Source organism: Amblyomma americanum, chromosome 8 (genome assembly GCF_052857255.1).
Source record: "Amblyomma americanum isolate KBUSLIRL-KWMA chromosome 8, ASM5285725v1, whole genome shotgun sequence".
Lineage (NCBI taxonomy): Eukaryota > Metazoa > Arthropoda > Arachnida > Ixodida > Ixodidae > Amblyomma > Amblyomma americanum.
The window spans coordinates 157,388,036-157,459,616 of record NC_135504.1 but is presented as its reverse complement, the minus strand read 5'-3'; the positions used below and the strand labels follow the sequence as shown (position 1 = coordinate 157,459,616).

Genomic DNA, 71,581 nt, shown 5'->3' with positions numbered 1-71,581 from the left:
TAATCGGAGCCGACGAAAGGAGGGGACGCGGAGAACGAAGGAGTGTGGGGACGGACTTTTGTTCGGCGGAACGGTGCCCCCGGAGTTCCGCCAAATCGTTTCCCGACGTTGGAGGGCCGGCACAGTCCCTCGCGTAGTGTCCCCGCCGGCCGCAGCGGAAGCAGGTCATGCGGACGTCGTTACGCAGGCGTCGGATAGAGGCCGCAGTTGGGGCTGCGGACCGAGGAGCCTGCACCCGGACGCTGCGCTCGGCAGACGGTGGCGACCCCCGCGTGGCCAGCAAAGTCAATTCCGCCTCGATGGCGAGCGCCATGGCGGCGCGGACGGAATCAGGACGGCCAGAGCGGACCAAGCGCTGCACCTCGGGGAGTCGGATGGCGTCGACAAACGCCTCGGTGCCGACCAGGGCCACGGCGTTCTGAGGCGCTCCCGGCAGCGACTGCAGAGCCAGGCGCTCAATGGCGGCGGCGAGGTCCTGGTACGTCTCCCCGGGCTCTTGACGGCGGGCTCGCAGGCGGTGGTACTGCACACGGGGTTGACCTGAGGCACCATAGTGGTCGGCGAGGAGGCCCGCCAGAACAGTGTAAGAGCCCAGCTGGTCGGGCGGCACGTTCCGCAGCAGCTCGGTGGCGCGGCCCCTCAGTTTTGCAACGAGCATCCATGCCTTCATTTGCTCGTCCCAGCCTCTCGCCGCCGCAATACCGTCCAGCTGGATGCGGTAAGCATCCCACGAGATGGTGCCGTCAAATGTGGGCAATTCCACAACGTCCAACGAACACTGCGGCGAGGACGCACCCGCGCCGAGCACGCCATTGGCGGCCACAACCGCAGGCCCAGCGACGGCAGAGCCGTAAACAGCGGCGGCGGGGACGCCCAAAGGCACCTGACCTGTGCTCGGCTCGGCTGGCACCAGGCGACGGAGTTCGCGCCGGAGAGCTTCCATCTCCCCAGCCTGGGCAGTCAGACGGGCCTCCCATGCGTCCATCCGTTGGGTGACTGTATCCAGGAGGCGCTCAACACCGGCGTCCGGCTGCTGCGAAGAGCCGAGCCCCTCCGAGCCCCTAGGTCTAGCGGCGCCGGCCGCCGCGTCGTCGGCGCTATCGGCTGATGGTGGACTCCTGTCGCGTGGCACGTCGGGTGCTTGACTCTGGGAGCGGGTGAGCGGCATGATCCCACCGCTGCCACCAAAATGTTACGGTGTGGGATGCCACGGGGTGGCCACGGGCCCGCCCAGAGAAATATAGCAGCAGTACGGAGGAGAGCCGGCGAAGCACGACCGGCGGCGGCCAACCTTTCTCGTTCTATCTCCCTCGTGCTAGAGCCGCGCGCTCGCTCTCTCCGCCTCTTCGTTTATTCCCGTATCAATATATATATATATATATATATATATATATAGTAGACAAGTTAAAGGAAATGAGGGGCCCGTTTGACAAATTTATGAAGGGAGCCAACAGTCACCGAAACCAAGGTACATAGGGGAACGTTAAATTTTTTTTTTTTTAATGTGTTATGCTTACCAGTGGGATAATAATACTTAGATTAATAAATCGCTTAAAGAAAATTACTTGTAAAGCAGCAGAAAAAACAACCATGCCGCCGGTGGGATCCGAACCCACGACCTCCGAATATCGCGTCCGGTGCTCTTACCAACTGAGCTACGGCGACGGCTGTCCAATCTGCTGCTCTCGTGGGTATTTATGTTTACTGGGTGTAAGCGAGCCTTGAGAGTGTTCACCAGCGCCACCCTCGTCCATAGCGGCGGACGTAGCACGTCCTGTAATACCGCGAGCGTAACGTAGAACGTCATCTAACGGCGAGGGCGGAAACAGTGCGAGAGCCCTCTTATGCTACCTATGGCATCAAGACTGCCAGAACCGAGACCCTCGTTAAGCTATTTAGTAGACAAGTTAAAGGAAATGAGGGGCCCGTTTGACAAATTTATGAAGGGAGCCAACAGTCACCGAAACCAAGGTACATAGGGGAACGTTAAATTTTTTTTTTTAATGTGTTATGCTTACCAGTGGGATAATAATACTTAGATTAATAAATCGCTTAAAGAAAATTACTTGTAAAGCAGCAGAAAAAACAACCATGCCGCCGGTGGGATCCGAACCCACGACCTCCGAATATCGCGTCCGGTGCTCTTACCAACTGAGCTACGGCGACGGCTGTCCAATCTGCTGCTCTCGTGGGTATTTATGTTTACTGGGTGTAAGCGAGCCTTGAGAGTGTTCACCAGCGCCACCCTCGTCCATAGCGGCGGACGTAGCACGTCCTGTAATACCGCGAGCGTAACGTAGAACGTCATCTAACGGCGAGGGCGGAAACAGTGCGAGAGCCCTCTTATGCTACCTATGGCATCAAGACTGCCAGAACCGAGACCCTCGTTAAGCTATTTAGTAGACAAGTTAAAGGAAATGAGGGGCCCGTTTGACAAATTTATGAAGGGAGCCAACAGTCACCGAAACCAAGGTACATAGGGGAACGTTAAATTTTTTTTTAATGTGTTATGCTTACCAGTGGGATAATAATACTTAGATTAATAAATCGCTTAAAGAAAATTACTTGTAAAGCAGCAGAAAAAACAACCATGCCGCCGGTGGGATCCGAACCCACGACCTCCGAATATCGCGTCCGGTGCTCTTACCAACTGAGCTACGGCGACGGCTGTCCAATCTGCTGCTCTCGTGGGTATTTATGTTTACTGGGTGTAAGCGAGCCTTGAGAGTGTTCACCAGCGCCACCCTCGTCCATAGCGGCGGACGTTCTACGTTACGCTCGCGGTATTACAGGACGTGCTACGTCCGCCGCTATGGACGAGGGTGGCGCTGGTGAACACTCTCAAGGCTCGCTTACACCCAGTAAACATAAATACCCACGAGAGCAGCAGATTGGACAGCCGTCGCCGTAGCTCAGTTGGTAAGAGCACCGGACGCGATATTCGGAGGTCGTGGGTTCGGATCCCACCGGCGGCATGGTTGTTTTTTCTGCTGCTTTACAAGTAATTTTCTTTAAGCGATTTATTAATCTAAGTATTATTATCCCACTGGTAAGCATAACACATTAAAAAAAAATTTAACGTTCCCCTATGTACCTTGGTTTCGGTGACTGTTGGCTCCCTTGATAAATTTGTCAAACGGGCCCCTCATTTCCTTTAACTTGTCTACTAAATAGCTTAACGAGGGTCTCGGTTCTGGCAGTCTTGATGCCATAGGTAGCATAAGAGGGCTCTCGCACTGTTTCCGCCCTCGCCGTTAGATGACGTTCTACGTTACGCTCGCGGTATTACAGGACGTGCTACGTCCGCCGCTATGGACGAGGGTGGCGCTGGTGAACACTCTCAAGGCTCGCTTACACCCAGTAAACATAAATACCCACGAGAGCAGCAGATTGGACAGCCGTCGCCGTAGCTCAGTTGGTAAGAGCACCGGACGCGATATTCGGAGGTCGTGGGTTCGGATCCCACCGGCGGCATGGTTGTTTTTTCTGCTGCTTTACAAGTAATTTTCTTTAAGCGATTTATTAATCTAAGTATTATTATCCCAATGGTAAGCATAACACATTAAAAAAAAAAAATTTAACGTTCCCCTATGTACCTTGGTTTCGGTGACTGTTGGCTCCCTTCATAAATTTGTCAAACGGGCCCCTCATTTCCTTTAACTTGTCTACTAAATAGCTTAACGAGGGTCTCGGTTCTGGCAGTCTTGATGCCATAGGTAGCATAAGAGGGCTCTCGCACTGTTTCCGCCCTCGCCGTTAGATGACGTTCTACGTTACGCTCGCGGTATTACAGGACGTGCTACGTCCGCCGCTATGGACGAGGGTGGCGCTGGTGAACACTCTCAAGGCTCGCTTACACCCAGTAAACATAAATACCCACGAGAGCAGCAGATTGGACAGCCGTCGCCGTAGCTCAGTTGGTAAGAGCACCGGACGCGATATTCGGAGGTCGTGGGTTCGGATCCCACCGGCGGCATGGTTGTTTTTTCTGCTGCTTTACAAGTAATTTTCTTTAAGCGATTTATTAATCTAAGTATTATTATCCCACTGGTAAGCATAACACATTTAAAAAAAAAAAAATTTAACGTTCCCCTATGTACCTTGGTTTCGGTGACTGTTGGCTCCCTTCATAAATATATATATATATATATATATATATATATATATATATATATATATATATATATATATATATATATATATATATATATATATATATATATATATATATCGTGTCCAATTGCGTTCAAGCTAACCTTGAGAGTGTTGTCCAGCTCCACCCTCGTCCATACCGGTGGACGTAGTACGTCCTGTATATATATATATATATATATATATATATATATATATATATATATATATATATATATATATATATATATATATATATATATATATATATATATATATATATATATATACGTCCTGTATGTCCAGCTCCATATACAGGACGGTCTACGACCACCGGTATGGACGAGGGTGGAGCTAGATAAAACACTCTCAAGGTTCGCTTACACGCAATTGGGCACGGCGGCGCCGAAGCAGGCATGTGTGTCACCAACCCTTTCGTATTTCTGCTCCAGGTTTTTCCCGGTTTGATTATGGCTGATCACTGCGACTATGGGATATGTTCCAGAAATAGCTTGCGAGAGTTCTTAGTCGCAGTAGTAGATAGGAGAAATAATTTAAGGATATGAATACCTTCTTCCGCAAACGAGAGAACAGGAAGTGGACCTGGAAGAATCCCAACGGTGAGACTAAAAATGAAATGGACTTCATATTATGCGCTCTACCTGGCATCGTCCAGGATGTGGCCGTCCTCAGAAAGCTGCGCTATAGAGACCGCAGAATGGTAAGGTTTCGAATTTGCTTAAATTTGAAGAGGGAATAGAAGAATCTAGTGGAGAGGAGGTAAATTAAGGAGATAGCGGTAAGAGGGAAAGTACAGGAATTCAGGATATCGCTGCAGAAAACATATTCTTTAACTGAGGGAGACGATCTTGATGTTCATACAGTGAGCGATAATCTGACAGCTATCATTACGGAGTGCCCAGTAGAACTAGGCGGTAGGACGGTAAGACAGCATACTGACAAGCAATCTCAGGTGACGAAAGATGTGGTTAAGAAATGCCAAAGCATGATGGCGTCTAACCCAACCGACAGAATGGAACTGGTGGAGCTATCGAAATCAATAAATGAGCTCAAGATAGCCGACATAAGGTAGCTTAATATGGATAGAATCGAGCATGTTCTAAAGGAAGGAGGAAGCATAAAAGTGAACAGGAAACCAGATGTATGCGTAAAGAGACAACGAAGCCAATGTCATTAGCAATATGGATAAGATAGTTAAAGTAGCGGAAGAATTCTACACAAATCTCAACAGTAGCCAATGTAATCAGAACGTTAATGACAAAGACAGTTGCGCACAGCACCGGGACATCGCGGTACAAAATAAGAAAAATGCGCTGCTGTCTGGAAGTCGTTGAAGTAACCAGCGTCTGCTGTTTGTTTTACTAGACAGTTGAAAGCGAAGAATGAGCCGCTAGTGTCGAGGAACGGAATTCAATACCCTTTGAATCAGGATGCATTGCCACCATGCCCGGCTACGCGTGCACACACGCCGCCTAGCGCAGCGATTAGTGTTCCTGCATATGCAGTGTATGTGTAGTGTTCCTGTATATGTTCCTGCAGGGAGCATATACAGGAACACTAGCAGGGATCGACGCCTAGCGCCAACTATCAGAGAAGTTACGATGCACGCCTGCCAGTTATCGAGTTACACCTCCTCAAGATATGTCCTGAAAGAAATTTGATTAGTTTCGGGGGGGGGGGGGGGGCGAGGGGGTTCAAGGAGGGCTCAGAATTCACCTTCCGGTGCATGTATACAATTTTTGCCTATTATTGAAGGGTGTTTTCATTTCTATACTACAACCCATAGGGTTTTATGTGGCTACTGAATTCGGTACACAACTGTCTCCGCATGGGTGCCCTTTGTTGCCTGAGTATAGAGCGGAACGAATTTACACACGTATGCGGTCCCACCACTGGACAGTTTTCCGACCAATTATAGGTTATTTTTTGGGCGTGAGGGGAGAGGGGATGGAAGGGCAAAACCATTTTTTATGGCCGCCTTCTGGATTTGAGAAAACGAAACTATGCCGCCATTTCGTCGCCTGGCGTCATCCTCGCATAGTTATACCTCTATCCCCATATTGGACCATGGCGTCAGCTTTGGCACGCGGCAGGTAGTTGTTTCTATAATGCCATTACAAATGGCGCTACAATCCTCAATGCGAGGTGTGCTGTTTTCTAGTTGCTGCCACAGGTTGCCCTGTGATCTCAGGGTTGCAACAGACCCCGCCGAATCTCGAATCGTGATGAGTGAGAGCTAAAGCTTTTAAATATCAGTAAAGAAAGCTTTAGGAGCAATGAAAAGTCGGAAAGCAGCTTGTGAGGATCAGGTAACAGCAGTTCTTTTGAAAGACGGAGGGGAGATTGTGCAAAAAAACCTAGCCATCTTCTATACGCAATGCCTTATGATCTCGACCGTAAACAAGCTTGGAAGAATGCAACCATTATCTTAATTAATAAGAATGGAGACGCCAAGGATGAAAAGATGCAGACCGATAACTTTACAATCCGTTCCCTACAAGCTATTTACTATGGTAATCGCTAATAGAGTCAGGGAAACCTTAGACTTTTATCAAAAAATGATCAGGCAGGCTTTCGTAAAGGATATTCCACAATAGACTATATTCACACTATCAATCAGTTGATGGAGAAATGCGTAGAATATAAACAACCTCTACATATAGCCTTCATTGATTACGAGAAAGCATTTGACTCAGTGGAAATCTCAGCAGTAATACAGGCATTGCGTTATCAGGGTGTTTAAGAGCGTTACGTCAAAATAATGGAAGATATATATAGCAATTGCACAGCTACCATAGGCATCCATAAAATCAGCAACAAAATTCCAGTAAGCAAAGGCGTGAGGCAAGGAGACAGGATCTCGCCAATGCTATTCACAGCCTGTTTACAGGAGTTATTCCTAGGCCTTAATTGGGAACAGTAGAGAATAACAGTAAATGGAGAATACCTAAAAATTCTGCGTTTCGCTGATGGCATTGCGTTGCTTAGTCACTCCGGAGGCGAACTGCTAATCATGATCATTGAGTTTGACAGGCAATGAGAATGGTGGGTCTAAAAATAACCATGCAGAAAACCTATATAATGATCAACAGTAGAGCAAGGCAACAGCAGTTCACAAATGCCAGCGAGGGGATGGAAATGGTATAGAAATACGCATACTTAGGGCAGGTAGTGACAGCTGATCCGGATCATCAGAGGGAAATAACTAGAAGCATAAGAATGTGGTGGAGCGCATATGGCAAGTTCTCTCAGATCATGAATGGTAGTTAACCAGCATTCCTCAAGAAAAAAGTGTACGACAGCTGTATCTTGCCGGGGCTCACCTACGGGGCAGTAACTTGGAGGCTAACGAGAAGGTTTGGTTTATGGTTTGGTTTATGGGGGTTTAACGTCCCAAAGCGAATCTGGCTATGAGAGACGCCGTAGAGAAGGGCTCCGGAAATTTCGACCACCTGGGGTTCTTTAACGTGCACTGACATCGCACAGTACACGGGCCTCTAGAAGTTCGCCTCCATCGAAATTCGACCGCCGCAGCCGGGATCGAACCCGCGTCTTTCGGGCCAGCCGCCGAGCGCCATAACCACTCAGCCACCGCGGCGGCTACTCTAATGAGAATGGTACAGCTTTATTTGAGGACAACGCAGCGAGCCACGGCTCGCTGCCCTGCACAAGCACATATATACCTCTTGATTTCACTAGGATGTCATTAACCAGGCGGTTTTTCCATTACCCACTCTGCCCGCTGCCGGTCTCTTAAAGTTACACCCATAATTTTTCTTTCCACGGAAAGAAAAATTATGGGTGTAACTTTAAGAGACCGGCAGCGGGCAGAGTGGGTAATGGAAAAACCGCCTGGTTAATGACATCCTAGTGAAATCAAGAGGTATATATGTGCTTGTGCAGGGCATATAATTCGAAGGCGAGATAACTACTGGCCCTTAAGGGTAATGGCGTGGACTCCAAGAGAATGTAAGTGTAGCAGGGTGTGGCAGAATGTTAGATAGACGAATGAGATTAACAAGTCTGCAGGCAAAGGGTGGATGCAGCTGGCAGAGGACAGCTTTCTTTGGAGAGACATGGGAGAGGCCTCTGCCTTGCCTTGGGTGTAGTCAGGCTGATGATGATGATCATGATGGCGGGCGACGGCGGACATGGAGCGTCCACAGCCCCCCACCTCGGCTGCATTGAATTGAATCAAAAGCACCAATTCTCGGCGAACATGGACAAAATCGTTCGGTACCGTTAGTGATCATGAAGAAGTACAGGAATCAGAAAAACTGAACATGAAGCAGAATGTATCCGAAACATTCGTAACATTTCTTCTCAATGCTAACGGAAACGTAAAATACGATATTATGCAACAAATCTGCGATAGAAATATTCGTTGTAGTTCATTTCTTTTTTACACTTCACGCCTGTCATTTCTTCGAATTGGATTACGCCATAGCTTCTGTGTATAGAGGAGGTTTCTTGAGGGTAGAGGCCTTCTTAAGTCTGTAAGTGGTTGGCAGAGAGTAGGTGGGAGATGTTTTCAAGTGCGCAAGCCTTTATAGTGTCTATTAGTGTCCATGTCCCGCATTTAGCTGTTGTGTGTATGTCTGATGCCTTCTTTGTGGCTGGCTGCCCACCTGCACGCCGGGTTGTCGCAAGCCTACAAGGTGTACGTAGGTGTGAATGGGAGCGAAGCGCACGAGGCACTTCTTGAACCCATCGGATGACGTCCAGACAATAAACGCAGCAGTAGAGCTCATCAGTGTCGAGGTTCAACTATCTATGATCCCTGCGCATACTAGCGTTATAAGGGTTGGAGGCCTCGGTGAGGCGGTCAATTAGCTAGCGAAAATACAGATCGAGCCATTGATATGACGCAAGGGCGTTAGGATAGGCCGAAACGGCATACGGCACAACGGCGATGTGCACAGCAGCTGACGACGACGTGGTTTCGCGGTAGCATGAGTAAAGTGGTGTAGATGAACGACACGAAGACAATGAAAGCAGACAATGAGAAAGGTCATCGAAGTCTTGATGCCTGCATCCCGTCTTGCAGACGGCGTCGAAAATGCATTCCTGCAGACGAAGAATCCCACGCCGGAGGCCCCCAGTCAAAGTTTTGATGGCAGACGACGAGCATAAAGCAAAACGCGCGGTTGTCTATGACAACCCCTTCAAGGGGCGGCCGTAAAGGTAGGGTCGGAATTTAGTGATGGTGTAGTGGCGTTCGTTGCGATATATATATATATATATATATATATATATATATATATATATATATATATATATATATATATATATATATATATATACGTCCTGTATATCAAGCTCCACCCTCGTCCATACCGGTGGACGGAGTAAGTCCTGTATGTATATACAGGACGTACTACGGGGTGGAGCTGGACAACACTGTCAAGGTTCGCTTACACGCAATTGGGCACGGCGGCACCGAAGCAGGCATGCGCATCACCAACCCTTTCGTCTTTCTGGTCCATGTTCTTCTCTGTTTGATGCTGGCTGATCACTGCAATTCTAGTACGGGCCGTCCGGCTATCAACGGCACTCTGACCAGGAATGATGTGACATGCGTCAACTGCTGCGCACTACCATGGAACAGTCTACAGTGCAATGCGCCGTCCGCCCACCTGGATTTCAATGCTGCAGAATTCTTTGGAATACCGGTCGCATCCAGAACGGCATCGAGATCATACGCTATAAAGGCGTGGGACGCGCTCAACACCGGCATTGGGCACGGCGGCACCGAAGCAGTGTCAAATATATTAAGGAGCCTAAATTTAATTTTAAAGGAAAAAGGTGTGACGAAGACGACGCGAATTAAGCGAGGAATAAAGAAGAGGAAGAAGAATCATTCGTTGAGGTGGAGGGAGATGATTGGTGGAGAAGCATTCGGTGAGGTGGAGAGAGATGATTGGTGGAGAAGAGAAGAAGACGACGACAAGGCATACGTGGACTAACACCAATGCTGTAAAAGGGCGAGTGAGAGGGAGGCCCGAGGGGGAACAGCAGAGAAGCGGAGGCTCCGGCGGGTCAGGGTCACTTTGGCTGGAAGAGAGCGACGCCGGCTACTGCTCCGGTGAGCTCACGTTCTACGGCATCGCATCGTGGCTTTCCTGCCGTGCCTGAGCCCGTTCCGGGGAGTCAACGGAGGACGCTACAACCTGCTACGGCCAAATGTGTCTCCAGCGCTGTTCCTACCCATCCGGTTGGTGCCGCCAACGCCAACGACAACGGCATCATCTCCACGTGCGCTTGGACTGGGAGCTTGTACGACGCAGCCAACGACGCCAGCCCGAGCACGTCGAACACCGCTAGCGACGCCAGCCCAAGCACGGCGAGCGCCGCCTCGACGCCGCCTACTGGATCCATACAACGCCGTAGCCACACCGAACCAACCGTGAGCACGAACGCCGACCGCTAATACTAGAACACTAGTAGTAGACGCTAGTAGCAGTGTGCCCTGGTCGCGTGTATTTATAGTCTTTGTGTTTTGTGTTAGTTTTGTTTGTTTTGTGTTCTAGTGTGTGTGCCACGTAGGGTGTATTAAATGTGCGTTTGTGTGGGTACACACGTCGCCTAATCCATTCTTTCGATCCGAGTGTTCTCCGGAGAGATCCGTGACAAGCAGGCATGTGCGTCACCAACACTTTCGTCTTTCTGCTCCAGGTGAGCAAACGGTTTGGCAAATGCTTCCGAAGTAACAATGACTTGTTTCTTCTGGTGCTGCCGTGCCCATGACAGGAGTATTTAACTCTTGAGAGCTACGCGGTTTCTTTGAAATGCCTTTTGTTACTTGCTGGGGATGTAGAAACAACCCTGGCCCTAACATGCAGGACGTACTTACTGAAATTCGAAATATGGCCATTGACATAAAAGCTATGAAGAGCGAAAGTAAGGAAACGCATCAATCTTTAGAGGCCATCCATGATACATTCGACACGCTAGCGCAGCTTGAGGTGAAGATTAAAGACGCTGAAGAAAATATTGCACACCTTCAAAACAGCTTGAGTAGTCTTGAACGTAAGGTAGATTACCTGGAAAAGAGAAGCAGGCGGTCGAATTTAGTCATTTATGGCTTAACTGAACGTGAAGATGAGACAACCGAAAGACTAGAAAAAGAAGTAACTGACAGCATCCTTCAAGACAATCTTGGCGTAACAACCTCTGGGATTCTAAGAATACATCGCTTGGGCGCAAGAAGGGAAAACAAAACGCGTCCTGTTATCTTCAAACTACTCGATTCCAGAGATAAAGCAAAGATCTTGAGCAACTGTTCGAAGCTAAAGGGATCGCCTTTCTCGGTCAGCGAAGACTTTTCCCAGCGAGTACGCAACGTATGAAAAAAGCTGTGGGATAGTTTGCAAGGCAAATTTTTGGGGAAAAAACTGAAGTTAGCTTCAAAGGATGCCAGGCCAGTAGAAGTGCCAACAAGAAAGTTGGAAGTCATGCCTTACTTCCACAAGACTTCACATGGTCTGAAAAAAGTGGCTCAGAAGTTTGGTGTCACTATGGCATTTTCTGCTCCTTGCAAACTGTCCGGTTTGTGCGCCCAAACCTTTGCAGACATGCGCAGAACTGGTGTTTGCAACACGAAACACCAGACTATGTTCACCACATGCGCAGTGGGCGTGGTGTATTCAATCCCATTGTCATGCGGGAAAATCTACATAGGCCAAACTGGAGCATGCTTAAATGAGCGCCTGAGGCAACATCGCACAACTTTGGGCACAGGCACAGGCAGCAATCTAGCCTTACATGTAAAGGACTGCAAATGTTCTCCTAGTTTTCACATTGCCAGCATTATCGGGCGGGGGAAATCTAAACGTGAGCGTGAGCTATTGGAGGCATTCATGATCAGAAAGAATAAGCAGAAATGCGTCAGCGAGCCGTCTGTGATTATCACTGAAAAGGAGTACAAGTTTTTATCGTTATAGTAGGCATGTCATCATGTGGTGCGCGAAGTGTATTGTCTGTAGGGTGGGTGCGCAGGCAGGAAATTCCTTTAAAATGAGCGATTTTTCATCGCAATAAATCAGTTGTAAGTCCAGCGTTGTGGTGTGTGCCTCCTTTGCTCTTGTCTTGCGTCTATTTTCGCTGGTTCCTTTTCTATGCAAGCACGATAAAGTTTTTCTAGTGTACGACAAGATTAGGATTAATGGCCAACTGTTCTCGTGGGATGCTACGAAAGAACAAAAAGTAGCAGTATCAAAAAACACTCGATCAGAGCAGCGACCAAGAAAGGAACGATTCAGACGACTAGTCATAGCAAATTTAAATGCTACGAGTATCGTAAATAAATTAGTAGAGCTAGAAACATTTATTCTTGAATACTGTCCAGATGTTTTAACCATCACTGAAACGTGGCTGCCCTCGCACATATCTAACGATATCTTCCCAGCGGGCTATCTTATTTTGCGCAAAGACAGGCCTTCTCGCGGCGGTGGCGTCATTTTTTGATTAGGGAGGATATATATATACTACGCCCTTGCCGGACGTCGATGGCGCTGAGGCACTTTGGTGTAAGATACTTGTAAATGAAGCTCCGATTTGCGTTGGCACAATGTATCGTCCACCAAAAGTGCAGATATCATTGAGTCTTTATCAGAATACATGCAGCGTCACCTAAACCAATGTAAAAAATTATTCGTACAGCAGATTTTAATCTCCCAGGCATAGCGTGGAAAGATCTGGATAGAGGATTCACTGAGCAAACCAGTGCCGACGCGCTTCTTGACGTCGCATTTGCTTTCGTCCTCAAACAAATTGTGCAGGAACCTACCCGTGTTACAGAAACCAGCCACAGTGTTCTTGATTTAACTTTTATAAAAAATTGTTTCGCTTAGGATGCTCCTTCATATGAGATACTCTACGGTATATCTGACCACCGGGCAATCATTTGTTCGTTCTCCTTAATTGCTCCAGCACGCGCGAAAAAATAACACGAGTATACGACTGGAAAAATGCTAATGATGTTGGCGTTCTTATGCCTTTGATCACTTTTATTCAGAGTTTGCAACAATCTACGCCGATCCGTCGGTATCATGTGACGACCTATGGTTGACGTTTAAGCACAATGTGGAACATTGTACTCACTTTATGTTCCCACAAGTGTAAAAACTGTAAACAAGTTTAATCCTTGGACAACTTGAGACATTATACTTATGAAGCGCAAGCTCTCACGGCTGAGGAAACTTAAACGACGGAAACCATCAACAACACACACTGAACACATTCGCAAACTCACAAATGATCTAAAGCGAGCAATTAGGACTTCAAAACACAAATATACAAATGTTAGTCTTAGCAACTTTATCAAAACCGCTCCCCAAAAATTTTGGATATCTGAACTCTCGAAACACAAACAAAGCCATGTACCTCCGCATGAGGCATTAAAGATAGCTAATGACTTCAATTTGTATTTTCAATCGGTTTTCACGCTTGATGACAATTCTGTGCCTCACGTAGATTCTCAAATAAGTGACTGTAGCCTAGACCTCCCCGAACTAACACTAAACGAATCAGGAATTTTTGCTTTTTTACTTAATCTTGACGAGAAGAAATCTACTTGCCCAGATAATATTCCGAATGAGTTCCTCAAAAGATACGCAGAGTGGGCATCGAAATATTTGCTTCTTGTTTATAACAAATCCCTAGAAAATGCAGAAGTCCCGAAAGATTGGAAAATCGCTAAGGTTGTTCCTGTTCATAAATCTGGAGACACTACAAATGTGTCTAACTATCGCCCTGTTTCCCTCACGTGCGTTGCATCCAAGGTATTTGAACATATCATTCTTAAGCACATCATAAAATTTCTTGAAAATAATCTACTGAGTCCTAACCAGCCTGGCTTTAGGAAAGGGCTATCAACTACAACTCAACTGCTAGAAACGATCCACGATCTCGCATCCGTACTGGACAAACGCCGCCAAGTTGTCTTATTTTTATATTTCTCGAAAGCGTTCGATCGTGTATCCCACCCAAAATTGATGTTTAAACTTCAACACTTCCTTGGCTGTAATAAAATACCAAGTTGGATACAAAATTATCTTTCAGACCGCTACCAGTATGTGCAATATGACGGCCACACATCGCACCATGTCAAAGTAATGTGTGGCGTACCTCAAGGAACGGTATTAGCACCCATACTGTTTCTACTTAAACGATCTAGCGTTCAATCTCAACGCAACAGTCCGAATGTTCGCAGATGAGTGCATTATTTATAAAAAAATTGAGTCACACGATGATCAAGTCACATTAAACAATGCAGTTGGTCGAATTGCAAAATGGTGTCGAGAGTGGCAGATGACCCTGAATCTCGAGAAATCAGTGTGCATGACTGTATTGTGGAGTTCGCTGACCTTTCCGCGAACTCGTTGATATTGTGTCCGCAGGCCGCTCCAGTGGGGTCGGAAGTCCCCAACAAAGGGGCCCGTCCCGTCCCGTCCTCGTTTACGCCGCGCCGTCACGGGGATGACCCGCCGGGAAAAACGCTAACCATGTACAGCTGTCGACATGTGGTTGTTGAGGGGCTGACGAGGTTTCGCGGGTGCACGAGATACGGCTGAGTATTAGCCGAGTGACCGGAAACCCACTATTCTCTTAACGACTGTGTTCGTCTCGTGCGGTGTATTCAGTAAACACTTTAGGGATCGTTTTGTCGCGTGTGCGAAAGAAAGTGGTAACGGCTGGGCCGTGGGTGCCGTGGGAGAGGGTGGTCGCCTTTGTGCTGTTTGTCTATTTGATTGCAACTTCTCCTTTCCCAAATGTTTAATCAGCACTCTTTCCTCAATCTGTGATTAGTTGGCGGAAATCCTTATTTTCCTTTCCCTGACCACTGATTGGTGAGATGGGCCGTTTGTTATCTTATTGGTTGCTGTCCCCGCTAAGGGCGGAGACAGAGGGTTTAAAACCGAGCGCTCTGGGTTGAGCGGGGGCTGAATTCGTCTGATCCACGATTTAGTCATGTAAATAGTTTTCTCCTTGCTTTGTTTCTTCTCGTTTTTTTACCTATGTTGTAAATAAATAGTTAACCTTCTCTTTTCCTTGAGTGATGTGAATGTTAGCGAGTAGAACCACCGGGTCATCAAGAAACCCCGATTTCATCATCAAGTAGTTTCCTCTCATCGCCACCGGAAGGGGAAACTCAACTGGCGCAGTCGACACAGGATCTCAACTGGCGCAGTCGACACAGGATCGCAACTTCTTTCTACTCAAGGCATTGGACGGAAGGTGAGAAGAACAAGTCGGTGGACAAGCTGTTTGTCCTAAAGGAGAAAACGTGAAGCTGCGTAGCAAGACTGACGTCGAAAGTTTCAGGATCACGGGTCGAGTTCGAGAGGACGTCGGAGGCTCAGGTCAGCTAGGAGCTGAAGGAGCCGGGCAACAACAAGCCATCGAGGGTTCGAGTCAGCGAGCTGCTGAAAAGAACCAGGCGTCCACATCGAACGGGTTCGAGTCAGCGAGCTGCTGAAAAGTAACCAGGCGACCAAGTCAAGCCAGTCAAACGAGGCAGAAGTCAGCGAGCTGCTGAGAGACCCAGAGCTCAAGTCGTCCTCATCGAGGAGCCTGTCGTCATCACGGAGGACGACGAGATCACCGTGGCAGAGAGAAAACAGTAAGGTAGGAGACCTTTCTGCTTTCTCCGAATTCACCATGTCGGTGTAGTGCTTATGTGCTAGAAACGATAGCGCGGAAAACGGAGATGGCTGCTGTACGGTATGATCAGGAGGGCAGGATGCGATGCATTGAGCAGGAGGAGGCTGAACAGCTAAGTGAAATTGAAAATTTGAAACTGCAAATTGAGCTGGAAACGAGAAAATTGGCACAAATGCAGATGAAATTAAGGCAGGGGACGAAAGTCGATAGCGAGGCCTTATTCGCAGCAGTTCAATGTTTTAACTGCATGAAATTTGGGCATTCGATGATTGAGTGTTCGAAAAAGCAAGAACAAGATATTCCCGCGGTGAGGAGAGAGGTGTGCGAGCTAGTAGCTCAGGTGGAGGTACCGGCGCCTGATAAATCAAGTTCCCAGTCGAAGATGGCTGTTGATAAGGTCAGTCAACCAGATAGGGTAGACGATCTGGCATGCCGCAACTTGGAATCCGAAGGTCAAAATTCTGAAGCCTGTGTGGATTCAGGGACCGAAATTACAAAATGGCAGTGTGGGCTCTCCAAAGAGCACAAGCTGATCTAACGTTGTGTGCCGTGCCAGAACAGATCGCTGAAGGCATAGGGGCGTTACTCACACCTGTGAAGCATTCGCTGTCAGAGCGAGCACATATAGAGCAGACCAAAGAGGGGCAGGAGTGTACTTCTCGTGAACAAGCGTTCAGCATTGCCCAAGAGCACGTCGACGCTAGCTCTGAGGCAGCGGGAACGCGCGAGGAAGATGTAAATCAGGATCTGATAGCGGGCACACTCCTTGCAGGTGATGGTAAGCTAGCTGCCAAAAATGAGCTGGTTAGCAAGCTGGAGCTGACACTGTGCGCAGTGACAGCAGATGTAGCTGCAGGTGTAGGGAAGTTGATAACAATTGAGACGCCCGCGCTGCTAGAGCAGCCAGAAAAGGTACAGCTGCAGGAAGAAAATGAGAAAGCTGATGTCAAAGAGCATTTCAAAATTCCGCGCGAATCCGTTAGTGACAAACCTGAGGCTTCAGTAGAGTTTCAAGCAGATTCGAAACCTGCAACTGTCTCTGCAGCAGATTGGGAGTTAACAGCGACAGCTGCAAAGAGTTTCACAGCAGGTAGGGAACTCGGAGATCCGGAAACTGCATTCATCCCTGTAAGTCGAAACATGAAGCATGATACCTCAATACCAGAAGTGCGGAACCAAGCTGGTCAAGGTAACTGTGGGGCAATAATGCTTGAGGAGATGGTTTTTCTTCATGAGAACATCGACTGCAAGCTCTGCAAAGAGCTAGCCTCACCTGAAAACCGATGTGAAGCTGCATGCCAAGTAGCAGATCTGAGAACTAACTTTAGTGCGAGATTCAGAGAACGGGAGAATGCAGACGCGATGACAGCAGCAATCTTTGTAGAGTTCAGGGAGCTGGTGAGCTCTGTCGATTTTGAGCAAGCTGACAATGCAAATCCGAAAGCGGCGGCAGCCTTTGCAACCGGCGCTGTGCCGGACAATTTGAAATATTGGTCCACTCTTGTTGACAAAGCCAAAAAGAAACATGAACTTCTTTTTCGAGATGTAGGCGGCTAGAAGTAATTTCTGCCAATTTGCTGCACCGATCTGACATGGTGGATTCTGAAATGTGCAGATTGGTGTCCTAACCTTGTGTGCACGGAACGAATTGAGGCTGTGTATGTGTGTGCGCAGTGCTGCTTGGAACCTTGTGGCCGGACTTTTATGTCACACTGACAGCAAGTGTCCGCGTGACATTCTTGGTTGGGAGGTGTGGAGTTCGCTGACCTTTCCGCGAACTCGTTGATATTGTGTCCGCAGGCCGCTCCAGTGGGGTCATAAGTCCCGAACAAAGGGGCCCGTCCCGTCCCGTCCTCGTTTACGCCGCGCCGTCATGGGGATGACCCGCCGGGAAAAACGCTAACCATGTACAGCTGTCGACATGTGGTTGTTGAGGGGCTGACGAGGTTTCGGGGGTGCACGAGATACGGCTGAGTATTAGCCGAGTGACCGGAAACCCACTATTCCCTTAACGACTGTGTTCGTCTCGTGCGGTGTATTCAGTAAACACTTTAGGGATCGTTTTGTCGCGTGTGAGAAAGAAAGTGGTAACGGCTGGGCCGTGGGTGCCGTGGGAGAGGGTGGTCGCGTTTGTGCTGTTTGTCTATTTGATTGCAACCTCTCCTTTCCCAAATGTTTAATCAGCACTCTTTCCCCAATCTGTGATTAGTTGGCGGAAATCCTTATTTTCCTTTCCCTGACCACTGATTGGCGAGATGGGCCGTTTGTTATCTTATTGGTTGCTGTCCCCGCTAAGGGCGGAGACAGAGGGTTTAAAACCAAGCGCTCTGGGTTGAGCGGGGGTTGAATTCGTCTGATCCACGATTTAGTCATGTAAATAGTTTTCTCCTTGCTTTGTTTCTTCTCGTTTTTTTACCTATGTTGTAAATAAATAGTTAACCTTCTCTTTTCCTTGAGTAATGTGAATATTTGCGAGTAGAACCACCGGGTCATCAAGAAACCCCGATTTCATCATCAAGTAGTTTCCTCTCATCGCCACCGGAAGGGGAAACTCAGCTGGCGCAGTCGACACAGGATCTCAACTGGCGCAGTCGACACAGGATCTCAACTGGCGCAGTCGACACAGGATCGCAACTTCTTTTTACTCAAGGCATTGGACGGAAGGTGAGAAGAACAAGTCGGTGGACAAGCTGTTTGTCCTAAAGGAGAAAACGTGAAGCTGCGTCGCAAGACTGACGTCGAAAGCTTCAGGATCACGGGTCGAGTTCGAGAGGACGTCGGAGGCTCAAGTGAGCTAGGACCTGAAGGAGCCGGGCAACAACAAGCCATCGAGAGTTCGAGTCAGCGAGCTGCTGAAAAGAACCAGGCGTCCACATCGAACGGGTTCGAGTCAGCGAGCTGCTGAAAAGTAACCAGGCGACCAAGTGAAGCCAGTCAAACGAGGCAGAAGTCAGCGAGCTGCTGAGAGACCCAGAGCTCAAGTCGTCCTCATCGAGGAGCCTGTCGTCATCACGGAGGACGACGAGATCACCGGGGCAGAGAGCAAACAGTAAGGTAGGAGACCTTTCTGCTTTCTCCGAATTCACCATGTCGGTGTAGTGCTTATGTGCTAGAAACGATAGCGCGGAAAACGGAGATGGCTGCTGTACGGTATGATCAGGAGGGCAGGATGCGATGCATTGAGCAGGAGGAGGCTGAACAGCTAAGTGAAATTGAAAATTTGAAACTGCAAATTGAGCTGGAAACGGGAAAATTGGCACAAATGCAGATGAAATTAAGGCAGGGGACGAAAGTCGATAGCGAGGCCTTATTCGCAGCAGTTCAATGTTTTAACTGCATGAAATTTGGGCATTCAATGATTGAGTGTTCGAAAAAGCAAGAACAAGATATTCCCGCGGTGAGGAGAGAGGTGTGCGAGCTAGTAGCTCAGGTGGAGGTATTGGCGCCTGATAAACCAAGTTCCCAGTCGGAGATGGCTGTTGATAAGGTCAGTCAACCAGATAGGGTAGACGATCTGGAATGCCGCAACTTGGAATCCGAAGGTCAAAATTCTGAAGCCTGTGTGGATTCAGGCACCGAAATTACAAAATGGCAGTGTGGGCTCTCCAAAGAGCACAAGCTGATCTAACGTTGTGTGCCGTGCCAGAACAGATCGCTGAAGGCATAGGGGCGTTAGTCACACCTGTGAAGCATTCGCTGTCAGAGCGAGCACATATAGAGCAGACCAAAGAGGGGCAGGAGTGTACTTCTCGTAAACAAGCGCTCAGCGTTGCCCAAGAGCAGGTCGGCGCTAGCTCTGAGGCAGCGGGAACGCGCGAGGAAGATGTAAATCAGGATCTGATAGTGGGCACACTCCTTGCAGGTGATGGTAAGCTAGCTGCCAAAAATGAGTTGGTTAGCAAGCTGGAGCTGACACTGTGCGCAGTGACAGCAGATGTAGCTGCAGGTGTAGGGAAGTTGATAACAATTGAGACGCCCGCGCTGCTAGAGCAGCCAGAAAAGGTGCAGCTGCAGGAAGAAAATGAGAAAGCTGATGTCAAAGAGCATTTCAAAATTCCGCGCGAATCCGTTAGTGACAAACCTGAGGCTTCAGTAGAGCTTCAAGCAGATTCGGAAGCTGCAACTGTCTCTGCAGCAGATTGGGAGTTAACAGCGACAGCTGCAAAGAGTTTCACAGCAGGTAGGGAACTCGGAGATCCGGAAACTGCATTCATCCCTGTAAGTCGAAACATGAAGCATGATACCTCAATACCAGAAGTGCGGAACCAAGCTGGTTAAGGTAACTGCGGGGCAATAATGCTTGACGAGATGGTTTTTCTTCATGATAACATCGACTGCAAGCTCTGCAAAGAGCTAGCCTCACCTGAAACCCGATGTGAAGCTGCAGGCGAAGTAGCAGATCTCAGAACTAACTTTAGTGCGAGATTTAGAGAACAGGAGAATGCAGACGCGATGACAGCAGCAATCTTTGTAGAGTTCAGGGAGCTGGTGAGCTCTGTCGATTTTGAGCAAGCTGACAATGCAAATCCGAAAGCGGCGGCAGCCTTTGCAACCGGCGCTGTGCCGGACAATTTGAAATATTGGTCCACTCTTGTTGACAAAGCCAAAAAGAAACATGAACTTCTTTTTCGAGATGTAGGCGGCTAGAAGTAATTTCTGCCAATTTGCTGCACCGATCTGACATGGTGGATTCTGAAATGTGCAGATTGGTGTCCTAACCTTGTGTGCACGGAACGAATTGAGGCTGTGTATGTGTGTGCGCAGTGCTGCTTGGAACCTTGTGGCCGGACTTTTATGTCACACTGACAGCAAGTGTCCGCGTGACATTCTTGGTTGGGAGGTGTGGAGTTCGCTGACCTTTCCGCGAACTCGTTGATATTGTGTCCGCAGGCCGCTCCAGTGGGGTCATAAGTCCCGAACAATGGGGCCCGTCCCGTCCCGTCCTCGTTTACGCCGCGCCGTCATGGGGATGACCCGCCGGGAAAAACGCTAACCATGTACAGCTGTCGACATGTGGTTGTTGAGGGGCTGACGAGGTTTCGGGGGTGCACGAGATACGGCTGAGTATTAGCCGAGTGACCGGAAACCCACTATTCCCTTAACGACTGTGTTCGTCTCGTGCGGTGTATTCAGTAAACACTTTAGGGATCGTTTTGTCGCGTGTGAGAAAGAAAGTGGTAACGGCTGGGCCGTGGGTGCCGTGGGAGAGGGTGGTCGCGTTTGTGCTGTTTGTCTATTTGATTGCAACCTCTCCTTTCCCAAATGTTTAATCAGCACTCTTTCCCCAATCTGTGATTAGTTGGCGGAAATCCTTATTTTCCTTTCCCTGACCACTGATTGGCGAGATGGGCCGTTTGTTATCTTATTGGTTGCTGTCCCCGCTAAGGGCGGAGACAGAGGGTTTAAAACCAAGCGCTCTGGGTTGAGCGGGGGCTGAATTCGTCTGATCCACGATTTAGTCATGTAAATAGTTTTCTCCTTGCTTTGTTTCTTCTCGTTTTTTTACCTATGTTGTAAATAAATAGTTAACCTTCTCCTTTCCTTGAGTAATGTGAATGTTTGCGAGTAGAACCACCGGGTCATCAAGAAACCCCGATTTCATCATCAAGTACTTTCCTCTCATCGCCACCGGAAGGGGAAACTCAACTGGCGCAGTCGACACAGGATCTCAACTGGCGCAGTCGACACAGGATCTCAACTTGTATCAAGGAAAAAGAAGCCGCTTGTTGTCTCGTATGAATTCGAAAATAAACCTTTAAAATCAGTCCAAAAATACAAATACCCAGGTGTTGTCATCGCCTCTGACCTGAAAGGGGATAATCATGTAGAATATATATCGTCAAAAGCACTTTCCGCCCTCTTATCTCTTAAGCGATCTATACCATCTGCATCTCCCGACACCAAGCTACTGGCATACCGTTCTCTCGTCCTTCCTGTGCTTGAGTACAACATCCTGTGTTGGTCTCCGCACACACAGAAATGCATAAATAAGATAGAAAGCTTGCAGCGGAAAGCAGTAAGGTTTATTTTTAACAAATATCAACGTAACGACTCCCCAAATAAACTATTAAACAAGGCAAATCTCCACAATTAGTAACCGTGCCCGAATCTCACGCATTAAATTTATCTTTCTCCTCTTAAACGGTGCCCTAAAAATAGATTCTGACCTCTACTTAGTTCCTTCACCAAAACGCAACACCAGAACAAAACATTCACTGCAATAACCAGAGTAGAAGTTTAATACTGACACCTTTCGTTATTCATTTTTTCCGCAACCCCAGTAGCACAAGGTGGCGGGCCCATGCGGGTCCGACATGGGCAATGAGGGCTGGTGGCTGCCCACAATAAACCTACATGGGTCCCTTGTGGGCTCAGTGCTGGCAAAAAGTTTTGGGCTGCCCATTTTCTGCCTGAGTGGGCCCCTCGTCCGCTACGCATGGGCTTAAAAAGAGAGGCCAGCCCACCTGGGTCCCACAACAGATACATGCGGACAACAGTGCGGGCTCTATCATGGCGAAGTATGGGCAACCCCTCTTGGGGCTGCCCGTGCAGCGCTTTGAGGGAGCCACGGTGGTTTTGTGTGGGCAGAGAGATAGTATTCCCGCCTTCGCCCTACATGGGTCCTGTGTGAAAAATACAGGGGCTAAACTTTGGGCTGCACAGCGGCGAAGCATTGTAGGCATGAAGTTTGGGCTGTCTGAGCAACGCCTACGTTGGTCCCGCATGGGCTAGGCGTGGGCACATTTGTCATTTCCGCATCTTCTCCGCCTCTATCCTAAACAGGGCATGAAAGGGCTAAGTATGGGCTGTATGCATGCCACCACAGATACACGCGGGCAACAGTGCGGGCTCTATCATGGTTCAGTGTGGGCGGCCCCTCTTGGGGCTGCCCGTGCAGCGCCTTGAGGGAGCCACGGTGGTTTTGTGTGGGCAGAGAGATAGTATTCCCGCCTTCGCCCTACATGGGTCCTGTGTGGAAAACACAGGGGCTAAACTTTGGGCTGCACAGCGGCGAAGCGTTGTAGGCATGCAGTTTGGGCTGTCTGAGCAACGCCTACGTTGGTCCCGCATGGGCTAGGCGTGGGCACATTTGTCATTTCCGCATCTTCCCCGCCTCTATCCTAAACAGGGCATGAAAGGGCTAAGTATGGTCTGTATGCATGCCACCACAGATACACGCGGGCAACAGTGTGGGCTCTATCATGGTTCAGTGTGGGCGGCCCCTCTTGGGGCTGCCCGTGCAGCGCCTTGAGGGAGCCACGGTGGTTTTGTGTGGGCAGAGAGATAGTACTCCCGCTTTCGGCCTACATGGGTCCTGTGTGGAAAATACATGGGCTAAACTTTAAGCTGCTCAGCGGCGAAGCGTTGTAGGCATGCACTTTGGGCTGCCTGAGCAACGCATACGTTGTTCCCGCATGGTCTAGGCGTGGGCACGTTTGTCATTTCCGCATCTTCCCCTCCTTTATCCTAACCAGGGTATGAAAGGGCTAAGCATGGACTGTATGCAGTTCGTGTGCATAAAATATGGGGTTACATGATGGTGAAGTGCGGGCAAACCCAATAGAGGCGGCCCCTGCAGCACCCTCAAGAATCCAAGGAGGCTAGCTGCGTGTGGGTAAACATACAATATTCCCGCCTACAGCCTACAAAGGCACTGCGTAGAAAATACGTGGGCGGCGCATGGGCATATATCAGCCATTCCCACACCTTCCCCGCCTACATATCTGGTAGAAAAGGGCTATGTGTGGACTATGCAGTGGCAAAATGTGTGTGCGTGAACCTGGGCTATACGATGGTGAATTGCGGGCAACCGCGATGGGGGCTTGCCGTGCATCACTCTGACGACACTGTGTGTGGAAACAGGAGTATATTTCAGCCTGTAGCCTTCGTAAGTCCTCCGTCGATTATTCTGGAGTTTGCAGTGCAGAAACATCACGCGTAATGTTACCGATCGTTGACCGGTGACACCTAAGGACATGTAGTTCCACTTACATTAGCCTGGCTGCATATCCTACATTACATGTAAAAGGGCTGCATGGGTACCACAGCGATGGAGCATGGGCGCAGGGGTGAAGTGCAGGCATATATATATATATATATATATATATATATATATATATATATATATATATATATATATATATATATTTATGAAGGGAGCCAACAGTCACCGAAACCAAGGTACATAGGGGAACGTTAATTTTTTTTTTATGTGTTATGCTTATTAGTGGGATAATAATAATTAGATTAATAAATCGCTTAAAGAAAATTACTTATAAAGCAGCAGAAAAAACAACCATGCCGCCGGTGGGATCCGAACCCACGACCTCCGAATATCGCGTCCGGTGCTCTTACCAACTGAGCTACGGCGACGGCTGTCCAATCTGCTGCTCTCGTGGGTATTTATGTTTACTGGGTGTAAGCGAGCCTTGAGAGTGTTCACCAGCGCCACCCTCGACCATAGCGGCGGACGTAGCACGTCCTGTAATACCGCGAGCGTAACGTAGAACGTCATCTAACGGCGAGGGCGGAAACTGTGCGAGAGCCCTCTTATGCTACCTATGGCATCAAGACTGCCAGAACCGAGACCCTCGTTAAGCTATTAGCAGACAAGTTAAAGGAAATGAGGGGCCCGTTTGACAAATTTATGAAGGGAGCCAACAGTCACCGAAACCAAGGTACATACGTTACGCTCGCGGTATTACAGGACGTGCTACGTCCGCCGCTATGGTCGAGGGTGGCGCTGGTGAACACTCTCAAGGCTCGCTTACACCCAGTAAACATAAATACCCACGAGAGCAGCAGATTGGACAGCCGTCGCCGTAGCTCAGTTGGTAAGAGCACCGGACGCGATATTCGGAGGTCGTGGGTTCGGATCCCACCGGCGGCATGGTTGTTTTTTCTGCTGCTTTATAAGTAATTTTCTTTAAGCGATTTATTAATCTAATTATTATTATCCCACTAATAAGCATAACACATAAAAAAAAAATAACGTTCCCCTATGTACCTTGGTTTCGGTGACTGTTGGCTCCCTTCATAAATTTGTCAAACGGGCCCCTCATTTCCTTTAACTTGTCTGCTAATATATATATATATATATATATATATATATATATATATATATATATATATATATATATATATATATATATTTATATATATATATGCTCAGTATATGGGCTGCCACTCAGCACGTTGATGAAGCCAGACGAATGTGGGCAAATAGCTTGCATTCCCGCGTTCAAGCTAAATATATCCTGCATAGAATATCAATTAAGCATGTAATTTAACTCATATGCGCTTCAAAATGCAAAGAATATAGGTAGACGAATTCCGGCTGCCAGCAATAACCGAGGCGGTCCCCTCTTCCGACCTATACTCTGGTACAAATCGTTCTTGTCAGTTTTGTTGGGGTTTATTTGATAATTTAAACTTTCTATGGTCCCTTGATGTTCGATTTAATGAGATTTTGCAGTAATACACATTTTGTTGAAATCTACAATAGCACCTTTGAGATTAACTTTTTTTTTTAAGTTGAGTAAAGCAGACTTGTTCTGCAGATCATATCTTTGTAGCATAAGGCGAAATGTGGTTTACGAGAAACTTGGTGCTGTGCTAAAAAATATGCACTGAAAGCTCGTTATTCCGGTCCGCAAAAGACCAGAAAGAAACGAGAAAAGCTAAGAAAACAATTTGTAAAGTTGTTCTGCAAGGAGCTGAAACATTGTCGCCTGCTATTGACATGAAAACTGCACGGCAATGATGCACGGAGGCGCGGAGCGCCTTAGTCTAACTTAAATTTTGTAACAGTTCGCAGTATATATTTACCATGACGCTAATAGCCACGCGCCAGCGCTTAGCGTGCTTCCCAACGCGTTCAAATCCAGCGCGCTGCTACCAGGTCACGTGGCAGGACGCAGCACACCCTCCTCCTCCCCTCCTCTCCCTTGGTGCATTACGGAGTGATAACCGGCTAGGCCTTACGCCGCGCCGTGCCGTGCTGCTGCTGTTCGCGTGCTGTTTGTGTTCAAAATCGTTCCTTCAAACTTCCGTTTGGATTTCCTGATTATCGTAGCTTGCGCCGCGTGTCAGCAATGCAGCCGTTCGCGTACTTTGTGAAAAGTGACCACGCCGAGAAGCATGGAGCCGTTTCATATTGAAAACACGTTCGGCTTCAACCGTAGCAACCGCGAAGCGAGAGAAGAAAGCGGTTACTGGAATGCGTCGAGTCTTCGTTTCTACAACACGTTCGACTTCAACCATAGCAGCCGCAAAGCAAGAGAAGAAAGCGGTTATGGAATGCGTAGAGTCTTCGTTTCCAGGTGAGACCCATAGTGTAGCGCAAGAGTGCGTGCAATTTGCGACCTTGAAAATAAACGAGCGAGCACAAAGGCGAGAAGAAGCGGAAGAGACGAGGCTCTGTCAGCTCTGTCCTGTTCGTTTCCCTTCGGCATTGCGCGAGTCACTGGTTGTTTCCGCGGCAGCAAAGTGCATTCCACATCGAATCTTCAAACTGCTGGTCCGTCAGTGTTCACAGTGTATGCGTTGCGACGCGAGCGCCGAGGTGTATGCATAGATGCATTTGCTGAATGGCGGGCGGGCGTAGGAGTCCTAAATGTAAATGTGGCAATTGTATACCGCCCAGCAAGGCGCGTGACTATGTTTTGGGCTTTCGTTAAGGTGGTTGCCCGACTTCCTGTTTATTATTCGACGTGGCACGTGATCGTGCACTGCCTGCACGCGTGTTTTTGACGCCAGTATCGGCCCGTTGCGGACTGCCGATAGCATGCACCGCTCGGTATGTTTAGCGTTCTGTTATTCGCTACGCGTATGTGCGTCTTTATAGTAATCTGATGTGGCGTCTTAAGGTTAGAACACACCTCTACGAGCCGATTACACCAGCTGTCAACCTCAGAGTGAGAGGGGTGTGACGCGTCAAGGCATGCAAGCGACTGAGTGAATTGAAGCGACGCGTCACTGCGATACCACAACAGGTAGCTGCCTGCTCGATCACTTTTGTAACATTGGTAACGTTGCCTGCAGCTGTAAAGTTCTTTTAGTTGCTGGCGGCCGTGAATAAAAATCATTGCTAAATGATGACGAAGTAGCCCTAGAAAAAGAGCGCTTTGTAGCCCGTTCAAATTAAGTGGTTTTGAATACCCAGTCAAAACGCACTACAGGATTCTAAGACAAAAAATTTCTGTAGTCTGTAGTCTTGTCGTATTTTGGGCATGTCTTGTGCAGTCTGTCTTGTCTTTTGTAGTCCTGTCTTCTGTAGTCTGTCTTGTCTTTTATAGTCTGTCTTTTGTAGTTTGTCCTCTCTTTTGTAGTCTGTCTTGACTTCTGTAGTCTGTCTTGTCTTCTGGAGTCTGTCTTGTCTTCTGTAGTGTGTCTTGTCTTCTGTAGTTTGCCTTGTCTTCTGTAGTGTGTCTTGTGTAGTGCTCGTGCTCTGTGTAACAGTCGTTACTGTCACCTGTCAATTAACACAGGATTTGTGTTCTGGAGTACGCTATGCACAAAAATGCACAGCTTGTTAATGGTCGCCTGTCAACACAAGCTTTGTGCATTCCAGAGTAATTCGGGCACAAAACCACTAGAATTGAAATGAAAATGATCAATATTTATTTACTGTTTCGTGCTTTTTTTTCGAGCTTGCTGATGCATGCTGTCCAGCGTTGTCCTGGCCGCAGGTTCCTAGATACATCGCCCATGAGCCAAGAAAAATGGTTTTTGTCTTGGCTGAAAAAAACAAAAAATAGGGATCACCGCTGCTACCTGAGCAAAAAAAATGTGAAAGCGTTGACGCCTCCTCGACGCTGGTCGCCTTTCAAATTTGGCGCCATGGTTGTTTTCTCGTTGACTTGATTGGTTATCAATTAACTCTTATTTTACCCTCACTTCATCCCAGCAACGATTTCGAGTTTTCAAATTTTCCTCCATGGATCGTTCCTGCCCACTCACTGAATACTTGCCCAGTCTAATCACGCATTTATTGCCTTTCGCTTCTCAATAATTACCTAATTGCCTCTAATTTATCATTCTTTTTCCTATCTCCTAGTTAAGTATAGGAAACTTATCACTGGTCACGTGATTGCTCATTTTGAGTTTTCAATCTTGGCGCCAAGCTTTGGCTTTGTCCATACTTCCAGTTTTTCAAACTTGGCACTACGCTGTAGCTCCTACTTTCCGCGTTTTCAAATTTTGCGGCACTTTTTCTCTGGCCCAGCCACTTTTTGGACATTTTTGGCTGCAAATAATTATCTAATTATGAAATTTTCTTTTCGAGCAGCATCCTCACATCATCCTCTGCCAATTACACAACCAATCATATGAAGCTATCTCTTCTGAGTTGCCCACAACTGCTGCGGACACGATCCCCGGCAACGTAGCCTAGTAAACTCACTTTATTCAAAATGTTGTAATACTGAACAAGGCTTATGACTGGCCGAGTTGGTACTGACTCACCTTAAAACCAGCCAGAACACACAAGAAGACATGAGCTCAAGAGGCGGGACTAACAAAAATTAAATTGAAGATTTTTATTTTTTGATTTGTGGGGGTTTAACGTCCCAAAGCGACTCGGGCTATAAGGGACGCCGTAGTGGATGGCTCCAGAAATTTCGACCACCTGGGGTTCTTTAGCGTGCACTGACAACGCACAGTACACGGGCCTCTAAAATTTCGCCTCCATTGAAATTTGACTGGTGCGGCCAGGATCGAACCTGCGTCTTTTGGGACAGCAGCCGAGCGCCATAACCACTGAGCCTCTGCGGCGGCATCATTGAAGGAAAGCCGCAAAAGAAGACCCGCGAAGAGATACAAGCACACAATAATCCAAAGCAGTGAAAGGGCGAAGTGCAATCAAAGGTCACTGGCATACTAATGAATCATCTAAAAAAGCAAATTCCTTACAGTGAAGGTTTTCCGATGGCTTAGCCACACGTGTCCTTAGCCTTACCGATGTAGTAAGCCTCAACTATCTACCGACAGATTTATCCCTTCCATAAACCACTGATGTGTCGTGGAAATTAGGCATGCAAAGAGACAGGTCATCCTCAGATTTGCATTCACAAGATTTAGCGTGCAGTGCCAGATTAGAATTTGCCTTCCCCCTATAGAGTGAAAGTGCTCAGTCAGGTGCAAATTCAGATATCTGCCCGTCTGCCCATATTAGTTGCAGCCATAAGGCAGTGGAATGCAATATACTCCATTACTTTGCAAGTGGTGAACCTTTTTTTGTGACACTGTCCATTGTGGACAAGTACCCAGTTTTATCAAGCCTTTTTAATGGCGGCGCAAAGGCCTCCTGTCTTGCACTTCGCTGTTAAGACAACAGCAGCATTACGCTTTCCCGCGACTTTCTTGAGACTGTGAAATACTGTGGAGGTAAGGTGTATCAGCATCATCGGAGTATCTGCTCCTTACCCTCGAGCGAGTGAAAACATACTATGACAGGTTGTTGAGATGGGCAAGTGGGAACCCAGCTGCTTGGAAACCTGCTACAAGAATGCGTCCTCAGCAGTGATGGCATGACTTATCTAAAGCTGATGTCATGCACACGATTGCACACCCATCAAGTGTTTCCATCTTTACTGACCTTAACCAGCGACAAATACACCTCTTCACCATCCTTCCCCAACGAGTGGTCCGACTCGTAGCTAAAAAGAGCCTTCCCCGATCTTTAGCTGTAACCCCGACAAACCTATTCGTCCACAAAGCGCAAGTCTGCATCAAGAAACTGCTAACGGTTCTGCTTAGACAATTCTGATGTAAAAGACAGGCCTTGACCGCATGCCTTAAGGACTCCTAAAACATCTTGTGCCAACTTATCTGAGCCTTCTATGTCCAGAAAAATTACAGTCATGAACATAACGAAATGCTACTATGCCAAGCTCTTCCAAACAGGCCTCCAATGCCTTATCGACTTTAGACAAAAAAATGTTGCTGAGCAAAGGTACGACCTGCGTGTAAATACCGCCCTGCCAACTGACAAATACGGATTTGCAGTAAAAGGAGAACAGCCCCAAGAAGCCAGCAACCGAAATCAGGCAATCATCTGTAAAAGCAAGTTCATTGTTCACCCTGATGCCGTGTGCACATGCCTCAGAGGTCTATCATGTGACAATGAATAGTGCAGGCCCTCCATGTCGATGCTCACTGCAGAGCAGCTGCCCAGGTTGCTGTCCACAAGAAACTAGAACTCCACAGAACTCCACTTTTGTGAGTTGGCAAGGCGGTATTTACATAAGAAATCAGGCATATGCAGAGGGTCCCAGGTTGCACTGTTCCTCCGCGACATTCTTCTGTCCAGAGTCGATACCGCATCAAAGCCCTGTTTGGAAGGCATCGGCATAGTAGCATTTCATTATGTTGATAGCTACCTAATTTGTTTGCACAAGGAGGGCTCAGATAAGTTGGCACAAGACGTTTTAGAAATCTTTAGGCATGTGGTCAAAGCCTATCTTTTACGTCTGAATTTCACTAAGCATAACCGTTTGTAGCTTCTTGACTTAGACCTGCGCTTTGCGGACGACCACATATGTTGGCGCCAAAGCCCAAGATCAGTGGAAAGTGAGAGTAGCGCAAAACGGGACAAAGGGACAGAGAAAGACAGACACCTGTGTTGTGTCTGTCTTTCTCTGTCCCTTTGTCCCGTTTTGCGCTACTCTCACTTTCCATGGATCACCGTTACCGACTCGCCCAAGTTTCTACCCAAGATCAGGAAGCCTCTTAGCTACGAGTTGAACCACTCGAGGCTGGTGAAGGACAGGTTGGCAATCACATGCATCACGACCGCTTTATGAAAGTCATGCCATCACAGTGCTTAGAACGCATTCTCGGAGCAGGTTTCCAAGCCAATGGCACCTGGGTTCCCACTTGCCCATCTTACGCACCTGTCAGAGTGTGCTTTTACTCTCTCGAGGGAATGGAACACCGTTCACATGATGCTGACGTAGTTGAGCAGCACAAAAAGACGGGCTCTATACCTTACATCCACGCTATTTCGCACCATTTCAAGAAAGTTGCACCAAAGTATGATGTTGTTGTTGTCTTGACCGCTAAAAGTAAGGTAGGAGCCCTTTGCTTCTTCGTTCAAACTAGGCTTGATACAACTACGGGTAATCGTCCGCTATGCACAGTGGCAGATAAAAAATGTTCACCACTTGCAAAAGTAAAGGTTTTTTTGCATTCCACTGCCTCGTAGCTGAAACTACTATGGGCAGACAAGCAGATATTTGAATATGCGCCTGGCTGAGAACACTTTCACTGTATAGAGAGGAAGGCGAATTTTCACCTGACACTGCACGTTCAAACTCGTGAATGCAATCGGAGGACGACCTTTCTCTTTGCACGCCTGATTTCTGCGGCACATCAGTGGTTTTGGAAAGTGATAAATCTGTCCTGACATAGTTGAGGCTTACTACATCAGTAAGGCTAAAAACAAGTGCCTGGCTAAACCGTCGGTGAACCTTCACTGTAAGGAATGAGTTCTTTAGATGGTTTACTAGTACATCAGTGCCTTTCGGTTATTTTTTTGCCCTCTCACTGTTTTGGGGTCTTGCATGCTTGAATCTCTTTGCAGGTCTTCTTTTGCCACTTTCCTTCAATAAAATTTCAGTTGTTAGACCAGCCTCATCTTGTGCTCATCTCTTCTCCTGTTTTGTGTCTTCCGGCTGGTTTTAAGATGTAATACTGAAGGCCGAAAGAAAGCCATTTTAGAGTCAAGTGCACTTATAATGGCCACAGCTATAATGAATGTTCATTTATTACAAAAAATAGTGCTTACTTCATTAATTTATGCATGAAGTATATGACACTGCATCAAAATAAAAAAAAGACTAAGCCTCTAACCCTCATGGCCAAACTGCAGTTACAGCAAACGAAAGGACACCATAAACATGCCCCACATGCAAAAGCTTGCACTACAGGCCAATGCAGAAATAAGGTCAGATTACTTCCCAAACTGCATGACACTGCCACGCAAAGTAAAGATTGTGACAGGCAATAAAGGAGCAACAAAAAAGCAAACTGTAGGTAGCAGCCAATTTCATGCAGACAAGCTACAAGGTCAGGCCAACATAGATGTGGAAGAAATTTGAAAAAAAAAGCCAAAACAAGCACATATTAATTTTTAAGGTTCTCACAGCCCTTTAAATGGCAAATACTTTTCTGAAAAAACATAACAGAAGCGGAAATTTTTTTTCGGAAATCAATTTTTTTCATGAACTTCATTATTCTTGAAGCATGGGCGGGCATAGAGTAGTCAGATTAGTGCATGCGTTCCTAAGCAATGCCATGCCAAAAACTGTACTTACAGAAAAAGCTTGCCTTACTGAGTGAATACCACTGACCATCCACTAATTTCCCAGCCTGCTCCAGGACCCTGGCAAAAATCACACGCAACTTGGTGGCTTGCACAACTTCCATGTGACTCTTGGTCTTTAGCTGGAAAAAACTGAGGGATCAGTGAGATATAAAATTTTACATGCATTGCTTTGTTTCAATGACCAACTAAGAAAGAAACAGCGGTTTCTGTGAGCGCAACTATTTTTTCACACAAGCTTTCTACAGTAAACCACGTTTATCGCGACCTAATTCACACTGACTTGCTGCACGGTCCCAGAACTACTGTGTATAGCTCTATGGTTTCAAATGCTTAGTTAGCTCTGAGCCCTTGGGCTTGCACTCGTTAATGCAGAAAACCTCGGGAAGGCCAACCAGAGCTTCGAGCTTTAAGCCATAGCTATTCAGAAGCTCAGTGGTCTGTGGGAGAACTTTTGGCTGTGTGACACAGTAGCAAATGCTGCTCCAGCTACTTTCACTCCATTGCAAAAAACTCGCACAGCAGAGACCTGTCCTCCATTTTGCATTGCAGAAACAATCACTGAAATTCAAAGCACGCATACTAAATGCACACCTACCTTCCAACACAGCTTCATAATAATGGGTATAATTATTGGAATGAAATACCAGTCAGTACATGTAGTTTTCAGTTTATCCAAAAATTATAAGCAACCGACAAACAATAAACATTAAAAGAGAAATGAAATAACCAGAATTGTTTAAAAAATCTGTCAGAAGAATTATGTGACATCCACTACACTCCAGAAGAGCAAGGTTCCGGGCTAGTTGGTAATACATTTAAGGGAGGAAACAGCGCAATGAAACACGGACACACGAAGAACGGACACACACGAGCGCTGACTCACAACTGAAATTTATTTTGAAGAAAAGATGCTTAAATAGGAGACATGCGAGGGTGCTTAACAGGGCTGCTGCAGCAATAACCGCCAATCAGTGTGGTCGCGTCACAAAATTTCAAAAACAGCAACGAAAGAAGTAAGTGATAAAAAACGGTGTAAAGGGCCGCAAAAAGGTGGTTAGGTGACCGTAACAATAACAAGACCAAGGGGGGGGGGGGGGGAGCATTAAAACCATGAGGGACACAGATGTGAAAACACAGGTGAAACATAAAAATGAAAGACGTACAAGCTTTAAAAGCGTGCCCAAAAAGGGGGGGGGGGAGATAAAAGCGCTAAAATCATGAGACACAGCGAAGGATAAAACAAGATAAAGGTACTACCAACAAGGGATCACAGAATCATTAGGCTATAGGTTGCACAAGAAAACTTAAGTGTTCATCAGGCCACCCAGAAAATTTAGCTCTTTTTCCGACAAGGAGAGGGATGCAGTGCTCACGCATTGTTCACCAGCTTGATGAATTTGGAGGGCTTCTAGGATTTCCCTCGTCAACCTATCTCGTCCTCGGCCGATAGTGGTGCAGCGATTAAAGTCAGGGGAGCAGATTCTTTCAGTGTCGTCTTCTGTGATTTTGCACTTCTTACAGTGCTTAGCCAGGTGCCCAGAAATTGCTATACTATTTACGTTGTTTTGATGTTCTTGTAGGCGGATATTGATGCACCTTCCCGTTTGACCGATGTACCTCTTCCCGCATGACACTGGGATGGAGTAAATTATTTCTAAATCACAGGGGACATGTTGATCAGAGTGTGCCACCCTACACCCTCGGGTTTCCGGCGGGTTATTCACTTTGGAACAGAGGGCGGAAAGCTTGTTGGGAGCCGTGAAGACAACATCCACGCCGGCGCGCTGTGCGACTTTCTTTAGACGATGGCCGATGGTGTGGAGGTAGGGCATTGCCACAAAATTTCTGCGTTTATCGTTTGAAGCAGCAGGTCCGAGGTGTGGCCGGGGCTTCTTGATCATGGAGCCGGCTACTGATACAAGCAGATGCAAAGGGTAGCCTGCCGACAGCAGGCTACCCTTTGCATCTGCTTGTATCAGTAGACAGCAGGCTACCCTTTGCATCTGCTTGTATCAGTAGCCGGCTCCATGATCAAGAAGCCCCGGCCACACCTCGGACCTGTTGCTTCAAACGATAAACGCAAAAATTTTGTGGCAATGCCCTACCTCCACACCATCGGCCATCGTCTAAAGAAAGTCGCACAGCGCGCCGGCGTGGATGTCGTCTTCACGGCTCCCAACAAGCTTTCCGCCCTCTGTTCCAAAGTGAATAACCCGCCGGAAACCCGAGGGTGTAGGGTGGCACACTCTGATCAACATGTCCCCTGTGATTTAGAAATAATTTACTCCGTCCCAGTGTCATGCGGGAAGAGGTACATCGGTCAAACGGGAAGGTGCATCAATATCCGCCTACAAGAACATCAAAACAACGTAAATAGTATAGCAATTTCTGGGCACCTGGCTAAGCACTGTAAGAAGTGCAAAATCACAGAAGACGACACTGAAAGAATCTGCACCCCTGACTTTAATCGCTGCACCACTATCGGCCGAGGACGAGATAGGTTGACGAGGGAAATCCTAGAAGCCCTCCAAATTCGTCAAGCTGGTGAACAATGCGTGAGCACTGCATCCCTCTCCTTGTCGGAAAAAGAGCTAAATTTTCTGGGTGGCCTGATGAACACTTAAGTTTTCTTGTGCAACCTATAGCCTAATGATTCTGTGATCCCTTGTTGGTAGTGCCTTTATCTTGTTTTATCCTTTGCTGCGTCTTAAGATTTTAACGCTTTTATCTCCCCCCCCCCCTTTTTGGGCACGCTTTTAAAGCTTGTACGTCTTTCATTTTTATGTTTCACCTGTATTTTCACATCTGTGTCCCTCATGGTTTTAATGCTCCCCCCCCCCATTGGTCTTGTTATTGTTACTGTCACCTGACCACCTTTTTGCGGCCCTTTACACCGTTTTTTATCACTTACTTCTTTCGTTGCTGTTTTTGAAATTTTGTGACGCGACCACACTGATTGGCGGTTATCGCTGCAGCAGCCCTGTTAAGCACCCTCGCATGTCTCCTATTTAAGCATCTTTTCAAAATAAATTTCAGTTGTGAGTCAGCGCTCGTGTGTGTCCGTTCTTCGTGTGTCCGTGTTTCATTGCGCTGTTTCCTCCCTTAAACTACACTCCAGCAGTTCTTTGCCTTTGTGCACCTTCAAACCACACTTTCTTACAGGCACATTTGCACAGAAATTTGGTTGAACTTGATCTTTAAGAATCTTTTTTGATGCAACAGTAGGGAGAAACCAGGTTTTACCCAAACACGAAGCGCCCTACACATTGCATCACAAGCCTAGATGGTGCACTTGAGTCACCTCTTATGCTTATGCAAGAAACAGGAACAGAGATCTCTTGACTAAATCAAAAAGAGAGGAAGTGCAATGCATGTGTAATGCAGAGAAGATATAAGCAATACCACACTAAAACACTGGGAGGATTCCAAGAGTAGGTGAATGCATGAATGGGTGGCAATCAGATGGCTAAATGAGATTAGGAAATTTGAGGAAAATGGGTGGTAGCATGTGGCACAGGACACAGTTACCTAAAATGAACTAGAGAACCATTGTTTTGCACTAATTTTAACAGCACATTCACATGACAGACAAAATCACTAACTCCAGGAACAGACTGAGCATCATGCAACTCAATGTCAATCACCATTGCAAATGGCACCAGCACCGCAGACTGCACATGGGGAAAATTAGACATATTTTTGCTCTCAACTTTGAGCAGCAGTCAGCTGCGCTTTTAGGAGCAAAGCTCTAAAGTACGGCAACATTGGCACTTTGTTTTACTGACATGAGGGTGCTTGTGAACGTGCAAGTCTCATGTTTGTTTTGCACCAAATGTGTTAATTGCGAGGTATGTTTAACTAAAGAGGGGCATCTAACATAGGCATCAGCTCTTCATTACTTCCCTTCTATATCCCTCCCTTATATCACGGTTCAAGTGTCCACCAAAGTGTGAGACAGTTACTGTTACATTTCCTTGAATTTTCCTTCAACTAATTTTAAATTTTTAAAGTATAAAGCTTTAAGAAGGTAGAGGTACAAACTGTGCAGTATAACCATATGCTATGGCAATAAACCAGCAATAAATCTGTGCTGACAGCAGCTTGCCCAGTGCATTGCAAGGATGCTATATCATACAAGGATTGGTGTCATCGTGCATTGTTACATTACTGACTGACAATTTGGTCTCTGTATCAGAAATACTGGTAAACCATCATTGTAGAGCACAATGTTTTTAAAGGGATAAATGAACATATAGGTCCTTTTCGAGGACACATATGCATACCAGGCAACAGGTGTGCAATGTCAAAGCACGTTTATGTTAACAGCAGCTGCGTCAAGAGCTACATCAGCGACTATATTTTGTACAAGTCTACAGTTCCGGTAATTATAAGCTGAGGCACTGCTGTGAAGTGCATGTAGAGTTTCATGCATTTCTAAACCTAGCTGCAAGCCTATATTGAAAATATTTTTCTAAATAGGCAGCTAAGATATGCATCACTGAAAAAGAATAACTACCATGAACGGATCAGGAGGGATGACACAGCCGAAGGCAGGAAGCACGCATGGCCCAATAGATGCTGGCCGCTGGCAACTGCAAATAAATACATCAAGAGCAACAGCTGTCAGTGGCTGTAGCCATGTCATGAATGACAAGAGAGGAAATCATCTACTGCTTTAAAAACTAAACTTAGACGTAATGTAAGTAAATAAAAACCAATGAGCTAGCCCATGACAAAACAAATGAACAGATTTTATGTAATGCACCCATATACATTCTTTGAGAAGAGTCACAATGACTGTTATAACCACACTGAAAGATGAGCTGGCTGAAATACCGCACACCAATTTGAATATAGGATGTGCAGGTTTTCATTAATTCCTATCATGGTGCCTTGCACCAATGTCTAGGTATTAAATTGAAAGTTGCAACCAGTCTGCCTTGGTTAAATGAGAAGAGAGAATTGAAAAAAGCATGCCTTCACTAGCAGGAAGCTTGATACCTCACAGCACAGCGTGGCATCATAGAAAAATTGCTAGCGCATTTAACAAATCTGCATACAATCAAAAGCTGCACAAATTTGTCGACTGGCAATGCAAGTAAAGGCAAGAGAAACAAAAAATACCAAAGAACACTCGTGAGTGCGGCAAAGGGAGGTCTGTGGGTAGGATCCCGTGCCTGGGAAGAGTTCCGAGCTCGGAGAATCGCTGGCACCACAGCTGATGGCACGCAACCAAGAATAAATAACAAAGCGAAAATAAGTAACAAAAAAACCATCGACAATGGCGAACGACTTGAATGCGGGCCGCAAAAGCGAGGGATATAGCAAAAAGGTAGAAATCCTAAATAATTGTGCAGTTGCATCTCCGACAGCTCGCAGTGCTCAGAAGGAGAGGAAGCATCAAAGTTTACAGCTCAGGAGAAGCAAGATTGATCTAACTTTGACATAACACTGCCTCAAATCCTGTTCCACTGGGGAAGCACAGACAAGTTTACAAATGACAAGGCGATGAATATGAACTAGCCTTTCGCGTGCGATCACTGTCTCAAAATTTAGTATGACGCATATTAAGGCACAAGCACTAATCCGATGAGTACTAACCTTGAGCAAAATAGTGCGGTGTCTGATCGCAGCTGGCCAAGCGCGAGCGCTCCGCCGCGCGGCACTTCTCGCTCATCGTCTTCTACGCAGTGCAAATCCATGCTTTTGCACCGAGTGTCGAAGCGCTAGCAAGCGAAAGCGTAACTCTGTTGTGATATCTGGTGCCATTTTTATTTACCACGGCACGCGAGTAATAAATGCACATAAAGACAATGAGAACAACACTTGTCATGAAGGATATAGGCCCTGCTTTTTTGGCGCCGCATTGTAGCTGCGGCAACCGCAGGCGGACTGCCTCCACTCACATCCCTATATAGCCGTATACAAATAGCGCGTGTGAATACAGATCATTAGGAAAGAAACGCAGAGTGGGACTCACCGGCCATGCGATTCATCCAGGCTTAGTAAAACGGCGCAGGAGTCTTCGTTCCCCTAACAGATGAAAAGACGTCGCAGCACTCTTTCTTCATGGCTTACCCGTTGAAACTCGCCAATGTTGACAGGCCGAAATCCTGGTCGTTGGCTTCCAAAACACACTCCTGCTCACCTTCCTATTGAATGAGTTCTTCACACGTGTCCACCGTAAAAGTATTCAAGCAATGCCTCAAAGAGGCAAATAATACAAAACACAACGTATCGGTTGCGCTGCAATGGCGCCGACGGCTGCGCTTTCGTGTCGGTGAAAATTTGCAACCGACAAAAAAATTAGTTTTTTAAACCATGAATACTTATATTATCTTCACAACAAAGACATTGCATTTATTTTAAATTATTTTTATATTTTTTAAGAATACTAAAGCGCTTTCAGTTACTTTTTCTGGTATGTGGTTTGTAGAAGCTGCGATCCTGTGATCCCCTGAAGTGACCCGGATGCCTAGCAGACGACGGAGCAGACGACGGTGTTGACAGAATGCAATTTCGTTTTATGCCAAAAAAAATCACTAAGTTGCGGCAAAAACAGCGAATAAAAGCGCCGTATCTCAAGCTGGCGAATATCGTGGATAAGTTGAACGCAATTGGCACGATGGAGAGTAGCTGCTATGCATTAATTTGCGCGACCGACACTGGCACGCTCACCGGAGATCATGAAACTTAACAGCTTATCGGTGACCAGTACAAGCGGAGTGCTTTGATATCAACTGCGTTACGAAACTACGTCGATACTTGCGTCTCACTTTAGCTAATATGCAACAGCGGCTAGCACTCGTCGCATCCTGATCGCGTGTAGTTTAACAAGCAAGAGCCCACTAGCGCATCGAAGCAGGCGTGTTTTCGAGTTCGTACCGTTACGACAAATACGAGTTGTTTCGGCACGTACTGGAATTGAAGTTCTCAGCCTGTGCGTCACGGACGGTGACGATGGCGTCGCGGACGATCTTAACTAAGACTCGCCGCAACGCAGCCGATAACCCAAGCATATGTGCGTTAAAGGTTGTTCACCAGTAGTGCAAACGTGGGCATCAAGTATCGCTCAGTCGCAGTGCCAGTCGCTCGCTTCTCGATTTTCCAGCCTTCCGAGTGAAGGTCGCAAGCTGTTGAGCCAATCAGTGAGCCAGCGGGAGTGAGCGAGGCGAGCTTTCGGGAACGACGCCGCCCGCGGGCGCGCCGGGAAATGAACTACGAGCTACCCCCTGGCTGCCCTAGTCGTCGCCAAGCCTAGCCGGTTTCGCATCGATGCAGCAGCTGAGTGCACTTCGAAACTGGCTAGCGCTGAGGTGCTGCTCTCGTCATCGTTTTACTGTGAACCTCGTCTCATAGTAAAACAAAGATATGCTCGGTTTCCGCGACACCTTCAGGAGCGGAGCCAGCTGAGGCCAGGAAAGCCGCGATTGAGCAGCAGCAATTAAAGGCGCCGTGGGGAGACATTTGTTTGTATTCCTGTTATCGCTTCTACCAACGACCCGATATTGGCCAACGATACCCCATCCGACGGCTTAGTATGGACTTGAAGAAACATTACTGTCGCATTTTTCTGACGCTGGCGGCCGGTATTCAGGCTGGCATGCCGCGCCCGTACGTTATCATGTCGCTCAACTGTATGGCCGTGGTGCACATCAAAACCTCCAGACATCCTCCTTTTCGCTCAGATTGTCATAGCACACAGTCACACTGGGACCAGAGTAGTTTAGAGGACCGAGCGCGGGTGCACAGGAGCTAGACTGTGTCAAAGCAGGTGAAACTCTTTAAAGCGCGCGGTTGATGTCAGTCCCAAGACTTTATTCTCATTTCGACCGAAAATCAAATCGGTTCAAACTCGCCGGCCGCCGTATTTCACCTTCGGCTGCATACGCTGCTGTCTATATTTAGCGACATTTTCGTGTCACCGTCATGAAATGTTCAGTGAAGGCAATGAACGACATCGTAAAGTATTTTTTTTGCTTTGCTATTTTATGATAAGCACCACGTCACTGCCGCTAAAAAACATTCTCCGCCAACACTGCATCAGCGTTGGACTTAAGAGCGTTAGCTACGAGAGCTTCAAGTGTTTAGATCGGGGTCCTAGATCGGGGTGCTCAGCAAACGTGGAGAAGACAAAATACAAACATCTGAGGGCATTTCGTTTCGGAAACATTCGTTCTAAGATACAAGCAGCGTCATCTACATAAAAGATTTTGCACTACTATTGCGATTTACAGCCACCTTCGCTAAATCCGGTATGTTTCCTCCTTATATATCACTTAACGAATTTTATAAACGTGTGCATTACAACAAGATGAATTGTTTGACCGCATCCGGAACCCTCTGCGACAAACGATTAGGCCTTATGGCTGTCTGGAAGTCCCCGGAATGCACAGTTTGGGGGCGAAAAGGTCGTGTGCGAATCCCACACATATTTTGGGCTTCATCTAAATATTTATTATATCCTCAGGAACATGACAAGTCAAATGACACGACTTCGATCGTTATGCGTCAAACAGGCGGCCCCCAAATTTGATGCAAATGGGGGTCCCCGGGGTTCCACTTCGATAGCCGCTATACTGGCATATGTAAAACGGATCGAAGGTATCTGTGACAACTGAGGCTCTACGCGCCCGCTGTTGCTATGTGATATAGTGTGGTAACTGTCTTGGCTAATTTGACCTTCCCTGCAGACAGACGTGTCCTTGACAAACGTAAGTAGAAAGAGCTGACGCTCTTAAAACTGAAACGCGCGGAAAAATTATATCGGGGTTGCCTTGAACATTTATACAGAGAACTGCGTGCATGTACACACTTGCTGCCTTTGTGTAGCCGGATGGTTATGGCGAGTAATTTTCCCTGATTGACGACTAACGACATTCTTTTCCGCGACGCATAGAAGTGTCCTTGGTTTTTTCTGCGCATGTAGTAGTAGCGGTACATTATGTTACATGGCTTGAACATGTCACAGAAGCCAATAGGACACTGACTTTCAGTAGCGCCATTCGACTTGCGCACACCGATTGGTGTGCAGGCGCTGTCGTGGCTGCAGCTACATGCCGCCACCGCAAGCGCGTGCGGATACGCAGGCACCGCTGGCTTCGTCACTTGTGTATACAACTTTTTGGGCTTTCAAAGCCGCATTATACTCTTGAGCATGCACTACTTTCATCACATTGTCTTGTGGGAACAGAAGGGAATTAGGTGAGTGCTCGAGCAGTGCCTCTCCTCTAAGCCAATTCTCGTTCGGTGAGAGAGCCAGGTCGCGGGGAGCGAGTTGAATACTCGATTCGCCAATGTGAATGAGCACTTCATTTCACTCGGTGCCCGTCACCAACAGACCAGAGCACCTCGCATCCTCTTCGCGACTCGCCACAGTGAACGCGCTTTGAAGCATCTTTTGTCAATTTGATCCTATCGCTGTCACACGACCGCATGACAGTATTTCTAGAATTCTGCAGTAAAATAATTACCCTCACCAGGAATCTGTCGTATGACACATCCCACGATAGGTATCTATCGCGCGGCACAATCCACGACAGGTATCTGTCGCGCGACTCATCCCACGACAGGTATCTGTCGCGCGGCATATCCCACGACAAGCTCTTGTGTCGCGCGACAGGCCGCACGACAGGTACTTTTGTCGCGTGAAAAGAGGCGCGATAGAAGTCTGTCGCGCGACTGAACCCACGACAGGCAACTTTGCTGAGGCACGCAATCTCTGTCGCGCGGCACTAGTCCCTCTGTCGCGCGACAGTACCTGTGACAGAAACCTGTCGCGCGACAAAGGCTGCGACAGGGACCTTCTTCGCACGACAAAATGCAGGAAAGATGTCTGTCGTGCGGCAGAACCCACTACAAACAACTTTGTCGCGCGAAAGAACCCACGACACGAAGCTTGTCGCACGACACATGGCACGACAAGACAGCTTGTCTTGCGACACAAAATTGTGTCGCGCGACAGATGCGCGACAAAAAATTCTGTCGTCCGTTTTGATCGGGTAACCTAAGTAGTACAGAGCTTATCATAAAAACTAGTGTGAGCAAGTGGCGTTATGTATTTGAAGTTTGGCTGTTTAAACATTTTCTTGTGGTTGTGTGAAATGCCAGCAGTACAAACAATTATCAGGAAGTGCCACGCATTGTGGGTGCAAAATACACAGCTGGAAATTATGATGTTATGCAGGTGAAGTGCCTTCTCTTCAGTAGTGAAGAGGTCTGAAAAGAGCTTCATCGGAGAAGATGTCTCCACTGTCCAGATTTGGGGCTGTTCTTGTCTGTGCCTGTTCAGCGTACATTGCAGAGCACAAGTATGTGTCGAGTTTTCTCAGATCTGTTTTTTTCACCTCTGCATTGAGATCAGTGTGTTGCAATGTCTGCTTTGGACCAAACGTTGATGGCATGTATTGAGATTCCCCTATCCAAAATAACGTGTGTCTCTCTTCTCAATAGGTCATCATCAGATAGTGCCAGTTTCATGCTCAGAAAGAGAGAGAGAGAGAGTTTATTGATAGGAAAGGCAGAGAGGTTGGCCTGAAAAATAAATATCTGGCCTGCTACTCTGCTCTGGGGGACGGGAAGAGGGGATAAAAGAAGGTCACGATGGGGGACGATGATGATTGGAGGAGGCAGATGAAAAACTACATAAAAAAGGCACACTTTCTGACATCACAAACGCGAGACAAGGTCCGCGTCGCTCAAAAAGCGTGAGAGCGCTCGCGTTGCCTTTACAGTTCTAAAACTATCTGGCCAAGCGCCGAGGATCAAATCCTCAGAGAGGAGCGATGTGTCCATAGGCTTCAGTGCAGATGCGAGTATGAGTATTTCACGTGCATACGCTGGACACGCCACTAAAATATGTTCTATAGTCTCTAGCACGCCACATGTGGTACATTCCGGGGAGTCCGCTTGTCCTATTAAGTGCAAGTATTTGCGCGTGAATGCCACATTTAAACGTAGTCTACGGATAACGCATGCAATAGGGCGAGGTATTCCGCGAGGAACTGAAAAGGTCATCGTCGGATCTAGCAGTTTAAGGGGGATGTGGCGGGTGTCTGGCAGGGCCCAGTACCTAGCCGTCGCCCTCCTCATCAATTCCGAAAGGAGACAAGTTGTGTCCACTATCGAGAACGGTACAGCTGTACGCAGGCCACTGCTGAAAGCGCTCCTTGCTTCAGCGTCGGCGGTCTCATTTCTATCGAGTCCGCAGTGTCCGGGGATCCACTGAAACACTATACGGTGGCCGTTTCCCTAAGCAAATGATACGAGACTAATGATATCAAGAGCCAGAGCTTGGTAGGCTATGTGGCGTAGGAAGCATCCTAAAATGTGAAGCGCAGGTTTACAGTCGCTGAAAATGCACCACTCCTGAGGCGGTTCTCCTCAGATGTGGCGAATCGATTCCTGAAGGCCCACAAGCTCTGCAGCGGTTGAAGTAGACTTGTGTCCCAAACTGAATCGGCGGGTCGTTTGTTGTGCAGGGATTGCGAAAGCTCAGAAAGAAGCAGTGCTTAAATACAGGGGGGTCTCGGCTGGCCTCGGAACCCTTACAAAACTAGCGAGGAATATGAGACTCCCTGCATTAGAATGTAGGGAGCGTATGAATCCGAAGCAAGCAACCAATTTTGTGTTTCTTGTTACTGGTGGTTGGAACATTTCTCCTGTCATTTCTAAAATTTCGTGGTGATTTTTAGCAAGCATAATTAACACGTTTTCTTATAGCCAAGACGCAAAAAATGCAACGTTGACAGCACAACACACAGGGTGGAAGAAAAAAGGAAACCCACACCCTTCATACGACGATTGAGTCCAGAGCTGGCCACTCAGCTCCAAGGCTACACAGCAACAACGAGCACACTGGCATAGCCTCAGCTCAGCCGCTTTCTCTCTCTCCCTCTCTAGTTCCCTCCCCACCTGTTCTCGAGTCACTAGAGACCCCTTCAATGCAGACAGGTTTTAAAAAATGCCAATATGAAGTAATCGGCTACAGGTAAGCATTCTAAGGTGATATAACAGCATGAGAACAATGCTTTTATTCTTTTTTCCTTTAGTATCCATCTCCCATGGCACTCCTCATAGACAATCATAGCAGAAGGATAACCATGTAAAGCTTCGACAGTATTGCCGGTGTCACATGGCACTCCTCAGAGACTGGTCCAGCAAATACGTCTTATTTCACTTGATGAAAAGAATATGAATGGTGTTATATAGTGCAGCTATGAATGCACCTCAAAGATGAGAAACATTAATTGGACTTGACAGCTTCTCTTCTGTGGCCTCTTACTGTATAACGAAAGTAAAAAAAGCGCTAATTTTTGCACAAACCACACAGAAAGAACAGACAGGACAGCGCCCGTCCTGTCTGTTCTTTCTGTGTTGTTTATGTAAAAATTAGCGCTGTTTTTTTTTGTTACACAATGTTACACCAAGTAGTCCAGCAAGAGGTACTGTTAAATGAACTTTTCACTGTAGTTGCAATATTTTTAATGCCGCTAGATCTGAGTGGAAAATAAGCACCGTCTACTGCAAACTACTTAAAGGTCTGTTGAATTATAGCCTGTGCACAAAAAAGCTAAAAGTGCTAAATGAGAAAAGGTGAATGTTCACCATAAATTGTTACCTCTGTGGTTATCTTGGTCAGTTCTGATTTTTTTTGCCATTTCACTTGCTTGGTGATGACACTGTGCAAGTTCAGTGAATATACTTGCTCTAATACACTTACAGGAAATTAGGAGCTTGTAGTGACCTGTTTGACTCAGCCTTTCAGCATGCTACCTGATATCATAGTTCAACAAAGCTTGAAAGAAACTGCATATACTATGGACACCAGGTGTTTGCTTGCGTCTTTTTTCAAATGCTTTGGACATTAATGTGCAGGCGCGGACAAAAGTAAACGGAGCGCGACGCGCAAGAAAGAACTGCTTTTCAGTGCCGCCTAGCAAAATAATAATAATTGGTTTTGGGGGGGAAAGGAAATGGCGCAGTATCTGTCTCACACGTAAGCTCAAAACCGCGACACGCATATGCAGGCCCCCTACCAGCCCAACCCTCTCATTGCTCCGCTCGCCTCGCATTCGGCCGTAGTCAGGGTCACGCTGATGATGATTATTGTCGGATGGTCGCGCCCTTATTAGCGAGCTGGCATTTCGGAGCGCATAGACCACTGCCTTGATGCGACAAATCCCGCGGGGGCGACGCTATCATTATGTCGTTTCATCTGTGACAGCTGTAGGCGTGCTTCCATCGCAAATAGCGCGCGTCCTTCGAACTTTAGTTGCCTCTGGGATTCATTTCCATCACGCTATAGACCAAATAAACTCAAAAGCACTCGATCTACCACTGCAGTTTCGGGATCTTTTAATTCAATTACCGTTCATTTTCAGCTTGCTCCTACGAGGAACCGACAGAGCGGCAAAGTATGCGCCCTGTGTGTGTGTACTGCACCACAGTGCTCTTGCATTGGAACCTCGCCTAGGAGGTCAGCTTAAAATGAGATGAAACCGTCGCTCTTAACGCTTTTTGCAGCGCGATCCAGCGTCTCAAGGAGAGTGACTGCTTCCAAATGTGCTGGATGCAGCTGTTGGGTTTCCACACCTATATTCTCAAACAGACCAATGTCTATATGTAACCGGTAGCAGTGAAATAATACAGTTCGCACAGAAGAGTTTGGATCACTTGCTGGATTCTGTCGTGGCTCATACTCTGATTAGTGGGCGATCACGGGTACTTATATGCGGAATTTCGCACGCGGGGCACGCAACAGTGACGCACTGCTGCCGCGGCATTCGTGTGGGTGAGACAGCGGGTGCTTGTAGTCATCCTAAGATCCAAAGGTGCATGGTTCCTCGTGGAAAGCCATGCTCGAACACATGAGAGCGTGTTCACCGGCAGAACGCCGTGGCAGCAAAAGAGGCTTGATTCCAACACCCCTAATGCCTCTCTCTAGGTTTAACCAGAGCTAAACCACCGCCAATTTTTTAAACGTTGTATCCTACTATAAGTCAACATCAGAGTAAAGACACGCAAGTTCGTAACATCCGAGGTGGCATAATTTGGTCTGGTATATCCATGGCGCCCGATGCGGACGCATGTGCGCGCTGCTCCCAGCCCATTCGTGGTAGGCAGCAGTTTTTGCCGTGCGCGTCTTGCAGTCAGCGTTTTCACTGCAAATGCATCAACATACAGGCCGAGGAATACAACATCCTCATGGAATCCGGTGCCAGCAAGTACAAATGTGTTCATTGCGTGAAGCGGCGTGATCCTTCGGCGGCAGAGCTTATCGGCGGAGCCGGCGACACAGAAACGCCCCCCGAAGTGCAGCGCTCTTCCCTGGATTTTCAAGACTCAGATTCCATCAGTGCTTCCCCGAGTGTTGTTTTAATGCTACAAGAAATGGCTAGTCGAATGGATGCGTTAACTGATGAGGTGCGACAGCTCCGTGCGGAAAACGCGCTCCTGCGTGAGGCTTTGAATGGCCTGAGTGCGTCTGTTCGTACCGTCAGCCAGAGTGAGTGCTCGCATTTTGACTGCTCGGAATCTCCCAGCTACGCTTCAGCCGTGGCGGCAAATCCGCCTGCTGGAATGTCGGCCCCTCCATCGAAGCCTCCTGCTCAGGACCAGAGTACTCATCTGCAACGCCCGTCGAAAGCGGTGAGCCAACCACCTCGGCCTCGAGCAACGTTTGGCACAGCTAAGCAGTCCATGCTTAAAGTAGCGCCCAGACTACCGGCGAAGAAAAGCTTATTTGTTTCTCGTTTGGACCCGACAACAACGGCGTCGGACATACAGGAACTTTTGGCGGACACAGTAGGTGACAAGGTTGTTACTTGCACAAAACTGAAAACTAAGTACGATACATATTGCTCCTTTCACGTTTCTATGGATGAGCATTTATTTGAACTTGTGAGCAAACCGGAAGTGTGGCCTGATGGTTGCGTATTTCGCCCTTTTTATGGAAAGCTGTGGTCTTCACGGCGCTTTGATGACCCTAATGGTGCTCTAACTACATCCGAAAATGGCTCAGGAAATTAAGCTGTATTACCAAAACACGAGAGGGCTGCGAACTAAAAGGGAAGCTCTCTTCGCGAATGCATACGAATGTGAGTACGACATTATGTGCCTGACGGAAACGTGGCTAAACTCATCATGTTCAAGTGCGTGTTATTTCTCAGATGAATACACTGTTTTCAGGGCCGATAGGGTGTACTCTGACAAGATTAAATACGGGGGTGGAGTTCTGATAGCCTGCCGTTCTGTGCTAAATGCATTTAGGAGACCAGACCTAGAGACATACGAAGAATGTGTCTGGTTGGAAATTCCAACGTGTGACAAATCGCACTATCTAGTCGGCTGTTACTACTTTCCACCAAATTCTGCTCCTAACGTTTTTACCGATCATTTTTTGGATATTGGGCAAAAACTGATTTTTTGAAGTACAAGGTTCACATCTACGGGGACTTTAATCTTCCTAAGGTCGATTGGTCCACTGGTTTGGTCACTAGTGACTGCACAGCAACTCGAGAAAAAGCCGAATGTTTAATTGATTTTAGTAACTTTTATGGTTTATATCAATTTAATAGAATGAAGAACTGTCCTGGAAACATTTTAGACCTAATTTAATTAATGTGCCTCTTTTTGGCGTGCAAGCGGTGCGCGATCCTCCTATTCTAGTAGACAAATATCATTGCCCGTTTACCTTATCGTTCTTCTTGTCGTTTCGTGCAGTGCCTGAGATGGTGCCAGAAAAATTTAGATACGCGTATGGCAATTACCTTAGGCTGTAGAATGATCTTCTGGCCTACGACTGGTCAGAATTGCTTGAGACTGAGGATGTAAACACAGGAGTTGAGCTACTTACATCAACTGTACAAGGTATAATGAAAAAATGTATACCTCACCGTAAATCGAAGTGTAGATTTCCATGCTGGTTTTCGCACGATTTGAGACATTACTTGATGAAAAAAACAGAAGTATCACAAACTCTACGTGAAATCAGAAAGTGAATATTGGTACCAAAGATATTCATTGCGCAGAAAAATTGTAAAAAAACTGATTGCACGTGATGAAGCCGACTACCACAGACTTCTCGAACAGAACTTTAAAAAGGAACCAAGCAGTTTTTGGGATTTTGTGCGCAAGCAAAGAAATGATAAGGTTAGTGCTGCTGTGATAAAGACGCGCGATGGCATCTGTTTTAAACATCAAGATGTGTGCCAAGCTTTTGCTGATCACTTCAGCTCTTGTTTTGTGCGCCATGATAACACAACTGCTGTTATCACTCTTGAAGACAGCGCTGACTGTTTAGCTTATGATATTGTCACCGAGCATGAGGTTCTTTCGGCGACTCAGAAACTTAAGCCAAAACTTTCAACAGGAATTGATGAAATTCCCAGCTTCATAATCAAAGGATGCGCTGACATTTTCGGCCCTGTTTTGGCGCATTTGTTCAACTTATCGTTGCGAACTGGTGTTTTCCCTCGTCATTGGAAGTTGTCAGTAGTTGTTCCTGTATTCAAGTCTGGCGATGCTTGTGATGTAAACAACTTTCGTCCTGTGTCACTAATTTGTTCTTTTGCGAAAGTTTTTGAAATGATTATGTGCGAACGCATGGGCTCATACTTCAAACAGAAGATCTCAATTCTGCAGCACGGTTTTTTGAAAGGTCGCTCTGTGGAAACGAATTTATGCAGCTTTCTTGATTATACTGGGCCACATGTATTTAATCGTGGTCAGGTAGATGCAGTCTACTTTGACATGACTAAAGCTTTCGATATGGTTTTCCATGAGGTACTTCTGATGAAGATGGAAAGATACGGACTTTGCCCCATATACTGCAGGTGGCTCAAAAGCTACCTTGGCAGCCGCCGTAACATGGTACGATTTTCCGGATGTGTGTCCAACGAATTTCTGTCATCTTCGGGAGTGCCTCAGGGCTCCAACTTAGGACCGCTGTTGTTTTTAGTGTTTATTAATGATTTGCCGTTACATGTCAAGAACTCGAGAATTTTGCTCTTCGCAGATGATTTCAAATTATTCCGTAATATTGGAGATATTGAGGACTGCCGCCAATTGCAAGCTGACATTAACAACGTTGAGAATTGGTGTTTGATGAATCGCTTAAAACTGAATATTAAGAAGACTTCCGTTCTGTCTCTAACTAGGAAACGCGACACAGTTACGTTTGATTACACACTTTTGGCGGGTGAGATTTCTCGCGTGGCTCATGTACACAGACCTTGGTGTTGTTGTTGATTCAAAGCTTGATTTTAGACTGCATGTAAATTCAATTGTGTTACGCGCATTGAGGCTTATTGGTCTTATCTCTAGATTAACACAAAAATTTCGACGGCACGAATGTCTACGCACTCTATACTGTGCCCTTGTGAGACCGCGTCTTGAGTTCGCGTCAGTAGCCTGGAATAGCGTATATGTCGCCTATTGCACGAAAGTTGAAAATGTCCAGCGTAAGTTCATACGCATCTATTATGATAGATATATTGGTCGCCGTCGTTTCTACGACTATGATTCTCTCTTGGCAGACCTCAATATGTCTACCCTTGGCGACAGGCGACGCATACGTGACATGCAGTTTCTGCAAAACGTCGTGCGTGGTTACATTAACTGTGGGACCTTACTGATGTCGCTGAATTTTCGTGTGCCGCATGCAAAAGCTGCAAAATGTTTCGACACATTTTATCCCGATTTGCACGCCATCTGTCCAATGACTCGTTTACAAATCTTATATAGCAAAACGTTTAATGACATGGAAATATTTGCCAAATTGTTGTTTTCGTGCCTGCTTTTAAATCTTTTGAAGTGGTGTTTTTGATGTATCTGACCTAGTGTGCGCTCGTGTAGGCCACTTGGCTGTTGAGGCACACTCAAATAAACATATCTATCATATCTATCTATCAAAGTGATTACCATGAGCTCTGCTCCGCACATGACAGCGCGATACGCAGCGCACTGTCTCAGTGGTGATAAGAGCAGGATCCAGTATAGGGGCAGTTGTTTCGGGGGAAACAGGCAGGGTTCATGCACTAGTGCTGCGTCAGCGCCTGGTAGGGACAAGGCGAATCATCAGTGATTAACTGTAGAAAATAACACAAAACTGCGGCAGTATGCCGAGTGTTTCGAGCGCGTTTGCTTGTGAGTGAGACGCAGCAGAGTCCCAGCGGCAGCAAAAGTTCGAAACACGCGGGTTGTTTGCGGTGCAAACACGCCTCCAGCTGTCTCAAATGAAGCGGCTTAATGGTAGAGCCGTCCCCACGCAATTTGCCTTATCAAGACAGCGGTCTTTGTTTTCCGAAATGTTCGCTAGCTACACAGAGCACGACCATCCGATCATGATCATCATCAGCACGACACAGACGCCGGACGAATGCGAGGCAAGCGGAGCATTGAGAGGGTCGCGCCGGAAGCGGGCCTGCACATGCGCGTGGCGATTTTGAGCTTTCGTCTGGTTTGGCTAGGCGGCGCTGACACGCAGTTCTTGTGCGGCACGCTCCGTTTACTTCTGTCCGCACCTGTACATGGACCACCCCGTGATATTTGCTCTATGACTAGTAAATAATTTATAATTGTCTTTTCCTTGTTGTTTCAGTATTATCAACTGAATGATGGCTGCGACGTGTAGTTGGCTTTCAGGTCATGGCAAAAGCAAGAAAACTGGTAATATAACTGATGCTATGACATTTCTTGTCATTCCAGCTTTTGAAACAGGCTGTTATAGGTGTTGTAGGGAATTAAAACTGCATATCAACATTTATATTGTAGCCTTTTCCATGCCTCAGCAGACCTAGAGGCCAACTACGCATCAGAGCCATCATTCGGCTGATCAAGCCTAAACAACATCAGAGAAGGAAATGGAATTATAAATTATTTAATGGTAGGCAAATACCATCTGGAGATTCATGTATTCTAATGTCTATTGCAGCGTTTAAAAAAATATGTGACCAAAGTTACGTTTTTATAGTCCTTGAAACTTAATTTTTAGGTGTTGTCTATTTCACTGTTCTCAATTTGCAAAGGTAGCAGTGTTCAGTACTTCTTACCTTCTTTTCGTTGTTCTCTTTTCATTCATTGGTTGGGCCCTGTTTTCCAGTGTTATTTTGTGTTCTGTAATTGCATAGTGCATCCCTTCTTTTTTGTTTGTACACCACTTCTGTTCAGTGTTTTTTTTTTTGTGGCAGGCCTCATGACAGCTGGCAGCTTTCCTTTCATTTTTGCCTTCTCCTCTGACGGTGCTCATGGTACTAGACAAAATATAGTTTATTCAGAGGCTGAATTCTAAATTGTACAGCACCATTAAGGTGCCCTCTTCCTTTTTAGCACATTCCATTAATGGTGATGCCTACTGTTGCCAAGAACCTTACATTGACACAAATTTGTTTCACAAGTGCAGGGCATGCTTTGCTCTCATGTAGAGTTTGTGCATTTACAGTGTATAGTTTGTACATGGTCTGTTAGTTGGTGACTGACACAGTGGCCTCATTGGCTGACTTTTATATTATTATGAAGGTTAGAATTTGTTTTTCTCACTGCTGATGAGCTTTACAGGAGGTTATGATGCCTTCAACAGTCATGTCTTTTTTATTGCTTTATTTAGGACACTGAGGCACAAATGAGCGAGCACCTGAGGCCAAAATACCAGTATAACTTCGTGCCGTTTGTCAGCTTTCTTTATGATGTGCATAACTGTTCAAGTAGGAAATAATTTCAGGTCTTAGTGGTCCTTCATTTGCTTTTGCTTTTCAGCCTTTATGCCAGATGTCAGATTTTGGAGGATAGTTTGTCACATCCTTCATCATTGAAGTAGGTAGCACAATGTACCAGCCGTGACAATTGGTCATTATAACTAAGCACCCCACCCTCCCTTTATGAGCACACCAAATCAGATCTGATGGCAACTTTGATGAGTATTGACACCTGAAGTTGTCTTGTTACAAGCATAATGTTACGGACCACTTTAAAATATCCTTATGCTATTGGGTTCAAATCATGTTTTTGCTTGCTGTCAAACTCACTCAACGGCACTTTCATTGTGAAAATTAGTATAACACTTGGAAAAGGCAGCCAGGTCCTTCATTGAATGTGAGTGGTGCACACTGGAATCCTGCTCCTGCAGCAAATCATGTGGGTCACATTGGAGGTTGTGTTAAAAAGTAATGAAGTATAGATATGAAAATTGTGATACACAGTTATTACCATCTTGTGGCCCTTGACCAATTTGTCTTTTAAAAGCACTGTACTAAAAAGAAACTAAGTGTACTGGAGCCGCTGGAAACCTTTTGTGTGAAGAAAAGGCATACTGACTGTGCTCATGACAATTTTATGATTGTGCAAAATTTCAAAATGACCATTTTACTACTTCTTTATGATCATGTACTCTCTAGTGTCACATAAGGTGTAATGACAGAACTTGTCTCTGATTTTTCTTTTCACTTCAGTTTTGTTTCTATTTCTATTTTGTATTTCTTAGCATGAACACCACAGGCCATGCACTCCTGTATTACTTTGTATAAGGAAACAGTGGCAAATCAAGTGTCTCTGCGTGTGGGCCCCTCGTTGAACACTATTCTAAAGCACTAAGGTGTTTGCCATGGACTATATCAATAGCGCATGCGCTTCTAGCTGAAAAAATAAGTAATGTTTCGTTCAATTTTGACTACAAGAACTTTGCTAACTAGGCAGCATGTTGAGGACACATTAGATTTACTGCAGGTCAACCGGCATTAGTGCCTTGCTTGACAAGGGCATGGGCAAGAACTGCAATTAGAACATTGCTCTTAGCAGTCACTGCGAAGCCGCCGCGGTGGCTGAGTGGTTATGGCACTCGGCTGCTGGCCCGAAAGACGCGAATTCAATCCCGGCCGCGGCGGTCAAATTTCGATGAAGGCGAAATTCTTGAGGCCCGTGTACTGTGCGGTGTCAGAGCACTCTAAAGAACCCCAGGTGGTCGAAACTTCTGGAGCCTTTCATTACGGTGTCTCTCATCGCCTGAGTCGCTTTGGGACGTTAAACCCATATAAACTAAACCATAAACCAAACCAGTCACTGCGTGTTGATTTAAACACTGGCAGTGCTCCTACTATTTTTATTTTCAGTATTTGCTACCACACATACTAATCTGCGATTTTCAAGGATGAAGTCAATTTCTTTAAAGTTAAAGTTGCATGTTCTAAAATTCGAAGCAAGTAGTTGCCTTTTGTACTTCACACTCCTATCAGAACTCACCACTATTGCATGACACAATCAACGTCAAGATGCAAGTCTTGTGTTGGTAATAAACGAAATGATTTCTACTTTCTTGTTTCAACAGGTGTTAAATCATACTGCTGTTGTTGCTGTGAAGCGTGCAAATACAATTATTATCATATTCCTGGCTGCAAATATGGCTAAGAATTATTATATGCGTGTTCTTTTTCCTTTAGGTGTATCTGAATTCAAGGTAGAGAAGGCAATGTATGACACCGTGAAGGGAATCCCAAAGGATGCAGTATTTCACAACAGAACTGCCATTCCCATCTGGTCAACAGAAGCAGTTGTACTATGCAGTTCCAGTGGCAAGTGCTCAGGAGGTGACAGCGGAAGGCAAGGAAAAGGTTCTCCACAAGGCTAAGCATAGAGGGCTGGGATAGTCGGTTCTGGGAAGAATTATGAGACATCGTTCCAGCGCACAAAAAATATGTCCGGTGTTCGTGGTGTCTATCCTCTTTGTTCGTGTATTTTTGTGTGCTGGAGTGTGAAAAATGGATGCACTGAGAGGTAATTGCTAGCTGTAGCTGGATTTATCTCAGGGGCATATACTCATTCCATCAGTGTATGTGAGAATTACAACACAGGTTTGTTAGTGGTTTATAATATGAAAGCGCCAAACAAAGGATAATGCCAAACATACAAGACGTGATCAAATAATTGTAGATGTTGTCTTCATGTGAAAGTTTATTCACAGGAGGTTAATTGATGGGTTGAGTTAGCTCGTGTGAGGATAAAAGCAGCTTAAAAGCCTAGGCTCTATGTGCAGTGCGGCGGTGCATAATCAGTGATATTACTCATAATGAACAACTTTTAGTGAATATGTACTTTTCATGCCATGGAAACAGAAGACGGACGGTGCTTAGCAGTCATTTGCCCTGAAGCTTGGATTTTAGGTACTGAGGCCTAAGTGATGCTGATTCAGTATAGGCATTCGTGGGTGCCGCCACATTTGCCATCGTCCAAATCCTCTGGTTGCCTCTACTTAACAACAAAAATTTGTATGTTATAACTTGTAGCCATCACTGAAAGCATTTTGCATGAAAATAAGCTTGAATTGAATGCTAGCAGGCCTATTGTTTAACTGTCAGATGCCATGATGGAAGTGACTGTTAGAGTCCGTTATGTAGCCCATAATGAGCCCCTGTTTGCCCTTACCTTCTCTGCTCTGTTGTCTAGCTGTTATGCATACAGTTTTACAAGTCACGTTCTAACTTCGGCTACTTCAGTTTACATGTAAAAAGATTTTGGCTACTTTTTACCCAAGCATAGGTGAGCTTGAGCACTCTTTCGCTAGCTTTGCTGCATGCTTTGTAAAAATAGTTTGTAGCATTGAATATGACAAAGCATATCTTAGCCACTTTTTTTCACACTTAGCAGGGACGGCCCAGCGGGGCCTGTAGAGATGGCTCGAAGCGGTTGCAATACTTTGTTGCATACATGTTGGCAGGAATCATGCGACTTGTCAGTTACGTATATGTGTGGCAGTAAACATTGCTACTTTGGAAAAGGCGCCGTTCTGCAATACAATGTCAGCGAACCTTAACGAATCCCACTTGGTCTAAACTAATTTGGAGCCCTGCACTACAGTGTCCTGAAGCCATTATTGTTTTCCGCCTTGCTGTGAGAAGCGGACCTTGCAAGGGATCTTCCTGCTCAGAACCAGTCAACTTGTTAAGCTTATTCATTTAACTCATATTCAACTCGGACATTTTTTATAACTGGAACCCTAACGCCTGGATGCACCAAAAGAAGTGCATCTCACTGGAAGACAGGGCGTGCTAGGCTCTATAGTGGGCAATGCACAGTACGCAGAATATAGTGTGGGTTTTGTATGTGTGCATGTGTCAGCGGGTACTCTGCAGTCAACTGCACCAGAGGCTCAGGATGTGTATAGCAAGCTATACCTAAACAAAACTCATGTGCGCTATGCAGCTTTGGTTTTAATACATTCAGCAGAAAAAATAATCTGGCAGCTTTTTTGCACATCTGTTGGGGTTTTACCAGTGCCAGAGTTCATCGCATCTTGTTTAAGGTTTCCTTTCGAATCATTAACATTCCACCCTTGTCATTTTGTATGTGGCATTCAGCTGAAAATAAATTTCAGCAGTCGGTTTTTTATGCTTTGCTGCCACTTTTTTGGAAGAAATGAAGAGGAATGGACTTCTAAATAGATGCAGCCAGCCATGCAGTGCTTTACAGTTCCGCACCCTGTGCGCATAAAAAGTCTCAATACATGGATTTTGTGACCCTGAAATATACTCGCATCAGATATTTTCTTTTAGTCGAACTACATCTTGGCGCTTAATGGAGAGATAGCGTGGCCAACCAGGTGTATGGATAATGTATCTTATTGCTGATTGTCTGTTACATCCATATCTCTTATAACTGGGTTCAACTGTAGCTATGTTTGTGTAAAGGAAAGGGTCCAGAATACTATTCTTATGCACAGGTATCCATGAAGCAATGCACATTTAGCCTTGGTTTGATCTTCTTTTTGTGCCCATCTTAATGGGCACCTTGTAATCATTTCTGTAATTCCTTAATTTCTCTCATTTTTTTGTATTCTGCAGCAGTAGAATTTCCATATCAATTTATTTCTGTAGGCTACCAAGTATTAGTATCTCTGAGTCTGGTAATGAATCAAATTACTGGAGATGCTAGAGTGCTGTTGATTGTCTCAGAAAGCCTGACTGTGTTAGGACTGTCATGCTCAATATCAGCTGCAATGCCAAAATATGATAGGAATTCAGATTATGATGCAGGCGTACCCAACTGTGTTGTAAATATATGCAGTTAGCTATGAATACAAAAGAAAAACACAACGCAATAATTCACATTTTCATTCACACAGCATGATGATGAACAGGGGCAAGGGAGGAGGCCCCTCAAAATGTTTTTCGGTGTCTTCCCCCTTGTCCGTGTTCATCGTTGTACTGTGTGATGAAAGTGTGAAATACTTGCTCATCCAGACACTGATTTCAAGCAAATTAATGCAAGTGGGGTGCTTTATGTGAGAAGCATTGATTTACTATAAAGCAGAAGACAGTTGATTTACTGCAGAGGCATTGCAAGTCGTATTGAATGTGTACTGTATGTTTCCACCACTGAGCTAAATTTAATAGCAGTATTTGCTGGTTGTCTTTGCATTGTGAGTAATATAGTGTATTTCACACATATTCGTGATTTTGTTCTGTTGTTCTTCAGGCATTGTGGCCACACAGCTGGAGTCAAGCTGCTATCAGGGAAATTCCACCTATTCGACTTTGTCAGAAAAGATGCACGCTATGATGCTAGGGGCCTCCATCTTGACTATACTGCCAATTTTGTCTACCAATGAAGCTAAGGACGCTTTTGTGCAAATGTGAGCATTTTTTCTTTGTTTACGATACGTGCTTGCTCTTCGTCTTCGGCAAGAACAGAAATGATGTGGTTATGTGCATTCTCCAGTGTACAATCATGTGAAAAATTATGACGCTGCGAGTGTGTGCCACACTATGCCTAACTGCGTGCAGGTGCCATCTGATGAAATGCTCGTGCCATCAAGGCCGGCGCAGCGAGATTGATGGATGTTAGTGCACCTGACTCGACATCAGGAGTGCTTGCCGTTTTACACCATTTGGCATGCATTCTCTGGGATCTCTTAATTTTTCTCACGATAGTATGTCCAAAGTCACAGCATCTCAATCAAGACATTCTACGGTATACCAATCACACCAAATCGAATGGTACATCGACCACACCAGGAAACACCAAACGAAACCACACCAGAGCCGGTATCAGACAACCGGGTCACAGCACAGAAAACCAGCCCAGAACACACTAAAGCACACCACACTACGCCACATCAGGACCCGTGTCTGAAAATCCTGGTCTGGTCGGAACACCAGACACGGTCACAACAGAACCCGTGTCTAAAAAGCCAGTTTGGTGTAAACACCAGAAACGGGCTGGTGTTTTTCGATTGGGTATATGGCATTTCTTTCAGTTGTGCCTATGAACTACTGGCAATGTATTGATTCCTTTTAATATAATTTTGATGCATAATGTTTTGTTCAGCTGTAGTTTAATTTGAGCCCTCTACATATGGTGAGTCCACTTCAGATTAAGTTGGGACTTCGAAATTGCCTCATGTTGCATTTGGATTTGTACACCCGAAAGCTTCATTTTGTATAAATTTATTTGAATGTGTATTTGCTGTATATGATATCTAGCGTACTACAAGAAATTAACACAAGAATTAGCCTTGCTGTTCATAGTGGTAGCTGACGGTTATGTTCCTACATCACTCATTTAGCTTCAGACAACAATTTTGCCATAGTTCACGGTGGCCTTAAAGTAATGGCTTCACTTTTTCCCTCTTAACTTATTGTTTGGGAAGCGTATGCCATTGAGTCGTGCATAAAAGGAAGTTAATATGATGATGCAAAGATAGGCGTTTAGAAGACAACAGAGAATTCTGTTATCATTAAGCTGAGTCACACCATTGTGATCATAGGCCTCTGAGTGCTGTATTATCCTGTTCTACATCCTTCTGATTTTTTGTTGACTTGCGCATGATTCCTCGAAGAGGGAGCTAGATGAATGGTTCAATGTATGGTTTTCATGGCACAGTTCACTTTGTATAATCTGTATAATCTATTTCAGATCAAAAAGCTAGCACTCATTGGGAGTGAGCCAGCTGATGAGGCTACAAAACTTATTATGAAGACTAGTGAAGACTCCTGTGGCCCTTATGTACATATTGAAGGGGCGGGGCGAAAAGAAGCATTTAAGAACCTACGGCTGTACAGCGCAATTTTTGGTGAGTACGTGTGAATCTTCTGAAGGTTATAGACACTTTGTGAACACACCATCTAATTGCAGGAAAAAGCTACTTTCAATCTACCTGGTGTGGTTTTCAGCACATCCGTTATCAATTACTGAGTAGCCATCCAAATTGAAAGGACTATAGGTACCAAATTTTTGCTTGTGCGTTTTTTTCTTTCAAACCGTGCGTTAGACATTCTATACATTGTGGGGACCTGCCGTGCAGCCCCCTGAGTTTGCTTTCCCGCGAGGCACCATGCAGCGGCGGTCTGATCTCGAGGCTGAGCGCATTCCCTTGTGAGTTACCTTAACTGGCAAGAGAGGGCGCCAGCATCGCTGCGCGGAGACTGCCAAAGCCCGTGCGCGGGAGAGGGGGCAGGGGGGCTTCGGCTGGGATCGTCGGCGCGGGCGTACGTGTCGCTCGCGGCTCCGTTCTTACCCGGCGGGGCGAGGAAGCGACGGGGAGAGAGGCTCCCGTACTCCTCCCGTCCGGCCTTCGGAGTACATATATCCCTTGCCCTAGCGCGGGCGAACATTCGCTCGGAACCTTGCTGGTGAGTCGGACGACCTTGATTCATTAGCGTACCTTGTTGCTAGCTGGCGTTATTGTTTCTGTAGCAATAAATGCCTGTTTGTGTCAGCCAATGTGTCGTTCCTTTGTTCCCCCAGAGGAAGGCCCTCCGTGTTCGGCGAGCGCTCGGTAGCGTACGCGATCACGGGGTGGGGTTCGGGCGGCTTTGAACCGTGTCAGCCGCGATTAAGCGGGGAGAACGTACTTATCTCCCCATTCAACCCCACATCTGGCAGCCCAACGTGGGGCCCGCTCTTGGAACATTGGACGACTGTCGGTTCGGTTCGAGGAACGCTCTTTGTCCGGACTTGACAAGTGCTAGGACTAGAGTGAATTTTGATCGATAGGACCTGCGGCATGCTTTCTTGAGTGCGAGGTGTATTGCGCTGCAGTAATAATAATAATTGGTTTTGGGGGGAAAGGAAATGGCGCAGTATCTGTCTCATATATCGTTGGACACCTGAACCGCGCCGTAAGGGAAGGGTAAAGGAGGGAGTGAAAGAAGAAAGGAAGAGAGAGGTGCCGTAGTGGAGGGCTCCGGAATAATTTCGACCACCTGGGGATCTTTACCGTGCGCTGACATCGCACAGCACACGGGCGCCTTAGCGTTTTTCCTCCATAAAAACGAAGCCGCCGCGGTTGGGTTCGAACCCGGGAACTCCGGATCAGTAGTCGAGCGCCCTAACAACTGAGGCACCGCGGCGGGACTGAGCCACCGCGGGTATGAACTTTTCGACATGCTCAGCACATTTTTTTCCCTGGGGTTTCTTCGCGAGAATCACTTGGTCCGCGTCGAGGGAACGCGAGGCCTAGCGCCCGCAGAGTTGCCGAGCCCGAAGCGAGTGAGTACGGAAGCCGCGTGGGTGGTCCGAGTTTCTGTATATATTTTCTCTACTGTCTCTTTTTCGACTCTGGGAGTCGCGGCTCCGGGAGCTGGGTGGCCTGGGGCCACGGGTGCCGCTACGAGCTCGCTGGCATTGCAGCTCGGCACCGGGCGCTCCGACACCGTCTGATACGGTGGGCACCGACCGCTCAGAATCCTCTTTGTGCAGTGAGCGGGGTAGGACCACCCCACAAAGCTGACGTCTCCTCGCGGCTGCGCGCACGTAACCCGTTTCGGGTCTTTGTTGTGGTCACGGTCGTTGTCGGAGTGGTAGTTAGGCCTGAGGCTTTTCGGAGCTGCCTGCACCACGTTAAAAGAGACACGACCACTGGACCGTGTCGTTGAGAGGGGGGCGCACTTTGTTGCCCGCCCGTTTTTTTTTGTAACCTCGCACGAACTGAGCAGTCTCGTTCAACTCAAGAAAGGGCTTTGTTCACTCGAAATTTCCGTTTGCACAGCCGCCGACACGTTTTGCTAGCGAGTTATGCATTGTGCCACGAGGCCCTTGCGGATGCCGTTTCCCCTCCCGTGACCTACGTACGCCGAGAGCGTTTCGGCAATTTTGCAGATCCGGTGGAGCCACCCAGGCTTGCCGACCAGTGCACATCGTCTCGCTGCCACCTGCTGCGACGGAGCGGCCTGTATCCTGTTCGCCGCATCCATCCGGGGCAGCTGCGGTGAGACCAGTCGGCAGTCACCTCCGGCTGCTGCTGCCCTGGCGACTACTGCAGGATCCTGGCCTGCAGTTTTCCCACCGGCCTTCGATTCGCGGGCCTGCGGACACGGTAGTCCGCGGGCCATACGAGTCGTCCCAGCGGAGACCTTCACGCCGCCTTCGGAATACCGCGAAAGTCTGCGTGGACGCTGTCGGCGTGAACTCCGCTGCAAGACGTGCCTCAAGGACATGAAGACCAGGAGACTCCTCAATAGCATGTACCTTCAGGCGCGTGGTTCTATTTAAGGTTGGGGGGATGTGGGGACCTGCCCTGCAGCCCCCTGAGTTTGATTTCCCGCGAGGCACCGTGCAGCGGCGGTCTCACCTCGAGGCTGAGCGCATTCCCTTGTGAGTCACCTTAACTGGCAAGAGAGGGCGCCAGCATCGCTGCGCGGAGATTGCCAAAGCCCGCGCGCGGGAGAGGGGGCAAGGGGGCTTCGGCTGGGATCGTCGGCGCGTGCGTACGTGTCGCTCGCGGCTCCGCTCTTCGCCGGCGGGGCGAGGAAGCGACGGCGAGAGAGGCTCCCGTACTCGTCCCGTCCGGCCTTCGGAGTATATATCCCTTGCCCTAGCGCGGGCGAACATTCGCTCGGAACCTTGCTAGTGAGTCGGACGACCTTGATTCATTAGCGCACCTTGTTGCTAGCTGGCGTTATTGTTTCTGTAGCAATAAATGCCTGTTTGTGTCAGCCAATGTGTCGTTCCTTTGTTCCCCAGAGCAAGGCCCGCCGTGGTCGGCGAGCGCTCGGTAGCGTACGCTATCACGGGGTGGTGTCCGGGCGGCTTTGAACCATGTCAGCCGCGATTGAGTGGGGAGAACGTACTTATCTCCCCTTTCAACCCCACAACATGTACGACCAATAAATAATTTATTATTTAATTTCATAGTGGTGGTTCAAAATTGCAAACACACACGGACCAAGAGACGAGACACACAAACCAACACTTATCTTACAACTGATTTTTTATTAGGAAGAAGCACGTCATATATATACACACGGAAAATCAGCGCACATGTGCGATGTCAACAAGACTCCTAGTGCTAGTAAAAGGTAAAAACCGCTTTAAAAGCATGTGTGTATCTGCAGAACCGCTATCCACTATGTAGCATATTGATTTCTCGAAGCGATAATGTAACAGATGGTGTACTCACGTACCCATTACTTTTTCTGATATGAAACGCCTCAGCTACTTCTCTAGTGCGCTGGTGAGAATGAGCGAACAAGACATCAGTATCGTCAAAAAATGGCATACATTTGCACGTGAAACAATGCTTAGCTAGGTTAGTTTCTTTCTTAAAGAATTAGCGTGCTCCATGAGCCGCACGTTAACGCAGTCGCCAATCTGGCCCATGTAGGTAAGGCCACAGGACAGGGATTTGATACACTACGCCAGTCTTACAGGGAACATATCTATTTTCATTATTTATGTTGCAAGCATTTCTTCTGCGCCCTTCATGCTTTCTTTGAACTGCCGCCCCCAATCTTTCTAGCTTGTTAGGTGCAGGGTACAGAACCTTTACCCTATGCTTGCTCCCCACTCTTTTTAATCCGGTGCGACAGTGTGTGGACATATGGCATAACCACTACCTTTCTTCTCCCTTCTTCCAAACCCTTTTCCAGCCCCGAGGTATTTGCAGACGATTTGAGCTCATGGAGGACTTAGTCTGCACTCGAAACGAGAACTGAGTCCCGGAAACCAGCTTCCCTACTACATCTGTCTATTTGGGCTAACAGACTGGGCATCATTTTATAAGATTTCTTTACTGCCATGCTAAGCATCCCGTAACAATACCACTTTTTACAAGCTTTGAATGAAAGGGCCTGTAATTCAAAAGGGGCTTTTCACTTCTAGGGAATACTGCCAACAGACATGGTTGGGTTCGAAAGAGAATTTTAAATCAAAGAATTGCAAGACTTTTTCTTGAGGGTCTCCATGTGTGAACTTCAGCCCCGACCCATACGTGCCAAAACATCAAGAACATTTGACTCAAATTCGGGATTCACTGACCTAGCCAGCACCAGGTAATCGTCCACATAACAGAAAATGCGTATGCAATAACTGGCTAGATCAGTCTCAGCTTTCATATCAACCCGGCTTAGATAAATGTTACTGAGAATGGGAGCTACCTTGGCACCTATGCACACACCCAATTTTTGCATATAAGGTCGACCATCCCACTCAACAAGCATGTTACTCAGGTAGTAAGATAACAGTTCCAGAAAAGAACCTGTTGTGATTCAACACTCATTTTGGAGCACGCATTCATTGTTGTCCTCCGTAATACATTGCTGAACATACTGGATTAGTTCAAAGTGTGGAACAAAATAAAACAAATCAACCACATCTATGCTTAAACCATCACATAGTGCCAGGCTCTCATTTCGGTGAAAATCAGCTACTGCCCCAGAGTTAGGTACGAGAAGCGGATCCTTTACGCGAAGTGACGACAAATGTTTGCAAAGATAGGTAGACACAACCAACTGCCAAGAATTGTGCTCAGAGACGATTGCGCGGAAAGGAACGTTAGGCTTGTGCGTCTTAACACTGAAGAAAATTTCTAGCATCGATGTTCAGAGAAGGCGAGGACTTTACTTCAGAAGTTTTAAGTATGAAGGTATAGCAAAGAAAGTGAAGGAAGCTGAACAATCGGTGCTAGAAATTTTCTTTAGTGCTGAGATGCACAAGCCTAAAGTTCGTTTCCGGGCAAGCGTATCTGAGCACAATTCTTGGCAGTTGTTTGTGTCTACCTATCTTCGCAAACATTTGTCGTCACTTCGCGTAAAGGATCCGTTTCTCGTACCTATATTTTGAGGCAGTATCGGATTTCCTCCGAAATAAGAGCCGGGCACTATGTGATGGTTTTAGCGTAGATTTGGTTGATTTGTTTTATTCTCTTCTACACTTTGAACTAATCCCGTATGTTTTCAGCATTGTATTACGGATGAGAGCGATGAATGCATGTTCCACAATGAGTATGGAATCACAATAGGATCCTTTCTTTAACTGTTATCTTACTACCTGAGTAACACGTTTGTTGAGCGGGATGGTCGTCCTTATATGCAAAAAGCGGGTGTGTGCATAGGTGCCAAGGTAGCTATCATTCTCAGTAACATTTATCTAAGCAGGGTTGATATGAAAGCTGAGACTGATCTAGCCGGTTATTGCATATGCATTTTCTATTATGTGGATGATTACCTGCTGCTGGCTAGGTCCGCGAATCCCGAATTTGTGTCAAATATTCATAGTTTTGCACGTAATTGGTCGGGGCTGAGGTTCATACATGAAGTCCCCCAAGAAAGAGTCTTGCAGTTCCTTGATTTAAAATTCTCTTTCGAACCCAACCATGTCTGTTGGCAGTATTCCCCTAGAAGTGAAAAGTCCCTTTTGAATTACAGGTCCTTTCATTCAAAGCTTGCAAAAAGTGGCATCGTTACGGGATGCTTAGGCATGGCAGTAAAGAAATCTTATCATAAAATGATGTCCAGTCTCTTAGCCCAAATAGACAGATGTAGGGAAGCTGGTTTCTGGGACTCAGTTCTCGTTTCGAGTGGAGACAGTCCTCCATGAGCTGAAATCGTCTGCAAGTACCTCGGGGCTGGAAAAGGGTTCGGAAGAAGGGAGAAGAAAGGTAGTGGGTTATGCCATATGTGCACACGCTATCGCACCTGATTAAAAAGAGTGGGAAGCAAGCATGGGGTAAAGATTCTGTTCCCTGCACATAACAAGCTAGAGAGTGGGGGCGGCAGTTCAAAGAAAGCATGAAGGGCACAAAAGAAATGCTTGCAACATAAATCATGAAAATAGATATGTTCCCTGTAAGACTGGCGTAGCGTTTCAAATCCCTCAGTCCTGTGGCCTTACCTACAGAGGTCAAATTGGCCGCTGCGTTAACGTGCGGCTCATGTAGCACGCTAAATTTTTAGGAAAGAAACTTACCTAGCTAAGCATTGTTTCACGTGCAAATGTACGCCATTTTTTTGACGATACTGATGTCTTGTTCGCTCATTCTGACCAGCGCACTAGAGAAGTAGCTGAGGCGTTTCATATTATCAGAAAAAGTAATGGGTGCGTGAGTATGCCATCTGTTACATTATCGCTTCGAGAAATCAATATGCTACTTAGTGGGTAGTGGTTCTGCAGATATTCACGTGCTTTTAAAGCAGTTTTTTCCTTGTACTGGCACTAGGAGTCTTGTTGACACTGCGCATGTGCGTTGTTTTTTCGTGTGTGTGTATATGACGTGCTTCTTCCTAATAATAAAATATGTAGTAAGTTCAGCGCTGGTTTGTGTGTCTCGTCTCTTACATGGTCCGTGTGTGTTTGCGCTTTTGAACCACCAGTATGCATCAACACCAACTAGCGCAATGTGCAGTTTTTCTGCAATTTAATTTCTTCTTGACGCTGTTTCGTTTTCATCAGTCGAACGATGACTGTGACGTGTAGTTGGTGTTCAATTCACATGAGGCATACAAAATCGGTTATATTATTGCCGACAGGTCATTTTTTGTCATTCCAGGTATCGGAATAGGCTGGATTAAATGTCGTAGTCAATTAAAGCTACATATCAGCGATTGTATTAGTTTTTCTAGTTGCATCATGTGACCAAAACATCAACTTGACGACAGTCGGGGTTCGGTCGATGAAACCAAAACAGCATGACAGAAGAAATTCGATTATAAATTATTTAGCGGTGTTGTAGGCAAGTACTACATGGTAATCCGTGTATTTTATTATCTAATGCATCATTTGACAGAAAAAAACACGCAATAAATTTAGGTGTCTATATTCCTTTAATGGCTCATGCACCTTTCGGTTATTCTTATTAAGGATATTTATGTTTATTATGGTTACGGATATTAACAGCAAACGAAATTTGCTGATATATCAAGCATTGCACATTGTAGCATTGCATACGGCTATGAAGCATTTCCTGAAAGATGTGACTGCAATACTTTGGAAAGTGATTTTTATCCACCGTACTGAATATCAATTTGATGTGTGTTTATTTGTTCACTTTTACATCTGCTATGCAGCGCAGAATCCCAACAGCCACCATGGAAGGCAACAACAGAATGGCTGCGTTCGTGCTGGGGCCGAGCGACTGGGATGGCGGTCGGAAATTTCGGATGAAGGGGGCGGACCCTTCACCCCAGTAATTGGGGCTTTGTATGCAAGAATGCCCAAAATGTCTTGCAAAAATAAATAAATAAGCATTCTTACTAGCATTGTAATTTCAGTAGTAACATGTACACAAAAAATACTGAAGTGAAGAAAGCCTCTTTGGGTTGGCAAGGTGGGCCTTAAGTCTAATTGGGTCGGTTGGCCCAAAGGCATACAGCTATTGGTTCTATATGGGTTACCTTTGTTGACTTCCCGCAAGTTATCACCTAAGAAGCCCACTGGGACCAGAACGCCTAGACCACAGGGGCCCAGTACGGGCTAGTCCACGGGTGCCCAGTACGGGCTAGCCCACAGAGGCCCGACACGGGCCAGCCCACAGAAGCCCGGCACGGGCCAGCCTACGGAGGCCCGGCACGGGCCTGCCCAAGGGGATCCAGCGCGGAGCCTTGTGGGGCTATGCAGTAAGCCCACTGGGAAGCCCTTGAGGGTCCCCGCCGATGCCGAGTTGCAAATCCCGCACATATCCCACGTCGGGCCCCTATGGGCTGCCCGTGCCGGGCCCACAAGGGCCCGCAGTTCAGAGCCCCATTTGTGCTACTGGGGAAGCGATCAGGGAATGGAATATGTTACCTGGAAATGTTGCTAATTCTGAATCTTTGAGCAGTTTTCTTTCTCACCTGTCATAATGGTTTATTTGAACTTTTAGTGAAGCATTGCACGTGCTTTTGTGTTGCGTAATATTGTGTCATGTATTTTGAAGCTGTCTTTCATGATAATTCATTTTACAATGTTATTTAAGTTGTATGAACCTTCTTTGTGATTTTTTTCTTTTCTGACGTACCTAAAAAGAAAACAAACCTGTTCCCATTCCTGCAACAGCCTCGAAAGAGGCTAGCAGTATGTTCCAAATAAATAAAATAAATAAAACGTAAATACCCACGAGAGCCGCAGATTGGACAGCCGTCGTCGTAGCTCAGTTGGTAGAGCACCGGGCGGGATATTTGGAGGTCGTTGGTTCGGATCCCACTGGCTTATGGTTGTTTTTTCTGCTGCTTCTTAAGCGACAGATTAATCGAATAATCTCCCGCTGATCAGCACTACAAATTAAACGAAAAATTCTCCTGCGCACCTTGGTTTCAATGACGGTTGGCTTCCTTCATTTGTTTGTCAAACGAGCCCCTCATTTCGTTTACCTTGTCTGCTAATAGCTTAACGAGGGTCTCGGTTCTGGCCGTCGTGATGCCATAGGTAGCATAAGAGGGCTCTCGCACAGTTTCCGCCTTCGCCGTTAGATGAAGTTTCTCGTCACACTTGCGGTAATACAGGACGTACTACGTCCACCGCTATGGACAAGGGTGGAGCTGTAGAACACTCTCAAGGTTCCCTTACACGCAATAAAACATAAATACCCACGAGAGCAGCACATTGGACAGCCGTCGCCTTCGCTCAGTTTGTAGAGCATCGGACGCGATATTCGGAGAACGTAGGTTCGGATCCACCGGCGGCATGGTCGTTTTATCTGCTGCTGTATAAGCAATTTTCTTCAAGCGACAGATTAATCGTAGTATTATTCTGCCTCTAATCAGCACTACAAATTTTAAAGAAAACATTCCCCTGTGCACCTTGGATTCGGCGACTGTTGGCTTCCTTCATTTGTGAAGCGGAAGTCCTCTAACGAGATAGCGCTTAGAGAGAAAGCAGAGTAATTCAGGTTATCGCTGCAGATCAGATATTCGGCTTCAAGTGAGGAAAACGATCTAAATGTTCAAGCAATGAACGATAATCTCAGAGCTATCATTACGGAGTGTGCAGTAAATGTAGGCGGTACGAAGATTCCACACGATTACAGCAAGCTATCTTAGGAGACGAAGGATCTGATCACAAACCCCAATGTTTGAAAGTGTCTAACTCTTCAGAATGAACAGATCAGGAACATGATACTCACTAGTATCATGTACCATCCCGACCAGACGGGATTCCGTCAGACCCTTGACTACAATATGAGAGTTAATTACTAAGCGCAAGGTAGCCGACATAACGAAATTGTAATACGGTGAGAGTAGAGCATGCTGTAAAGAATGGAGTTAGAAAACTAGGCGTAGGAAGAAGCCAGATATATAAGTTGGGAGACACCCACAGCATGGCAATAGCCGTGCTGTGGGTGTCTCTCCAATTAACCCTGTCTTTTGCAGTTGTGGCCACCTTGTGCCCACAATGTTCTTAATGTCATCCGCCAGCTAACTTTCTGTCGCCCCCTGTTACGCATCCCGTCTTGGAATCCCCTCCGTTACTGTTTAGCGGTTATTTTGTCTTCGCTTTACAAGCCCTGCCCAAGCCCACTTCTTTCTCTTGATTTCAACCATGATGTCATTAATCCGCATTTTTTCCCTCACCAGCATGATCCGCTTCCAGTCATTTAACGTTACAGCTATCATTTTATTTCCATAAATTGCTGCGTTCGAAGAGCATTCTGGTGTGGGCTAGTTGGTTCATACTTCGCACGAATACGAATATGGTTTATTTTCATGTTTGTACAAAACATGGGGAGATGGAAGAAAAAGCTGCTGAACAGCAACTTGACAGGCTCCCATCCCCCTTGTTTACATAGGCAACAGCAGCTCATACAATATACATATACTCATCAGCATACACACACACAAAAAAACACGTTTTGATGGATATTTTATACATCACTAAAATTGGTGAAAGACAATTTCCATGAAATGTATAGGTACGAAACGCAGTGTAAGTATGCATGATTGAAAATACTTCAAAGATTTGAAAGAACAGCAGTTATAAAACCAAACAGAAGAATTAACAGGTACACAAAGCATACAGATCAAACCTGAGAAAAAAAATTCTATAAAAGGTAGTGCATAGGTAGTACAATTGTAGCATTTAAGAAAGAGAAAAAAAAGTAATTACCCTTTTCTCAACCCTATTTCTAAACAACTAAAGGAATAAATCTCTGAATTCTGTTTTCGAAATGCTCATCACATCAATTTCTTTGCGAAAAAAATAATTTAATACACTTGGTACTGTTTATCGTAACATTTGTTCACCATAATTAGTGCGGTTACGATGAACTTCCCAGTGCTCAGGATGTCTAGTTGTATAATAATGGGTATTCATTTGCAAGTTTGCCAGATTAGTTATGAGATTAATGCCTTGTTTCTTTTCATACCTTAACTGTTTACAAGGACGATAGTTATACAAGTGCTCTATGCTAATTAGTCTAAACTTTCTAAGCAAGCTGTCTACTGAGTAGTCTGGTGAAGAATCTGAAAAAATCCGGACTACTTTATTTTGCATTACCATCAGTTTCCTGATATTTGTTGAGGTTGTCTTGCCCCACACTAAAAAGCAGTAATTTATGCGCGATAGAAACAGTGAATGATAAATTAGCAGTCGCCCGATTGGCACAGCGAAACGGAACGAGGACGAGAAGAAGAAACACGAAACACAGGACGGACGCTGACTGCCAACTCTTTTTTGCGTAATTAAAATCCAGCACAACTTTTACCGCTCACATGGACCACGGGATACACTGTCAGCGAGTGGTCATTGTGGAGAAACGCCTCACCCGCTGGCGATCATTACACTGTGAAAATGCAGTCATCGCACGTGCAAGCACTAACATGAAAAATCATTACTAAACTAATGATAAACGGACCACAGATAAATTAGAATTGCGCTTGTGCCTTTGCCATTAGCATCGAGGTGCCAGGGGCAGCAACGAGTAAAAGAAACGCGACGATGACAGGTGAAATCGCGATGAAAAGGGGTGTACAACCAGAGTATGAATAAAAAGAATGAAAAATTCGTAGGCAATAGGCACAATCAGTAGGCTAAAAGCAAAAACGAAAAAAGAAGGAACTGACGCCAACAAATAACGCGGCAAAAAGTTAAAATCGTATATATAAATAAATAAAAAGAACATAAAACGAATCACCACCGGCCAAGCATTTAAGACGATAAAAGCACCAGTAAAATCCTTTAAAACACGGAGAAACTAACCACTTATGGCGAACAAACAACACAGCAAAATAACTAGGAGCAAATAAAAACATGGAGGTGAGGTGCGAGAAAAAACCGTTTGCCAGGATGCCTAGATGAGGTTAAAACCCAAGAGTCACCCCCGTTCTAACGAGGACCTTTCCTTCTGCAGTAGACAGACAGAAGGGCTGCTGATGCACGAGTCCCCAGCCTTATCAATCAAAAATCATTCAATAACTTCCCTCTCTATTTAACTCCTTGTTGTCACCAGAAATTTAGTGGCGGATAACATAGGCCGACATTCGTGGCGGGGTTGATTGCAATGAACTACCATGTGGCTCCCAGACATGTTTTTTAGTTGAGGAGGTGTTCACTTGCTCTGTCACTAAAACAGCGTCCGGTCTGGGCGATGTATACTTCACCGCACGTAAGGGGAATGTGATAAAGCACTCCGGGGCGACATTCGGTGCACTGATTCGAATTCTTTAATGTGCAGGTCGCCTGTTTCCTCCTGTTATCCATCGGGCATATCTTCGCCAACTTGCATGGGGCAGAAAAAACAACGTTAATATCATACCTCGCTGCAACCGTTGTCTTTAACAGAGGCTGGACCCTATTAGTTACCCTGCACGTTTCTACCGCGAAGGTGAGTACTTGTAATGTACAGCTGCTCTACGCTTTTCTCTTGAGAGATATAAATAGACTGCCGTTCATAATCTGAGAAAATCTACCATATGCGCCCCACCCCTTTCTTTTGTTTTTGACAGTGTTGTTTATTGCCTCTGAGCATAAGGGGGTCAGGAAGAAAATAGAAAAGAAAGTAAAGAAAAGGGTGGGTGGGTGTTAAATAAAGCAGGAAAGATGTGCCGATCTAATGAAAGCGAGGAAGGAGCGGTGATGTGGCCCCTGCGTCCAATCAATATATGAGGACGGGGTGTCTGGGTGGAGACCCGCTGCTGCCAGGTGGCGAGTTCTAGTTGGCTTCAGTGCCGGGCAATCCCACAGCAAGTGGTGAATGTCAGCCTCAGTGTCTTGTGAGTGGCAGACTGGACATCCTAGGCGGGGATATCAGTGCCGAAATTGAGGACACGTCCGAGTTATGGCAGGAGTGAGGGCAACTCCGACCCGGATCCTCCGGAGCACAACCTCCTCTGCACGGGTAAGACCGCGGGGGAGGGTTATCTCACACGGAAGGACGAGAGCACGTGTGCGGCGCCGGAGGTGTTCCTTTCTTGTGAGTAGGAGGGTAGCATCATCCATACTGAGGAATTGAGGCATCGACGTGGGTAGGGTTGGCAAGCGGGTTGCAGAATCTGCAGATATTTGCGAAATGAGTAGGTCACGTGCGACCCACTCAATTCGAATGGCTTGCGGGATGCGATCAGCCAGGCCATGTATATTCTGGCACATTTCTGGGCGGCGACTGACGCGTCGGAGTAGACGAGTTGCTTGAACGGCGTAAGTACGCATGATAATGTGAGCTGTAGGGAGCAAAGTAACTGCGACTACAGACTGAAGCGCCTCTTGTATAGCAAGCAGCTCAGCACAGAAGGAAGTAGGGGGTTCCGCGAATCGAAACCTGGCCGCCTTCTTAAGTTCAGGCTGGCAGGAACAGTAAAGTGCAGTCGTCGTTACACAGTTCTGGATACTGATATCAACATATATAATTGAGCCGCGGGGTAGGTGACTATCTTGTTCCGCGATTCGCTCGCAAAGGAACAATGCCACATAAGGTTAGGTTGGGCGACGTAGATCGGTAGGTTTGTTGTCGTTTAACTGCACAAAGTCCCATGGAGGAAGAACGGACGGTGACAGCGACAGTATGATGTGTGATAAAGCAAAGGTCTGGAGTGTTCGCGGTGAACGCAAAAGGGTGGCCTTAAGGCTACGAGCATCAGGGCGCTGCTGCACAAGCTCGTCAAGGGTATTCAACTGAGCATTTTCTTGAAGTGCCGCGATCGGTGTGATGCGTGGAAGGCAAGTGATAACTCTCATTGTGTCTCGATTGACGGCTTCCAGAGGATCCCATTGAGCTCTGGTTAAGTGTTGGAACTGTGCTTCGTAAATGAGGCGCGGTTGCAAAAC

At 46.5% G+C, this 71,581-nt stretch overlaps 2 protein-coding genes across 6 annotated transcripts; one reads left to right on the top strand and one right to left on the bottom strand.

Moving 5' to 3' along the window:
• The first annotated feature begins 25,800 nt into the window (after positions 1 to 25,800).
• LOC144102125 (uncharacterized) lies at positions 25,801 to 65,593 on the top strand. Of its 3 annotated transcripts, XM_077635422.1 has the most exons (6): positions 25,808 to 26,138; positions 42,330 to 42,453; positions 53,575 to 53,734; positions 56,606 to 56,762; positions 58,046 to 58,202; positions 65,413 to 65,593. In XM_077635422.1, the coding sequence occupies exons 3-5, from the start codon at positions 53,635 to 53,637 to the stop codon at positions 58,056 to 58,058; spliced, it is 270 nt and encodes an 89-aa protein (XP_077491548.1). In that variant the 5' UTR covers positions 25,808 to 26,138; positions 42,330 to 42,453; positions 53,575 to 53,634; the 3' UTR covers positions 58,059 to 58,202; positions 65,413 to 65,593. The 3 variants fall into 3 exon arrangements, with proteins under 3 accessions (XP_077491546.1, XP_077491548.1, XP_077491547.1); XM_077635420.1 differs by lacking the exons at positions 58,046 to 58,202; positions 65,413 to 65,593 and adding an exon at positions 56,914 to 57,038 and having other exon boundaries at positions 25,801 to 26,138; XM_077635421.1 differs by lacking the exons at positions 25,808 to 26,138; positions 42,330 to 42,453; positions 58,046 to 58,202; positions 65,413 to 65,593 and adding exons at positions 50,760 to 50,812; positions 56,914 to 57,038.
• Positions 27,416 to 38,471, bottom strand: LOC144102123 (uncharacterized). 3 transcript variants are annotated; one of them, XM_077635418.1, is made up of 5 exons: positions 38,124 to 38,471; positions 37,268 to 37,361; positions 36,660 to 36,735; positions 32,151 to 32,262; positions 27,416 to 27,555 (listed from the first exon to the last, which is right to left on the bottom strand). In XM_077635418.1, exons 1-5 carry the CDS (start codon positions 38,137 to 38,139, stop codon positions 27,431 to 27,433), a joined length of 423 nt encoding a protein of 140 aa, XP_077491544.1. In that variant the 5' UTR covers positions 38,140 to 38,471; the 3' UTR covers positions 27,416 to 27,430. The 3 variants fall into 3 exon arrangements, 2 of the variants coding, with proteins under 2 accessions (XP_077491544.1, XP_077491543.1); XM_077635417.1 differs by having other exon boundaries at positions 32,133 to 32,262; positions 38,124 to 38,469; XR_013308180.1 differs by lacking the exon at positions 37,268 to 37,361 and having other exon boundaries at positions 32,133 to 32,262; positions 38,124 to 38,462.
• Positions 65,594 to 71,581: the final 5,988 nt, after the last annotated feature.

Coding starts and splice junctions, on each gene's coding strand:
- LOC144102123 (XM_077635417.1), bottom strand. Junction 36,736..37,267: donor GCACTCACGAGTGTTCTTTG/GTATTTTTTGTT, acceptor ATTTATTTGCAG/TTGCCAGCGGCCAGCATCTA. Junction 27,556..32,132: donor CAGTAAGGCAAGCTTTTTCT/GTAAGTACAGTT, acceptor TGTTTTTTTCAG/CCAAGACAAAAACCATTTTT.
- LOC144102125 (XM_077635420.1), top strand. CDS start 53,635: ATGCAGTATTTCACAACAGAACTGCCATTCCCATCTGGTCAACAGAAG. Junction 53,735..56,605: donor TCAGGAGGTGACAGCGGAAG/GCAAGGAAAAGG, acceptor GTTGTTCTTCAG/GCATTGTGGCCACACAGCTG. Junction 56,763..56,913: donor AAGGACGCTTTTGTGCAAAT/GTGAGCATTTTT, acceptor AACTGCGTGCAG/GTGCCATCTGATGAAATGCT.